General features: G+C 42.5%; 2 protein-coding genes across 2 annotated transcripts; both read left to right on the top strand.

The window, feature by feature from the left end:
- Positions 1–21574: 21574 nt before the first annotated feature.
- LOC138887638 (uncharacterized) lies at positions 21575–35256 on the top strand. The gene is made up of 8 exons (XM_070169405.1): positions 21575–21746; positions 21907–21980; positions 22070–22153; positions 23234–23452; positions 26193–26411; positions 29092–29304; positions 31984–32196; positions 34876–35256. Exons 1-8 carry the CDS (start codon positions 21575–21577, stop codon positions 35254–35256), a joined length of 1575 nt encoding a protein of 524 aa, XP_070025506.1.
- Positions 35257–46202: 10946 nt separating this feature from the next.
- LOC138887637 (uncharacterized) lies at positions 46203–47174 on the top strand. The gene has a single exon (XM_070169404.1). It carries the CDS (start codon positions 46203–46205, stop codon positions 47172–47174), a length of 972 nt encoding a protein of 323 aa, XP_070025505.1.
- Positions 47175–72089: the final 24915 nt, after the last annotated feature.

Below are 72089 nucleotides of genomic sequence, written 5' to 3'. Positions count from 1 at the left end.
ACCAGATATTGACTTATTTGTTAAAGGGCTCGGATGTGAGTTCTGATGGTTCAGATAGCTTCGGGAGGTGACTTGGGACTTAAGAGTGTGATCGAAATGTGTTTTGGAGGTCCGGAGAAGATTTAGGCTTGAATTGGCGAAATTAGAATTTTGGCGTTTTTCGGTTGATAGGTGAGATGTTGATATAGGGGTCGGAATGAAATTCTGGGAGTTGAAATAGGTACGTTGTTTCATTTGGGATGTGTATTCCAAATTTTAGGTCATTCGGATGTGGTTTGATAGACTTTTTGATCGAAAGCGGATTTTGGAAATTTTTAGAGTTCTTAGGCTTGAATCCGATGCAAATTTGGTGTTTTGATATTGTTTTGAGTGTTCCAAAGGTTGGAACAAGTTTGAATGATGTTATGGGATATGTTGGCATATTTGGTTGAGGTCCTGAGGGCCTCAGGTGAGTTTCGGGTGGTTAAACTGACCAAAATGCATAGTTGAGAAGTTGCAGATTTTTGGCTTCAACTGTTGCAGGTTTTTTTCTTCTTCGCGATCGCGTGAGGAGCCTCGCAATTGCGTAGAGCTTTTGTAGGGGCTATCCAGGTTGTTCTTTGCATTCGTGAAGTTGGCGACATGATCGCGTGAGGCTACGAGGTTATTGTTTGAGAACGCGTGTGGAAGGTCGCGTTCGCGTAGGGATAAGTGGACTAGAGGTTGACCATCAGTTTGTGCATTGCGAATGCGGTCCCTTGTTCATGTTCGCGTAGGAGTAGGATGTCTGAGCATCGCGTTCGCATGGGAGATGACGCGTTGGCATAGGGTAAATTTGGGTTCTGAGAAGCTTGTGCTTCACGATCGCGGTGAAGGTTCCGCGATCGCGATTAAGAAAATTTAAAAGGCTGGGCAGAATGCTTAAAAGACCCATTTCCGCGATTTTTGGCCTAAGTTCACCATTTTTGACTTGGTTTTTGAGCTTTTTGAGAGAGATTGACGAGGGAATCAAAGAGAACTTATTGGAGGTAAGAATTATGGACTTAATACTCGATCTAATTGTCATTTCTACCTAATTAAACATGAAATTTGGGGGATTGAAGCCTAAATGGGGAGTTAGGGCTTGGAAACTTGAGGCTTTAATCTAGGGTTTTGAGGGGCCATTTGTGATCGGATTTTGGTATTCTTGGTATGTATGAACTCGTGGGAGGATAAGGATTCCGTTTGATGTAAATTTAATCGAATTTTGAGACATGGGCCCGGGGGTCGGGTTGGATCAATTTCGGGATTTTTGGTATAATTTGATTATTTTCGCAAGGGCTTCGATCCCTCAACATATTCTAATGTTATGATTCTGATTTTTTGGTAGATTCGGCACGAGTTGAGGCTGAGGCGAGAGGTAAAGGCGTCGTGGAGTAGTAAATCATCCGGTTTGAGGTAAGTAACCATTGTAATATGGAACTGAGGGTACAAACCTCGGTATTTCGTATTGTTTTGTTAAATGAGGTGACGCACATGCTAGGTGATGAGCGTGTGGGCGTGCACCGGTAGGGATTGTGACTTGGTCCGTCCCATAGTGACTATTAAGCCGCGTATTTGATTTTAAATCTTATGATATCACTTATTTTAGAGGTTGATACTATATTACGGGCGGTATGCCATGTTTGGGGCCTTGTGCCGACCTTTGAGACCCTAAGGGACATTTTTACTATTTTCCTCACTCTATTTGTTTGAAAGCATATCATCAGTCATGTTTTACCTGTTTATTGTTTAAACCTGGTTTTAATCACTCTACTTCTTAAAATGTGAGAACTATTTGGACTGAGTTCCCTGATTTCCACTGTTATGCCCGAGTGGCTGTGAGGTTAATGTCTGAGAGAGGTTGAGGACCTAATGGTGAGGATTATAAATATTACAGATCGGGTTGCACGCCACAACAATATTATACGTATATATTATGAATCGGGCTGCATGCCGCAACGATACTTATATGGATCGGACTGCGCGCCGCAACAATATGACGCTTGGGCTGTAGGAGACCCTCCGGAGTCTATACACCCCAGTGAGCGTAGTCAACTATAAACTGTGGATCGGGCTGCACGCCACAACGGTTATTATGATTATTACTATTATGAGATGTTATTGAGCTTGAGTGCTAAGTGTGAGTACTGAGTGACAAGAGCTGAGTCATGAGTAACTGAGAGGCTTGCCCGAAAGGCTATATTTATGAGTGATACCTTGCCCGAAGGGCCCATTTATGATATTTTTGTTGATTTCACTATTCTTTAAAAATGAGCCTCTGTTGAAAACAACGAAGTAAATGATTTCAAAGTATTTCAATTGCAACTGAAGCTTTATGAAGAAACTGGTTTTTAAACTGTCGAGTTTGACTTGATAGTTTGTTGTTTACTCTTTTATATGATTTTTAAATGCTCGTCACTGCTTTCAGACTTTATTTACATTAGTTACTTACTGAGTTGGCGTACTCAGGTTACTCTCTGCACCTTGTGTTCAGATCGAGGTGCCCGAGCGGCAGAGTGAGGGTTCCCAACATTTCCAGAGCTTATCGGAGATTGCAAGGTAGTTGCACGACGTCCTCATCCCTGCTTTCCTCCTTCCTATCCTTGTTTTTCTACATTTTTATACTTGTTATGTATTACATAGTCGGATCAATGTATTTAGAGGCTCTAGACTCGTGACACCAGATTGTTGGGCTGTATTGGTCTATTTTCTGTAATGTTTTCCGCACATTTCAGTGATTTATGAATTCCTTATGAAAATTGAGACTTAAATAAATGTTAGAAAAATGTTTTTAGTAAAAGAAATTGACAGTGGTTACTTGTTGGGTTGGCTTGCCTAGTATTGTGATAGGCGCCATCACGACCGGGTATTTGGGGTCGTGACAAAACCGATGGGCAGATGAACATGAGGGAACATGCACAAGTCAGCATAAGAGACACTTTTCTGGCTACTCAAGCCTTGTATATTCTTGAGACTATGTTCTATGCTTTTCATTTTTCAAGTGATCTCTTCTTGCTCGGGATTCTTTATAGTTCTCTCTCGTTTCGTGGTAGACTCATACCGAGGTTGTGAAGGATAGGATTTTGAGGTGACATGAACCTTGTCAATTGAAATGGTGGTATTTGGAAAGTAAAGGACGACGGCTCGAAACCTAACCTGGGTATTGTTGGCTGTGCCATAGCAGAGGTTGGTGGTGCGGTGAATATGTTAGAAAACACTCCCGAAAGTAGTGCCTGGAGGCGAACCTCAGAAGGCATTCCGGTGAAATGGGTTGACATAGTAGGGTATCCAAATGAGGGTGGCCAGGTAGTTTATGGGGACATTGGAGGTTCCACTTGTTTTGGGAATCAGCTCAAGAAAACCAGGTATTGCGTTGGGCGGCTCCCTACCCTTAGACAAAGTGTCCCACATTTCTAACATGCGGAGGTGTAGTATCATGTTCTCTTTAGCAGTTGCTGACTCTGACATCAGGATAAGCAACATTGGGTTGTCCTTTGAGGGGTTAGTGATTGGTAGGTGACTTTCCTATGTCATTTCAACACTCTCTTTAGATCTCGTGAAGTAAGGGTGTGAAGCCAGATTACCACAAAACCAACCTCCTAAAACATAACCTGTTCTCAACAGCATACACAACAAAATAGTTAGTTTGACATAATTAACACATACGAAATCTCATGTTGGGGAATTCAATGCACCTAAACAGTTAAATATTTTTCTACATGTTTTGCAACGGTTGCGTGTCTCATCTCGGCTTTTGTTACCTCCCAGATCTTGAATCTTTTTTTTTCTTTACGCTTTTCATTGTTTCTCTATTTTCTCCGTGCTCTCTCTTTTGCATTGTTTCCTCTCTTTTTTCATCATTTTCTCTCTTATTCGAATTATCTATAGCTATGACCGGATCCGATGGGGATTGCCTACATATCACAACGCTGCGTGATTCAGATCATTACGTAGTTCAGGGGATAAATGCGAAATAAAAGAAAGAAATGTTTTTTTTGGGTTTTCAAATTTTCATTAATTAAAAACTTCTCATTTTTCTCTATTACAAAGACTCCATCATACAGACTTTAGAACTAAAACAAAAAACAAACTCAAAGTAGACTAACAAACGCTAAAAGGAAACTGAAATACAAACTTAAAAAGAAAAATTAGGAGTACATAAGTGCCTTCAATACTACTCCAGGGGCCCTCGGGACATCAGCCGGTCTCGATGCGGGCCTACGTGCAATATCTTCTTGGAGGCAATCTAGGTCGTCTATTATCTGTCGAACAAAAGTCATCATAGCGGCGAAGAAAGTAGATCTAGTCATATCCTCAAACTCATGGCATTTCATGACGATATAATCAACAATTCCTCTAATCCTTTCTCTAATGATGCCTTTCTCTTCGAGCAGGCATCCAATTTGTTGAGATCCAGCTTCCAGAACTTGGGTGTCATTATGGCTTTACTCCTGCAACTGTTGCATGTCCTCTTCCAGTTGAGACATCAATGCATAACAATGTTCCCTCTCTGCCTTGAAGTTCTTTGTCTGTTGAGCCCTTCCTTCTGTGTTCTTCTCCAACTTTGCCCGGGCACTTGCCAATCTACCTTTGGACTTTTCCAAATCAGTCCCATACTCACATGCTTTCCTCCTGAGACCGTTTATAAGTTTTTCATCTGTTTGGCTCCTTCTCGGGTTTTCAACAGCTATCTTCATCCTTTGAATCTGGGCTCGGAGGGCTTCATTTTCTCAGGCCAACTTTTTCTTCTCTCCTTCATCAACATTGGCTAGCACACTACTATCAAATTTATGATCTCTTATTTGCCCTTCAAATTTTCTTATCGTAACCCTGTAGCTTTTCTCTTTTGCTAACCAATTCCATTGTTCATGTGCCCCATCAGTGAATTATTGTACTCGGGGTCTTTTGGCGGCCCGTTCAGGCTCTTGATGGACTCGAACCCTTTTTCCATACTAGGCTGTGTAGCTAGGCTCTACCTCACCCCTAGACAAATCCCGTACTTGAGTCTGTGGCTCCAGAAACATACATTAATGCCAAATCTAGCAAACGTTTTCTTACAAGAATGCAGTTTTTGGACATAGTTCAATGACTTGTCGACTCAAATCTTCATCATGAGGGATAGTTTGGTACCTACCCAGCTAGCATGGAACCTTGTGTGGAGCATACGACTGAATTCTCTGAAGACCCATTAATAAAATAAAACACACTCCGGCCGATATATAGATATCTTTGTTGACTGGGAGCCAACCGGATGTCCACTAAATTTTGCTTGCAGTCAATGAACTCAAATGAGCGAACCATGCCTCTGTACCTTCTGGAAACTCATGAGCATCCACCCGGTTTTCGTGCTCTTCAATGTAGTTAAGACCGGTCAGACCATAGTTCATGTACCCTGGACAACGAAACAGATGTTCTTCCATCCAGAGTTGTAAAAGCATGTTGCAACTCTCAAAAAACTTTCCCCCATCTTGACAAACAGTTAAAGCTCGATAAATTTCTGCTATGATCATTGGTATAATAGTGCTATTAGCCTTTTTGATCATGAAATCAACCACTCCTGCGAGCCCCAACTCTATATGTCCATCACTCCTCAGGCATATCATAGTACCTAAGAATTCCACTACTAAGGCCAATCCACGGCGCGTTTCTCATTTGCCTTTATTCCCTTGATGACTTAAACCGGTATTCGGAGCCTCAAAATTGTGGGGGTCCCCATAATAGTAGTATAGGAAGTAGAATGTGCAAAATCCGTCAGCCAAATTTCCATCTTTGACTTTCCGACTAATACTCAGATGATCTATAAACTTGTGAGGGGTTATAGCTCTTGGTGCCACTAGGTATCGACTCCTGAGATTCCCGTTAAGGCCATATAGCCTGCTATCTCCTCAAGTGTAGGGGTTAACTCAAAATTAGAGAAATGGAACACATTGTGTCGGGTCCCAAAACGGTATCAAAGCTTCAATTATGTCCACCCTTGGTTTAATCTTCAAGAGGCCAGTGAGCCCGCCTAAAGCCTTTATCGCAGCACCTCTGCTGACCTCCCCCAGGTCATTCCACCACATATGGAGTCCTATCGGTATTTCCTCTACAACTTTGAAAGGTACATTTTCAATAGTGCTTATCCTGCACATTTATTTAAAGTGATCGGTTAAAAACCCATGATTTATTTTGACCCATATGGAAGATTATTATCTTTTTGCAAAATTGCAATTCAAACAACTTGCTCAAAACAAAACACCTTTGCAAACACGACCCTTCAGTACTTCAGGAAGGATGATTTTAAGGCTGTGTTTGCTAATTGGCCATGAATTTGAAAAAAGACCATAGGTGACTATTCTTGCAAAAATAGCCTTCCGGGCCCTGTCGGGACATTTCTGGCTATTTAGACAAAAACGGCATCACCAAACTTTATTTATGAAAAAAATGACAACGTTTCATATTTTTGGGTTATTTTACAAAAAATGGGGTTGGACCTGATGAGGGTTGCCTACGTATCCCACATCCGGTGAGAATCAAACCTGCGTAGTTCGGGAAGTTTTGACACAACAGAAAAAAAAACATGAAATATTTTGAAACAATTTTCCTTTATTTTATTTTTCTTTTTTCTCTTTTTTTAAAATTTTGGCAGAGTTTCGATATATTTTGGACACCAGATTTTTCAAAGGCGGGTAATTTTGGACACCAGATTCTAGGTTTAAAAACTTGGGTGTATTATTCTAGACTTGGCTTATCCGAGCGGACAGCTCGAGCCGAGGGGGGCAGCTTACTGGGAATACAAAAGCTTCACCGACTTTGCAAGTTGTCTGAACCTTGTTCTAAAATTGGGATATGACTCTAGCAGAAGAGAAGTCACACGAAGTGCTTCCCAGTTGATTAAGAAGACTCATAGAAAAGAAGGGTTTCGTAACAATTTATATACAATCCAAACAATATCAAAGCGGTAAAAAGCGGCATTTAGCACATTAGGCTCAAACATGTAAAAATCAGATAAAGATAAAGACAAGTATAGCAGTTATTCTAAGCTTGAATTATTGAACCCTGAACCAAAGATTCTGGGTTCGTTCCTCAGCAGAGTCGCCAGAGTTGTCACACCTCCTTTTTTACCTGAGGGGTATATAAGGGAGTTTTTCCAATTTATGTGACATAAATCAAAATGGAATTATTATAATTATTTCAGAGTCGCCACTTCGAATAATTTATTTGGTGTTCCAAGTCACCAGTTTATTTTAAATTCCAAACCAGAAAATTAGGTAAGGAATTCTGTTAACCTAGGAGAAGGTGTTAGATATTCCCGGGTTCCGTGGTTTGAGCACGATCGCTTAACTATTAATAATTGACATAATTATCTAATTTATTACAAGTTTTAAACCTAGTGTGCATTTTAAACTTTATAACTGCTTTTAATTATTTTAACCACATTTTAGGATTTATGGAATTATTTCTTGAACAAGTTATGATTGTCTTACACATGCCGTTTTGGAACACGCCACAAACCACGCTGCATGAAATGCACCCACGATTCACGACATATTTATTTTATTATTGTTCAAAGTTATTATGATCGGGTCACATGAAATGCACACCGAATTTGGAAAATTAAGCATCGTAACTATGTCACGGGAACCGTATCCATAATCACGATGGTTTATTAATCGCGCCTAAAGCAACACTACGATGTTCATATTTTCTAAGCTAATTTGATTGTTATATAAACCTACAGCAGTGTCTCATGATAAAAGGTATCAACTACTTAATGAAAGCATGGCTTTAAAGGTTATAAGCCTAAGATAAAATGAAGCAGCCCAATTGGGCTATTTGGCAAAGGCTGGCCCAGTCGCTACTCTTAAATGACTAGGCCTATTACGAGTTTGTGCTTAATACTAATAAAATCCATCTAAAATACACAGTTATCCAAAGTTGGAATCCAGTTCATTTCAATGTAAAAATCAGAATATAATTCGAGTTTCTGGAATTAATTACACTACACATGATTTACAATACATAAAAGAAATGAGTTTATGTCATAATTCAAAAGGTAAGCCCATAGCTGGGGGTCAAGCTATTGGGCTTCGTATGCAAGCCCAAGCTGCCTGGGTCCAGACTTGTTTAGGTCATCTCCCCGATTGGGCCAAATTTACAAGTCTAGCCCATTTCGCATAGTCCTCATTTGAATAATTCTGGACCGACAAACTGTATTTATAACACTAGCTATTGACATGATACTAACAATGTGACCATTAATCACAACAATCAACTAAAAAATTATTACAATATACTCCAAAAGTCAGTTTACTAGTGAACTGTCTATAGATTACAATACAATCTTAGATACAAATATATGTCTAGATAATATTCAACATGATTTTGAGCTTTTCATTTGTTTCCAAACCCTCCAGTAAGCTTCAGCTTGCAAAAATCAGCTACAAAAGCTGTTTTTACAAGTCAAGTTTTGCTTCTAGCTCTGAGATTTTCCTCGCTTGTTACCATTTGCATATAACCATAAAATCGAAGTAAAATCTTCGTTACAATGGAAAAAACCATTTAACATTGTATAACAACAAAATAACCGGCAATGGCTAGTGCCAGTCGAATGACCATATCAGCTCAATTTAAATAGGAATGATTCATACATAAGCATGGAAAGAAGCCATTTTAACAAGAAAAGAAAGTCTGGGATTTCAGGGAAGAAACATTTATTGGATAGAAACCAAAACGAGTTTGAGACAAGTATAGGGACTACAGGTAGAAACAACATACATATTTGAATCCAAACCACATCTCATTCAAGGCTAATTTTGGACCAAGAGTTACAAACCTATTGTAGTAACGATAAAAAATGGAGCAAAATAAAGCTCTAAATGGAAGCTATGAACCAGCAGAAACCCAGAACAACAGCAGAAACCCAGAACAGAAATACAAAAGGGCCAACACATAGATTTTTTGAAATCAGAACACTAAAGAAATACCAGCCCAGAAATCTAACTAGAAACTGATATTTTTAGCAAGAAAGTTGCAGGGATTTTCTCTTTTGTGTATTCAAAAACTTTTAAGTTATCATATGCTAAGCAATTCTTTTCATAATTAGGTAGTAACTTTTCTTTTATAAGGTGTGCCAAAAACAACATCAAAATGACATATTCTACCCTAAATTCCCTAAGTGTCAGATAGTACAGCATATTTGGACAACTGTCTGTCCTTTTTCAGCCCAATTCTAGCATTTTTCAGGATGGAAATGGGGACAGTTGTACAAATGCTAGAACCTTCTGATTTTTACTCAATATAAAATCCAAATTTACCCCTTCAATTACTGAGTATTTCAATTATATCCTAAGTTCTTATTATAATTTGATTTCAAAGACCCTCTTAGGACCTTCTAGAACCAACTAGGTGATCCTACATTAGGATTCCTATACTTGTTTCAATTGTCCTTTTAAATCTAAAATGAGTTTTAGACTTAAGGACATTTAGGGCTTAATTAAAACAATTTAAACCTAACTAGTAAATTAACAAGTTAAACTTAAACAAGAACACTGAATTTTAAAACCTTTATTTAAAACAGTAATCAAACAAAACAGAATGGTGAGGCCAAGAAAACCTAGAAATTAAACTAATCAATTTGCAAATCAAACGAATTAATCAACTAGGCTAATGTTTCTAATAGCTAATCAAAAACAAGTCCAATAGATTGTTAATTAACTTTTGGGATTTGAGTAAAACCATTCTAATCAACTTAAAATAAACACTAAATATCAACAAATAAACACAAGAGAGGAACAATCAGAAACATGGAGAAGAAAAGAACAGTCATGCAATTTATCAAAAATCTAAACGTTAACCGTAATTAATCTAAATCTTATGCAATCGAAATTAAGCTTCAAGTAGTTATAACATTCAGCATGCTTCAATTAACACAAACTAACGGATACAGATAGAAAAAAATCAAACAGACAAGAAAAGAAATAACATTTACCTAAATCATGCAGGCTAAATAGGAAAATAAACATGAAAGAAAATGGAAGATAAAATAAATGGAAAAGGAAAAGAGATTACCTAAAGCTCATTTTGGAATGGACCATTCGAGACACTGACCAATTTTATAGGGAAAACATAAACTTAAACGACCATTAATCAATTGTTCTTAACAAGAACAGTCGATTAGTGAAAGTCTTGGGTTCAACGACCCAAAACTTACCAAGAATCAGAAAGGAAAAAAATTAGGGTTTTTGGAATTTTGGATCGAAGATTCGAAAAATTCCAGGTTTATTTGAAAGAAATCGTGGTGATATATAGAAAGAGGAAGAGGAGACGGTTATAGGTGTTAATTTGGTAGGGTTTGGAGGTGGTCCGCCGCCGTGAGGCGATTTCCGGTTGGCGGACCACGGTGGAGGCGGTGAAGTATATAAGGGTGGCTAGGGTTTTGTATCTCTGAAGTTGAGAAATGGAAGTGAGAAGGGGTTTTGGAGTTTTAGGGTTTGGGGGGTTCAGACAGTTAAATGGATAGGAGTGGTTAGTTCCTAGCCGTTGGATCTGTGATGATCAACGGCTGGGATTAGGAAAGGGCGAAACGAGGTCGTTTTGGTAAGTGGGAGATTGGACTGGGTGGATTTGGTATTTGAGATTGGGGATTGAAAGGGGTAAAAGGGGCAATTGGGCCACCAGATTTGGCCTCTAAGTATTCGAACAAACAACCTTTTTTTCTTTTTTATTACTTTTCCTTTCTTTTTTCTTTAATTAAAAAATTTATCCTAATTAATTGAATACTAATCTTAATCCTAAATTATAAATTAATCTAATCATCTATTTTATACTATTTAATACTTAATTAATCCTCAGTTAATAAACAGGGAACTATTAATTTAAACTAAAACTAAAAATGTAGAAAAGCGAACGATATTTTTTTTTGTTTTGTGATTTTATTTTAATAATGCAATTAATTAATCAATTAATCCTAAAATATGAACATAAAATCTGATATTCAATGCATGGTATTTTGACATTTTGGGGGCATTTTTCATGATTCTAACAAAATTAAACGTGCAAAAATGCGACAATTAAAAATCCTATAAAATTGAAAACAATTTGTAAAAAATCTATTTTCTTTACTTTTGTAGGAGTAATTCTAATAGGGCAAAAATCACATGCTCACAGCTCTGCATTTGTGAAGCTTTACTCACATTTGCGAGGGGTCTGTCTTCGCAATTACAAGAAATGTGTTGTATTTGCAACACTGGTGAGTTTGAGGGCGGCTTTGAAATCGCGAAGCTTGGATCGATTTTGTAGAAGGGGGCCTTCACATTTGTGAAGGCTTTGCGTTTTTGCAACATCAGTGGTTCAGGGGCTGGTTCACAATTGTGACCAACTATTCGAATTTGCGAACGTCACAATTGTGACTGGAATTCGCAATTGTGATACCTGTAGCTGGTTAAAATATTGGGATTTTGGGACGTAGCTTATTTTACTCCATTATACAAACCTAAACTCCATAGAGGCAATTTTTAGGGAGTAATTTCTTTCCAACTTCATTGGTTAGTAACTTTAACATGTTTCCATTCAATTTTCCATTACATTTCTATGATTTTTAGCTATCAAATCTAAGATTCATATAGTAGAAACTGGGGGTTTGGGGTAAAAATAAGGGATTTTGTAAAATTAGGATTTAGACATTAAATTGAGGTCGGATCTCGCAATAAATCACATATTTGGACTTGAGGATGAATGGGTAATCAGGATTTAATCTTAATTTCAGATTTCGACCTTGTGGGCAGGGGTTGACTTTTTGTTGACTTTTTTCAATTATGTTAAAGATCAAACCTTGTTTGTACGAGAGTAGTTTATAAAGCTTGTTTTGACTTGTTTGAACAATAATTGACTAGATTTGGGTGGTTCGGAGGCTTATTTTAAAGGGAACACTGTGTTGAGTTATTGATTTGCTCCGGAAAGAGGTAAGTATCGTGGTTAACCTTAATTTGAGTGAATTATAACATGATTGGTTTATTTACTACATGATCTATGTATGAGGACAACGTATCTGGAAGGTGACAGGTGTATATGCGTTGTCATAGTTTTAAGCATACGGGGTGTACTACTTTATTTTACGTCTTTAATTATACCATGTCTTCATTTATTTCATGTTATTAATTGTTAGAGGATCACACTTGATACATGTTTCACTTGATATATGTGTCCTTACTTGTTACTTGTCCTTAATTGTTGTTATTGTTAGGTGAATGCTTTTACTCCTCTCATGCCTTTACTTGCGCCTTTACTTGTTTCCAATTTGACTCTACTATGTTATATTAGATTGACTTAGAGATTATGCATTTTAGTTCCCTTTTATGTTATGTTCTGAGATTTACCATTTTGGGTTGTTATCGATATATTGGATTGGATTGCGCATCGTAACAGTGTTATTATACATATTGGATCTGGTTTCACGCCGCAACAGTATTATTATACATAATAGATTGGGTTGCATGCTACAACAATATTACTATAAATTTGATCGTGTTGTGCGTCGCAACAGTATTGCTCTCTCTCTCTCTCTCTATATATATATATATATATATATATATAGTATCGGGTTGCATACCGTAACAGTATTGTTATAGATATTCGGGATCAGGTTGTGCACCGCAATGGAGAGGATGTTATGTAATTATTATTGGTTGTTATGCTCTAGTACTGTGTTGTGTTATGAGGTTGTTATGTGATGTGATGTTATTTTGGGGCCTTCTGTTATCTACTTCTTTCAATCCGTTCGTTATGCAGTTATCTATTTTCTCTCGCTGCTATTGCTTCTATGCTTATTACTCGTACAGGTTTGCATTAACTATTTTATCATAGCCTCATCACTACTTTGTTGAGTTAGGCTCTATACTTATTGAGTCAATGGGGTCGATTGTACTCATACTACACTTTTACACTTCTTGTGTAGATTCCGATATTGGTCCCATCGGCATTCAGAGGCGATTGCTCAGACTTTTCCCAAAAGACTTGAGGTAGTGCTGCTTGGAGTTTGCAAACCCTGGAGTCCCCTTCCTATCTTTATATTATACCAGGCAATATTGTATTATCCATTTCTGACTTGTATTTAGCATTATTAGTGGCTCATGTACTTATGGCAGCAGATTCCAAAGAATAGTTTGATAGTGATAGTTGTTCATCTATTATACATTTATGCTATTTCTCTATTCTCCCGTTATTAATATGTCTTTAGTTGTTAAACTGCTTTACTCATTGTGCTAATATTAGCTTTTCTAGCAAGCAGATGTTAGGCGTTATCACGACCCCATAGTTGGGAATTTAAGCTGTGATACCAAATGACATCACCAATAACTCATAATAACTATAACGAGTCCTAAAACCTATCTTAGGGATGTCTGAATCCCTAATCTGCTATGGTGATAAATCGATCTCAAATCTATCTTCGAGAACATCCTGAACCCTGATGCTGATCAAATAAATCATCAATACGAGGCAATGGATACTTGTTATTTATAGTAACCTTGTTCAACTACTTATAATCAATGCATCTTCTCATTGAACCATCACTCTTCTTCACAAACAACACTAGTCCATCCCAAGGAGAAATACTCGGTCTAATGAATCCCCTTTCCAACAACTTCTGCAATGACTCCTTCAATTCTTTCAACTCAGTTGGTGCCATGCGAAGCGGTGGAATAGATATGGGCTGAGTGCCTGACAATAAATCAACACCAAAATAAATATCCCTATCGGATGGTATGCCTGGTAGGTCTACTGGAAACATATCTAGAAACTTCCTCACTACTAGGACTAAATCAATAGTAGGAGTCTAACCACTAACATCTCTAACCAAGACCAAATATTCTAAACACCCCTTCTTAACTATCTGTTGAGCCTTCAGAAACAAAATCACCCTACTAGGGGTATAGCCCGGAGAACCCCTCCACACCAATCTTTGCAACCCCGACATAGCTAATGTCACCGTCCTAAACTAATAATCAATAATAGCATGGTACGGAGATATGAAATCCATACACAAGACCATATTAAAATCTACCATATTCAGCATTAGAAGGTTAACATTAGTTCATAACTCCATGTAGTAACCACAAATGATCGATATACAAGATCCACCATAATAGAATCACCAACAAGTGTAGAAACACAAGGAGTATCAAGCGAACCACGAGGCATATCCAAATAAGGAGCAAACATATGAATAGCTATGACCCAAACAAACAATATAGAAGAATCTCAATAACAAACCCAAACCATACTTTTGATTAGCATTTGAGGCCACCGCCTCGAGTATACCAAGAAAAGCACAGCAATGAGCCTAACTACCAGTGGTCTGACCTTGACCTGCCTGGCCCCATCACCTAGGGCAACCTCTAGCTGTATGTCTTCCCTCTAGCTGACTGGGCGGAGGATGGAACAACTCGTGTAGAAACTACTTGCTGAGAAATCTGTGGAGTTGTGCCCTTAAAAAGCATGGGGAGATTCCTACTCATGTGGTCGAGATATCCACACTCATAATAACGTCTAGCTAGCTGAGGCTGCTAAACCTGAACCTGCCCCTGATGGCTTGAATACCCACTAAAAGAATCTTGAATAGACGGAGCATGATATAAACTCACTGAGAGAGCACTGAAACATGATGGAACTAGTGTTGAAGATGATCGAGCCACTGCTCTATGAGCTACATATTGTGTTGAATGAGATGGCCTAACATAATGCCCTTTACAAAACTGATCTCTCATCGTAGCCCATGTTTCCTACCACGAATACACTCAATCCTCCAATCTATCTATGTGGCCTAGTGGAAAGTAACCCCAATCTCTGGCTCCCAGGCCATAGAAATAATGATGCCATAATTCATGTCATGACCCAAAGCTATGTGACCGACACTCAGCACACTACCAACCCCCATGAATCAAACCATATGATGCACTAAAACATATGCATTAAAACTAATTTAACTACTGAAGCTATTAAATCATATAAATTTTCAAGTTAAATGATGGAATATTTTTCCAATTCAAAACCATAAATGAAGCCCTCATCGTAAAAATGTGACCAAATACAATAAATAATTTTTAATATATGTCATGTACCATCATGTTATTACAACTCATCACAACTATCTATAGAGCCTCTATACGAAGGAATAGAACTAAACACTTGAGAAAATGCCTGACGAAAATAAATAAGAAAATAACATGATAGCTACCATATAATAGGAGTGATGTCTTACCATATACATCATGAAGTGAGTCATCCTAGTATCTGAAATATGTAAAGTGAGCAGAGCAGTAGAGAGGGATCCTGAAGGCTGAGTACACCACCATGATATTTAATAAGTGTCATAGATTCTCTATAACTCAAGTTCTTGGGATAAGATTTTACAAAAACCTACGCAACTAGTATTTGATGTAGAGTGATAAACAATTATATAAATCATGATCTATCATTTTAAATGAAAATATAATTGAAATGTGAATCATGTTATAAATTTTTATAACATTTATATCAATCTAAGATTTTAATAAAAATTATATAAAATCATTTCAATTTCATTAAGTCATTGAAATTAATTTCGACTCTTTAGGCCTAAACATAAGACAGTCTTCTTTTACCTTGCAGTGAGGGTACTATACTAACACCGACTTAATAAACAACCACTAGGTGATCAACATAGCAATAAGTATTTGACCCTACTTGTCCGGGTGGCTTCCCGCAATGTTGTACTAGTCAACTTAACCTTATTACTTATCATTTAACCTCACAATGGGGTGCTTTATCTCACAAACCTCAAGTTAGCCTTAGAATGTGTCCCACACAAACAAGTGAAGTTTCATGGTAACAAACTCAAAATTAGAACCAATCTCGGTGGTTTCCGCTAGTAGCTCCCAAAGTATTTGATATATCAGAAATAGATTCATATCCTAAAGCCTCAAATGATATATTGTTATCAAACCATGGTTTTCAATGCTAATAGAAACCATTGGAACACAATAAAATTGATAAACATTTACATGTTAAATCCTTTAGTAATTTAACATCAATCTTTTAATGTAACCATCTGACCGGTCCTTTTGAGATCTAGAATGTCGTTTGGCCGTTTGAGACCTTGAGTAGCTTCATTTTATGTATTATGACTTTTACATGTAGTCATATTTGATTTTTGTGAAGTTCGGAGTTGCTTTGGAAGAATAATTCTCAATTCGGAAGCTTTAAGTTGGATGAGTTTACCAAGGTTTGACTTTTGGGTAAATGACCTCAAAATATAGATTTGAAGGTTCATATAGGTTCATAAGGTTATTCCGAACTAGGGTGTATGTCTGGGGCTAGTATCGGATGGTGTGTGAACGATTTGACGCTTATTATTGGAACTTTGCATTTTGAAGGTTTTGAATTACCTATGTTTGACTTATAGTGGACTTTGGTGCTATCAGACTCCGGATGGTGTTTTGAGACTTTGGATAGGTTCATTTAGTGATCGGAATTTATTTTTGAAGATCGGTCATGATCCCAAATGTTTTAAGTGTTATTCGGATGCGTTCAACTAAGTTGAAGGTTTGAAAGTTAAAGGAAAGATTTTGATCATTGATTCTTGTTTTTTATTTTATTCGTAGTGTTTTTAGCCTTTGGATAAGGTATAGGGACTTGTTGGTATGATTGGACGGGGTCTCGAGGGCCTTGGGTGTGTTTCGGGGTAGTTTTCGACCAATTCCCATTGTTTAGTAGTTGTTGGTTACTGGTGTCAGGGGTATGCATCGCGATTGTGGAGGAGGTAGTATGAGTGCGAAGGGGCGACCAAAGATGGTGAAGACTTTGTTCTTTGCGTTCATGGAAAGGGCATTGCGATCGTGGTTGGTGGCCAGGTTGTCATGCACATTCACGTGGAAGGGTCGTGAACACGATGAGCTTGTAGGGGTGGTTTGTAAGTTGCTCTATGATATCGTATAAGGCATGTCGCGATCATGAAGGATGTATTGTTGAGGCTGGAAGATTAGCCTTTGCATTCATGGAGCTGGGCTCGCGCTCACGCTGGCTTGGAAAACTAATGGTTGTGATTGGGGGCTTGGTACTCGTGTTCACCGAAAAGGTTTTCTGGGCGAGGCTAGTTTGGCCTTCGCAATCACAAGGCTATTTCCGTGATCGCGAAGGAGGATGCGTAAGCAGTGTATAAGAATGTAAATTGGGACTTAGCTCATTCATGTCATTTTCTCTTTTGGAGATTTTGGGGCGATTTTGGAGAGGTATATTCATCATCTATCACATGGTAAGTTATTCCCACTCATTGTGAGTTAAATACATGGACTATATCTGGATTTGAACATGAAAGTTTCTAGAATTTGTGGGATTTTGGAAGAAAACCTAGATATGGTATTTTTGAGTTTTGACCCCGATATCAGACATGAATTGGAATAAATTATATATTTGAGCTCGTGGTGCTATGGGTAGCATTTAAGTTCGAGATGTTTTGAGATCCGGGAGTGTGAAATTGAGGGTTGACTTTGTTGAGTTTTCGTGTGGAGTTGAGAATTATTTCTAATTGTTAAATTATGAGTCTTTGAGTATATTTTAATTGGTTTGCATGATCTTTGACTAGTTTTGGATTGTTTGACATTGGTTTGAGATGTCAGAGAGGCATTGGTGTTGGTTATTGGATTACGGAGTAAGGTAAGTCTTCTGTCTAACCTTTTAAGAGGGTATTTACCCCGTGTGTGTATATTTGTTATGTGCTACGTATTATAGGAGCTATGCATTTATAAGGTGACGAGTGTTCGTGCATATGCCAGATTCTTGATAATGTCCGGGTAGATTTAGACTCATCCCATGATTTAATTGTAATATTTGAGTTATTTTTGCTTGATTAAATGCTTTAAGTTATATTTTAGCCTGAGATTAGACTTGCGTAGAATATCGAACTTGCTATTTTAGATGCTTGACATGCTACTTGATTTATGGTGGAAATTATACTCCCTTTTACGAAAATTCTCCGCGTTGAACATATTCGTCCAAAAGTTTCTTGTATTCCATTACTCACACATATATTTCTGAGTTGGGCCAATGACCCATCAAAGTCTCACTATTCTTAAGGGATCAGGCTGAACGCCTCAGCAATACTACTGTGGATTGGGCTGTACGACCTCGACAGTATTATGAGATGCATCCATGGATCGGGTCGTGCGATCTCGACAGTGTACACTATTACTATGAGATCAGGCCGTGCGACCATGATAGAAAATTGTGCCATCACTCTTATGGGATTGGGTCATTCGCCTCGGCAAAATTGTGCGTAATATTTGATACAAAGTTAGCGTACCTATTAGTCTTCCTTACTTGCGATGTGACATTTTATTGGAGTTGACCATTATGTATTCCATTCGAGATTGTACCCAGTATTTGAGGACTTGTTATTTACTCTTTTGTTGAGGATCGTGTTATGCACATATATCTATTTTCATTACTTCTACCTGTTATGCCTCATACATGTCTCTTTTTATTATACTTTTATTATTAGATCACAGTAATTATCGATGTCGACCCCTCGTCACTACTTCTTCGAGGTTAGGCTAGATACTTACTGGGTACGCATTAATTTACATACCTATACTATAGTATTGCACTAACTGTGCAGGTACTGAGACATGTACATTTGGTGGTCATCTTGGCGCATAGGCACAACTACTGAGGTGAGCTGCATTTCATGTAGCAATCTGCAACACGCGGAGTCCCCATCGTATTAATTTAATATATCCTATCTGTTTTATATTCCAGACAGATGTTGTAGTAGTATTGTACTTCCTAGTAGATGCTCATGCACTTGTGACACCGAGTTTTTAGGGATTTAGATTCTTGTTTTTGGTTGTATTACTGTGATGATAGTTAAATTTATATTTCAACCATTTGAACATTTAATATTATGTCAGTACTTTTCCATAAAAATAGAGAAATTTTGCTTATTTATTTCATCACTTGTTATAAACTGTGTTATGGACTATTGATTAGCGTGTTTTTAAGTTGTTGGATTGCTTAACGGCAATGTTGGTCACCATCACGGGCAATGCTGGGATTTGGGTTGTGACAGCTTGGTATCAGGGCGCTAGCTTCACTTATATCTCACGAGTCATGAGCAAGCCTAATAGAGTCTTGCGGATAGGTACGGAGACATCTGTAATTATCTTCATGAAGCTACGAGGCTCTTAGGATAACTTCTATTTCTTGATTCCTTATCGTGCGATTTGATTTCGGTTAAGGCTTATGTCCTCGGTTACTTCCTACTCATTCATATGCAATGTTGAGAATTCAATATCAGTTGTGCACCGATGAGTTATAGAGATTCTAAAGATGTGGTGCAGGATATTTTCCTACATATGTGAGCAGGTTACTATCATCTCTTTGTGGAGAGATGTTTCTTCGTTTCAGCTTAGTGTTGGTGTTGGCCACAGGTTTAGGGCTATACATAGTACATTGCGATATTTCTCTGTTATAGCATAGTGTTTGTGTGAACGGTAGGGTATTTATTTATGTGTTGTGGCAATGAATGATTCAGGGCGAGGATTATTTGGTTCATAATTGGAAGATTTGGTATTTAATTCTAGCGCAGGAGAGACAATTGGACTATGGATGTTCAGGCTTTGATTCACCAAGTTAGTGAGATGTGATATTTCCAAACTTGGTGGAATTCTTGTTTTTTTTTTGTGATGTCGTTATCTTTATTTGAGTGCACTAAGGCTCTTCAGTATGGTGGTCTTCTTTTATTTGCATTGAGGGGGGAGGGGTTACGCTGTTGTGGAGTGGTACCTAAGAAGTGGTTATCATAGATAACAATGTGCTGCGACATTGGGGTGAAATTGGTGTTTTCGGTATTGATGGTTCGAGGAAGGTTATCCCTGATGAGGGGTTAGAGTTAATGGTTTTCTATTTGTTCAGTGCCACATAGATAGATAGTGGTTTGGGGATACTTTTGTTTACCGTGAAAATGGTAACAACAATTAAATTTGTATATGGGATTCTAAAAATACGTGATCTATTCTCGAGCTAGTTGTTAAAGCAATTAATGCTAAGAATGCTAAGTTTAATGATAAAATGTGAGGTAAAAAGAGGCAGTAACCAAACCGAAGGGGCTTGTTGCCTGGATGCAAAACAGGCCGATAGAGACCTCGGGGTCGGGACTCGAATCGAGCTCGAGCTATTTGGGGCAATCGGGAATAGGATAACAACTAAGGATACGATCAAGCAAGGCTCTTTACTGCCAAATTTGTGCAATATAGCATGAAATAAGTAAGAAGACAATAGATGTTAAAGCGGCCTCAAGCCAATGAGAACGAACAAAATAGGAGAAAGAGAGAGAGAGAGATATTATTGCTTTGGTGGAGAAATGGAGAAATATTATCCCTTTACAAAGTGGTATGGGTTCCCCTTATATAGGCTAGGGAACACGGTATGGTACAAATATGTGGAGATTAAACACAAAGTACGGAGATGGGATGGTTTGACGTGATGCCTCAGCATAGGCTCTGGATAGGCCGGGCCTGTCAGACGTAGCCATGTGCCTTAGGGGATTCCCCTTCCGTCTTGCTTCGGTCTTCGTTTCCTCTGAGTCGGGCTCAGACGAGCCCCGAGGTCGGGAACTTGGTTGCGGGCTCCCACCCTCGGGTCCTGGGGCATGCTTCCGATTTCGCCGCATACAGATAGTCTTTGCATTTCCCATAATGAAGTGATGGGAAATGATTCTGACACTTGACTCCTTGAGCTTCTTTCAGTGACGACGTGTCGATGATGCAACTCCTGGCCTAAGCTTCGCGGTAATTGGACATCCATGGTCTCGTGCTATTCAACTTCATTAATTGCATGTACATCCTTCTGTTCCTCCGCTTTGGGAGTAGACTCCTGTAGGCTTTTGCAAGTTGTATGTAACGACCCCTCGAGGGCTGCTTGTACACAAACTTTTATGAATAAGAATATACCTCGTTGATTTTTGCTTTCGAACTTTGCTTTGTTTCTGTATGCTCTCATTCCCTTCAGGGCCCTTTGAATGTTTTTTTTGTTTGCTGGCTGCTGATATCTGGCTTGGGTGCGGGCGTCCGTCTCGGTCTTCTACTGATCGACATAGCTCTCATCTGAACCCATCGTCATACTTCGAACCAATTTTGGATTGATCTAATAGGTCTGGGATATTGAGGCCCTCCGAGTTGTATAGAGATCATGCGTCGAATTCTGGGGCCTTCGGGAATGTTACCCTGGATGAAGGTCATTTTTGGGTACTCGGGGGCCCCTATTGATCTTGATGTAGATAGCCCCTTTAGAATGTATATGATAGACTTCTGCTGAGGAGTTTACCTGTATTCGGGCGCTTTCTCGGACCTTCGTGGAGCTTTCGCGATCAGAGCTTCCTGTGTTTATTCCTCTTTTCAGAAAGAGGAGATCACGAGACCAGGCACTTGCCTTGCGTCAAGTGTTGGCATTTAAAACTTCCCGAAGTCCGACTTCTTTGGGCCGGGGGTTCTTGAGGTAGAGTGCTATCTTGAGCTCGGAGATAATACGAACGGCCCCTCGAGTCTTGACTCCTCGTTTAAGTATGCTCTCTGGATCGGGTATTGACCCATCAATCTGTATCGATGCTGTTGGCTTCCCGGGGCCTGCCTCGGGCAAGCAAATCGTCGCTGCTTCTCGCATATATGTGGGGAAACTTCGGCTTTTTCGCAAGACTTCACTATTTTTAGATAACCGCCTTTCTGCTTTGGCACAGGGTACTTCATCTCTTTAGGTGGAAAAAGTGTTGGTCCATGCGCTTGCTTTGACCTGTTAGTTTCACCATAGTCATGGAAACCACTTAGGGGCTAATCCGATAGAGGATTGGGGGTGCTGCTGCTGGTGCTCAGGAACTGAGTAAGTTCACTCTGGTGACAGCGTCCTTGATAAGGGAGGAACACCTGGAGATGGCGAGGAGATACTGCGGGTGGAAAGAGGGGATAACACTGCAGGTGCTTTCCCCAGATGAGGGCATTGCGGACTCCACCGATGGATTCTTGAGCGTATACCTATACTCTTTCGCATTTGTCCCCCCTGATAGGGTCGTGCTTCTTTTTTTCTTGAAGTATCGGGTTACCCTGGCACAAATTCATCCGTCATTTTGGCGAATGGCGTTGATGATGAGGTTCTTCATGGAGAAGGCCGGGCTTGAATTCACGTTTGATCACCTTGTCAGGCTAAATTGGCCCTTTCATCGTCGAGGCCTGCTAACTCTGAGATGTCGCTCGTCCACCCCCTTTGTTATTGATGACAAGGAAAGCGGGGATTGAGAGTGGGCCAGTTGGTTTATTCGGGTCCGGACGAATGACATTATCCCTGTGGAGTTTTTGCTATTTCCCGAAGGGTGGAATTATGCACGTGAGTGAGGCATTTGGCGTTTATTCATATTTTGCCTATAGTGAAAATGGGCTGAGTAATAATGTTGTCTCCCTTGTTGCAGCAACATCATGGACGTCGGGTGAAGTCCATGATCTGCCCGGCTGGGTCCGGAAGCTGGTGACCCATTCGTCCTGTGATGAGCGCAGGTGGCGAGCTATACTTCATACCGGATGGGGAGCACAGTACCAAGGTATGTGCATATGCTGCCTTTGCCTTGCCTTCGTATACCCGAGTTAATATTTTCCCTTTCCATTTGTGCTGGATTCACTATTTGTAGATATCGAGCGGTTCATTGGGATAGGGCACCCACGGTGTGAGGGAGCCTTTAGTGGTGCTGGTTGGGCTCACATTTTCAAGGAAGGGACATCGCCTGGGTCCGCTACTCCCGGAGCTCCTGATTCCTGACCGGCGGTTCTTTTGAGCGAATACGCCGTGCCTGAGGTCGGTTCTTCTAGGGACATAGGGGCAATATCAACAGGAGTGTGTTCCGACTTCGAGGAAGTCCGTCAGCTTCACTTTGTGCTGAATTCATGTACAGTTTCCCTATGCCCCATTCCCTCCTCCCTCTATCGAACCTTCCTTGTGCAAGCCTGTGATAGGCTTAGGTTTGAGCTGCTCCGTCAAGGGGCCAAGCTTCAGAAAATTTGGGATGAGGGCGAATCACTTAGGCTCCTTAGCGAGGAGAATGATGTTGAGCTTCAGCATTGGCGATATGAGTCGCACTGGAGCTCAAACTATGAGAGCTATTTGATGGAGCAGGAAATTTTCTGTAGTACATGCTTCGCTCCTTTCTAAGCTTTAAGGCTAACCCCTTTTGCCGTATCAGTTGCAGAGAAAGGCGGAGGCCTTGGAGTGCCTCAAAGGTGATGTCAACCGTGGCAGAGTTGCTTGCGGGGAGCTAAAAGCTCAGGTGCAGGCTCGAAATTTGGAGGAGATGAGTGCCTCGGCTGAGGTTCTTGCCTTTGAGGTCCAACTCCGCTTGACTCATGACAACGCCAAAGTTCAAGCGGATATTATTGAGAAACTCGAATCTGATCTCTCGAAGGTCAGAGCCGAGATTATTAATGTTCGGGCAGAAGCGACACTAAGCCAAACCAAGGCTGATCGTAAGATGGCGATTCGTATAAAGGATGCTACCGATGCCCAAGTCGAGCTGAAGCGAGCCCTCGATTGGGGGAAGAGGATCAAGGAATATTCTCGTTATAGATCCTGAAGAGAGGTACTCGAGGAGGTCGGTGCTAGGGGCTTCGTCCTCTCGAAGGAATTGGCTCGAGCAAGGGAGGACGAGCCTGACGCTCAGTTATTTCTTATTGACGTTAAGGAGGGCGAATTTGATAAGTTATAGCCCTTTAGTGCAGAGTGTAGACTTTTCCATTTTGTCGCTCTAGATTTTGCCATTTTCTCGCTTTAGATTTCGCCATTTTGTCGGTTTGTTTCTGATATATGCAGAATATGCCTGTAGATGGAGAATGCGCCTTTTTTGCGAATGTAATATATAAGAAGGAACTTGAAGGCTTTTCTCTTTTGTACCTTTTTCTTTGTTATTTCTTTCGACAGGGCGGGCTGGTTTTGATGTTCGGTGGGATCCTCGTAGGTCCGGGACTGATCGGACAAGTCTGGAGACTCTTAAGCATGATCCTTGACATGAGCAGGTGTCGGGGCCTCCGTGCATGGCCTGGTTGTTTAGGATTAGTCTCCGAGTCGGGCTTCGGCTCGAGCCTCCTCACCCTTGCATTTGTTTTGTGCCCGTGCGGGTAGGTTGTATTTGCTTTTATCTCCTGCCCCTAGACATTTGTCGTTCCAATCATTTTGGGTCCAGTATCCGAGTTGCATTGTGACTGGAGCTTCAATTGACCCTCAAGCTCTTTCCTGCCTGCATGGGCGCATGACGATGGCCCTTTGTGTTTTGGGTTGAAGTGACCTTATGGGCGCGCAGTATGGAGGTTTACTTGGCCGGCGACAGTGACACTTATGTCGTGCCCTTAGGCACATTACAGTTTTTGGGTCCAGTCTCCAAGTCGCGTTGTGATTCGAGCTGTAATCAACCCTCAAATTTTTTTTGAGTTTCTGGCCGGCGATGCTGACACTTATGATGTGCCTTTAGGCACATTACAGTTTTCGGGTCCAGTCTCCGAGTCGCGTTGCGATTCAAGCTGTAATCGACCCTTAAATTTCATTGAGTTTCTGGCCGGCGATAGTAGCACTTATGCTATTTGTTCTTCGAGACCTTTCAGTATATGGCCTAGAGGCTTGCATAGTTAGCTATTTTGGATCTGGTCTCTGAATCGGGTTACTATTTGAGCTCATTTTAATCCTCAAGTTGTCGAAATATTTTAGCTGGCGACAATGGCTCTTACGACGTTTGGTCGTAGAGGCCTTTCAATATGAGGCCCGTAGGCTTGCTTAGTTGGCGGCAATGGCTCTTACGCTATTTTTTCCCATGGGCCTTTTTGTAGGCTTTGTTTTCACTCGTTAAGGTCTTTTCGAGTATTTTTGCCTGACCCATCGTCGGTTCCAGAGGAACCTCTATTTCAAGTCATTGTCGGCGATGTTTCGAGCACCTCGTAAGGTTCATAGCTCGTAGGTCGAGTAGAACGACGCTCTTGCAGTTTGGAGCTGACGTGGCCGGAGCTCGTTTTTTCCTATTGAGGGAAGCCTGTTTTAATCGGTTCTTTCCGAAGTATATTCGAAGCAGTGGCCAGCAATTTTTAGCGACAGTCGGGCGTCCCCGAGCCGTGTTATTTTGGCTGTATCAGCCATTTTGACCATAGTCATGTGCGTTTGGCCGTAGCCATTTTTGATCCCAAGCGATAGTTTAGGCATCTACGCCGAGGGTATGCCCTTTAGGGATTCTTACAAATGCGATGTATAGCCTAAACTTCGGGGTTATCATGCCTATTGAGGTCTTACAGTTTGCCATGCCTATTGAGGTCCTACAGTTTGTATGATGTAGAATAGATCTGGTTATGCCGAATCTGCCTGCTAGGGGTCTTACAGTTTCGGATTTTCTAGTGCTCGGCGATTGGCGACATTCTCCGAGTCATCGAGTTTGTTTAAGCTTGATGACCGCTTCTTGTGAACTCGGAGTTCCATTGTGAGGGCTTTGTGATCCCGGGGTTCCGATACTGGGGCCGTGTGGGCGTTGACTTGTTTAAGTCTCCGAGTATCTCGGGACGTATTCAGCGGAGAGGCCTTTGCTGCGAATATGCCGAAATTGCCTTTTTCGAAGTATTAAATGTCAAAAAGATATTCTTTATTGCTTGGTGTAAATATAGGCTATAAATACATGTCGTCTCGTTGCTGTGAGCTCGGCCCACGTGGGTGTGGCTCCTTTGATAATCTGATCCATTTACATGATTCCGTTTTGAAACTTAGCCTACCATTTATTGGCCCTTCCGAGGGGATGGTGTCCTTAAGAGAGGGCCATTGCACGTCGTCTGACTATAGAAGAAAAGGCCTGTGATTTCGTCAGATCCTCTTCTGGGGGGTATGCTGCTATGCTAATAATCTTGCTGGCGGGACCCTCTTTAGGTTGGAAGTCCGGTCGAGGGAAGAGAGCATGGTGGGCCCCACAACGCCTCGGATCTCCGGGTGGAGTTAGAACTTATGAATGCCTCGGGTGACTGCCTGCATATAGGTTAGCAAAAGAAAAGAAACAACAAGGGAGCGGAGTAGTTCTTCCCTGCTGCGGGATGTGTAGGCGACGTTTCGACGCCTGGTATGTTTCTGTAGTACATGCTTCGCTCCTTTCTAACCTTTAAGGCTAACCCCTTTTGCCGTATCAGTTGCAGAGAAAGGCGGAGGCCTTGGAGTACCTCAAAGGTGATGTCAACCATGGCAGAGTTGCTTGCGGGGAGCTAAAAGCTCAAATGCAGGCTCGAAATTTGGAGGAGATGAGTGCCTCAGCCGAGGTTCCTGCCTTCGAGGTCAAACTCTGCTTGACTCATGACAACGCCAAAGTTCAAGCGGATATGATTGAGAAACTCGAATCTGATCTCTCTAAGGTCAGAGCCGATATTATTAATGTCCGGGCAGAAGCAACACTAAGCCAAACCAAGGCTGATCGTGAGATCGCGATTCGTATGAAGGATGTTGTTGATGCCCAAGCCGAGCTGAAGCGAGCCCTCGACTGGGGGAAGAGGAGCGAGGAATATTCTCGTTGTAGATCCTAAAGAGAGGTACTCAAGGAGGTCGGTGCTAGGGGCTTCGTCCTCTCGAAGGAATTGGCTCGAGTAAGGGCGGACGAGCGTGACGCTCGGTTATTTCTTGTTGAAGTTGAGGAGGGCGAATTTGACATGTTATAGCCCTTTAGTGCAGAGTGTAGACTTTGACATTTTGTCGCTCTAGATTTTGCCATTTTGTCGCTTTAGATTTCGCCATTTTGTTGGTTTGTTTCTAATATATGCACAATATGCCTATAGATGGAGAATGCGCCTTTTTTATATATAAGAAGGAATTTGAAGTCTTATCTCTTTTGTACCTTTTTCTTTGTTTTTGCTTTCGACAGGGCGGGCTGGTTTTGATGTTCGGTGGGATCCTCGTAGGTCCGGGACTGATCGGACAAGTCTGGAGGCTCTTAAGCATGATCCTTGACATGAGCAGGTGACGGAGCCTCCGTACATGTCCTGGTTGTTTACGATTGGTCTCTGAGTCGGGCTTCGGCTCGAGCCTCCTCACCCTTGCATTTTTTATGCTCGTGTGGGTAGGTTGTATTTGCTTTTATCTCCTGCCCCTAGACATTTGTCGTTCCAATCATTTTGGGTCCAGTATCCGAGTCGCATTGTGACTCGAGCTTCAATTGACCCTCAAGCTCTTTCCTGCCTGCATGGGTGGATGATGATGGCCTTTTGTGTTTTGGGTTGAAGTAACCTTACGGGCGCGCAGCATGGAGGTTTACTCGGCCGGCGACAGTGGCACTTATGTCGTGCCCTTAGGCACATTACAGTTTTTGGGTTCAGTCTCCGAGTCGCGTTGTGATTCGAGCTGTAATCAACCCTAAATTTTTTTTTTGAGTTTTTGGCCGACGATGGTGACACTTATGATGTGCCTTTAGGCACATTACAGTTTTCGGGTCCAGTCTTTGAGTTGCGTTGCGATTCAAGCTTTAATCGTCCCTTAAATTTCTTTGAGTTTCTGGCCGGCGATTGTAGCACTTATGCTATTTGGTTTTCTAGACCTTTCAGTATATGGCCTAGAGGCTTGCATAGTTAACTATTTTGGATTCGGTCTCTGAATTGGGTTACGATTCGAGCTCATTTTAATCTTTAAGTTGTCAAAATATTTAGCTGGCGACAATGGCTCTTACGACGTTTGGTCGTAGAGACCTTTCAATATGAAGCCCGTAGGCTTGCTTAGCTGGAGACCATGGATCTTACGCTATTTTTGACCGTGGGCTTTTTTGTAGGCTTTGTTTTCGCTCGTTAGGGTCTTTTTAGAGTATTTTTGCCTAACCTGTCGTCGGTTCCAAAGGAACCTCGATTTCAAGTCGGTGATGTCCCGAGCACCTCGTAAGGTTCATAGCTCGTAGGTCGAGTAGAACGATGCTCTTGCAGTTTGGAGCCGACGTGGTCGGAGCTCGTTTTTGCCTGTTGAGGGAAGCCTGTTTTAATCGGTTCTTTCTGAAGTATATTCGAAGTAGTGGCCTAAAATTTTTAGCGACAGTCGGGCGTCCCCGAGCCGTGTTATTTTGGCTGTATCAGCCATTTTGACCGTAGTCATGTGCGTTTGGCTCCCCTTTAGGGATTCTTACAAATGCGATGTATAGCCTAAACTTCGGGGTTATCATGCCTATTGAGGTCTTACAGTTTGTCATACCTATTGAGGTCCTACAGTTTGTATGACGTAGAATAGATCTGGTTATGCCGAGTCTACCTGCTATGGGTCTTACAGTTTCGGATTTTCTAGTGCTCGGCGATTGGCGACAGTCTCCGAGTCATCGAGTTTGTTTAAGCTTGATGACCGCTTCTTGTGAACTCGAAGTTCCATTGTGAGGGCTTTGTGATCCCGGGGTTCCGATACTGGGGCCGTGTGGGCGTTGACTTGTTTAAGTCTCCGAGTATCTCGGGACGTATTCAGTGGAGAGGCCTTTGCTGCGAATATGCCGAAATTGCCTTTTTCGAAGTATTAAATGTCAAAAAGATATTCTTTATTGCTTGGTGTAAATATAGGTTGTAAATACATGTCGTCTCGTTGCTGTGAGCTCGGCCCACGTGGGTGTGGCTCCTTTGATCATCTGATCCATTTACATGATTCCGTTTTGAAACTTAGCCTACCATTTATTAGCCCTTCCGAGGGGATGGTGTCCTTAAGAGAGGGCCATTGCACGTCGTCTGACTATAGAAGAAAAGGCCTGTGATTTCGTCAGATCCTCTTCTGGGGGGTATGCTGCTATGCTAATAATCTTGCTGGTGGGACCCTCTTTAGGTTGGAAGTCCGGTCGAGGGAAGAGAGCATGGTGGGCCCCACAACGCCTCGGATCTCCGGGTGGAGTTAGAACTTATGAATGCTTCGGGTGACTGCCTGCATATAGGTTAGCAAAAAAAAAAGAAACAACAAGGGAGCAGAGTAGTTCTTCCCTGCTGCGGGATGTGTAGGCGATGTTTCGACGCCTGGTATGTTTCTGTAGTACATGCTTCCCTCCTTTCTAACCTTTAAGGCTAACCCCTTTTGTTGTATCAGTTGTAGAGAAAGGCGGAGGCCTTGGAGTACCTCAAAGGTGATGTCAACCATGGCAGAGTTGCTTGCGGGGAGCTAAAAGCTCAAATGCAGGCTCGAAATTTGGAGGAGATGAGTGCCTCAGCTGAGGTTCCTGCCTTCGAGGTCCAACTCTGCTTGACTCATGACAACGCCAAAGTTCAAGTGGATATGATTGAGAAACTCGAATCTGATCTCTCTAAGGTCAGAGCCGATATTATTAATGTCCGGGCAGAAGCGACACTAAGCCAAACCAAGGCTGATCGTGAGATCGCGATTCGTATGAAGGATGTTGCTGATGCCCAAGCCGAGCTGAAGCGAGCCCTTGACTGGGGGAAGAGGAGCAAGGAATATTCTCGTTGTAGATCCTAAAGAGAGGTACTCAAAGAGGTCGGTGCTAGGGGCTTCGTCCTCTCGAAGGAATTGGCTCGAGTAAGGGCGGACAAGCGTGACGCTCGGTTATTTCTTGTTGACGTTGAGGAGGGCGAATTTGACATGTTATAGCCCTTTAGTGCAGAGTGTAGACTTTGCCATTTTGTCGCTCTAGATTTTGCCATTTTGTCGCTTTAGATTTCTCCATTTTGTTGGTTTGTTTCTAATATATGCACAATATTGCTGTAGATGGAGAATGCGCCTTTTTTATATATAAGAAGGAATTTGAAGTCTTATCTCTTTTGTACCTTTTTCTTTGTTTTTGCTTTCGACAGGGCGGGCTGGTTTTGATGTTCGGTGGGATCCTCGTAGGTCCGGGACTGATCGGACAAGTCTGGAGGCTCTTAAGCATGATCCTTGACATGAGCAGGTGACGGGGCCTCCGTACATGGCCTGGTTGTTTACGATTGGTCTCCGAGTCGGGCTTCGGCTCGAGCCTCCTCACCCTTGCATTTTTTATGCTCGTGCGGGTAGGTTGTATTTGCTTTTATCTCCTGCCCCTAGACATTTGTCGTTCCAATCATTTTGGGTCCAGTATCCGAGTCGCATTGTGACTCGAGCTTCAATTGACCCTCAAGCTCTTTCCTGCCTGCATGGGCAGATGATGATGGCCTTTTGTGTTTTGGGTTGAAGTGACCTTACCGGCGCGCAGCATGGAGGTTTACTCGGCCGGCGACAGTGACACTTATGTCGTGCCCTTAGGCACATTACAGATTTTGGGTCCAGTCTCCGAGTCGCGTTGTGATTCGAGCTGTAATCAACCCTTAAAATTTTTTTGAGTTTCTGGCCGATGATGGTGACACTTATGATGTGCCTTTAGGCACATTACAGTTTTCGGGTCCAGTCTTTGAGTTGCGTTGTGATTCAAGTTGTAATCGTCCCTTAAATTTCTTTGAGTTTCTGGCCGGCGATTGTAGCACTTATGCTATTTGGTTTTCGAGACCTTTCAGTATATGGCCTAGAGGCTTGCATAGTTAACTATTTTGGATCCGGTCTCTGAATCGGGTTACGATTCGAGCTCGTTTTAATCTTTAAGTTGTCAATAATATTTAACTGGCGACAATGGCTCTTACGACGTTTGGTCGTAGAGACCTTTCAATATGAGGCCCGTAGGCTTGCTTAGCTGGCGACCATGGCTCTTACGCTATTTTTGACCGTGGGCTTTTTTGTAGGCTTTGTTTTCGCTCGTTAAGGTCTTTTTAGAGTATTTTTGCCTGACCTGTCGTCGGTTCCAAAGGAACCTCGATTTCAAGTCGGTGATGTTCCGAGCACCTCGTAAGGTTCATAGCTCGTAGGTCGAGTAGAACGACGCTCTTGCAGTTTGGAGCCGACGTGGTTGGAGCTCGTTTTTGCCTGTTGAGGGAAGCCTGTTTTAATCGGTTCTTTCCGAAGTATATTCGAAGTAGTGGCCTACAATTTTTAGCGACAGTCGGGCGTCCCCGAGCCGTGTTATTTTGGATGTATCAGCCATTTTGACCGTAGTCATGTGTGTTTGGCTGCCCTTTAGGGATTCTTACAAATGCGATGTATAGCCTAAACTTCGGGGTTATCATGCCTATTGAGGTCTTACAGTTTGTCATGCCTATTGAGGTCCTACAGTTTGTATGATGTAGAATAGATCTAGTTATGCCGAGTCTGCCTGCTATGGGTCTTACAGTTTCGGATTTTCTAGTGCTCGGCGATTGGCGACAGTCTCCGAGTCATCGAGTTTGTTTAAGCTTGATGACCGCTTCTTGTGAACTCGAAGTTCCATTGTGAGGGCTTTGTGATCCCGGGGTTCCGATACTGGGGCCGTGTGGGCGTTGACTTGTTTAAGTCTCCGAGTATCTCGGGACGTATTCAGCGGAGAGGCCTTTGCTGCGAATATGCCGAAATTGTCTTTTTCAAAGTATTAAATGTCAAAAAGATATTCTTTATTGCTTGGTGTAAATATAGGCTGTAAATACATGTCGTCTCGTTGCTATGAGCTCGGCCCACGTGGGTGTGGCTCCTTTGATCATCTGATCCATTTACATGATTCCGTTTTGAAACTTAGCCTACCATTTATTGGCCCTTCCGAGGGGATGGTGTCCTTAAGAGAGGGCCATTGCACGTCGTCTGACTATAGAAGAAAAGGCATGTGATTTCGTCAGATCCTCTTCTGGGGGGTATGCTGCTATGCTAATAATCTTGCTGGTGGGACCCTCTTTAGGTTGGAAGTCCGATTGAGGGAAGAGAGCATGGTGGGCCCCACAACGCCTCGGATCTCCAGGTGGAGTTAGAACTTATGAATGCTTCGGGTGACTACCTGCATATAGGTTAGCAAAAGAAAAGAAACAACAAGGGAGCGGAGTAGTTCTTCCCTGCTGCGGGATGTGTAGGCGATGTTTCGACGCCTGGTATGTTTCTGTAGTACATGCTTCCCTCCTTTCTAACCTTTAAGGCTAACCCCTTTTGCCGTATCAGTTGTAGAGAAAGGCGGAGGCCTTGGAGTACCTCAAAGGTGATGTCAACCATGGCAGAGTTGCTTGCGGGGAGCTAAAAGCTCAAATGCAGGCTCGAAATTTGGAGGAGATGAGTGCCTCAGCTGAGGTTCCTGCCTTCGAGGTCCAACTCTGCTTGACTCATGACAACGCCAAAGTTCAAGCGGATATGATTGAGAAACTCGAATCTGATCTCTCTAAGGTCAGAGCCGATATTATTAATGTCCGGGCAGAAGCGACACTAAGCCAAACCAAGGCTGATCGTGAGATCGCGATTCGTATGAAGGATGTTGCTGATGCCCAAGCCGAGCTGAAGCGAGCCCTCGACTGGGGGAAGAGGAGCGAGGAATATTCTCGTTGTAGATCCTAAAGAGAGGTACTCAAGGAGGTCGGTGCTAGGGGCGTCGTCCTCTCGAAGGAATTGGCTCGAGTAAGGGCGGACGAGCGTGACGCTCGGTTATTTCTTGTTGACGTTGAGGAGGGCGAATTTGACATGTTATAGCCCTTTAGTGCAAAGTGTAGACTTTGCCATTTTGTCGCTCTAGATTTTGCCATTTTGTCGCTTTAGATTTCGCGATTTTGTTGGTTTGTTTCTAATATATGCACAATATGCCTGTAGATGGAAAATGCGCCTTTTTTTTATATAAGAAAGAATTTGAAGTCTTATCTCTTTTGTACCTTTTTCTTTGTTTTTGCTTTCGACAGGGCGGGCTGGTTTTGATGTTCGGTGGGATCCTCGTAGGTCCGGGACTGATCGGACAAGTCTGGAGGCTTTTAAACATGATCCTTGACATGAGCAGGTGACGGGGCCTCCGTACATGGCCTGGTTGTTTACGATTGGTCTCCGAGTCGGGCTTCAGCTCGAACCTCCTCACCCTTGCATTTTTTATGCTCGTGCGGGTAGGTTGTATTTGCTTTTATCTCCTGCCCCTAGACATTTGTCGTTCCAATAATTTTGGGTCCAGTATCCGAGTCGCATTGTGACTCGAGCTTCAATTGACCCTCAAGCTCTTTCCTGCCTGCATGGGCGGATGATGATGGCCTTTTGTGTTTTGGGTTGAAGTGACCTTACGGGCGCGCAGCATGGAGGTTTACTCGGCTGACGACAGTGACACTTATGTCGTGCCCTTAGGCACATTACAGTTTTTGGGTCCAGTCTCCGAGTCGCGTTGTGATTCGAGCTGTAATCAACCCTTAAAATTTTTTTGAGTTTCTGGCCGATGATGGTGACACTTATGATGTGCCTTTAGGCACATTACAGTTTTCGGGTCCAGTCTTTGAGTTGCGTTGTGATTCAAGCTGTAATCGTCCCTTAAATTTCTTTGAGTTTCTGGCCGGCGATTGTAGCACTTATGCTATTTGGTTTTCGAGACCTTTCAGTATATGGCCTAGAGGCTTGCATAGTTAACTATTTTGGATCCGGTCTCTGAATCGGGTTACGATTCGAGCTCATTTTAATCTTTAAGTTGTCAATAATATTTAGCTGGCGACAATGGCTCTTACGACGTTTGGTCGTAGAGACCTTTCAATATGAGGCCCGTAGGCTTGCTTAGCTGGCGACCATGGCTCTTACGCTATTTTTGACCGTGGGCTTTTTTGTAGGCTTTGTTTTCGCTCGTTAAGGTCTTTTTAGAGTATTTTTGCCTGACCTGTCGTCGGTTCCAAAGGAACCTCGATTTCAAGTCGGTGATGTTCCGAGCACCTCGTAAGGTTCATAGCTCGTAGGTCGAGTAGAACGACGCTCTTGCAGTTTGGAGCCGACGTGGTCGGAGCTCGTTTTTGCCTGTTGAGGGAAGCCTATTTTAATCGGTTCTTTCTGAAGTATATTCGAAGTAGTGGCCTACAATTTTTAGCGACAGTCGGGCGTCCCCGAGCCGTGTTATTTTGGATGTATCAGCCATTTTGACCGTAGTCATGTGCGTTTGGCTGCCCTTTAGGGATTCTTACAAATGCGATGTATAGCCTAAACTTCGGGGTTATCATGCCTATTGAGGTCTTACAGTTTGTCATGCCTATTGAGGTCCTACAGTTTGTATGATGTAGAATAGATCTGGTTATGCCGAGTCTGCCTACTTTGGGTCTTACAGTTTCGGATTTTCTAGTGCTCGGCGATTGGCGACAGTCTCCGAGTCATCGAGTTTGTTTAAGTTTGATGACCGCTTCTTGTGAACTCGAAGTTCCATTGTGAGGGCTTTGTGATCCCGGGGTTCCAATACTGGGGCCGTGTAGGTGTTGACTTGTTTAAGTCTCCGAGTATCTCGGGACGTATTCAGCGGAGAGGCCTTTGCTGCGAATATGCCGAAATTGTCTTTTTCGAAGTATTAAATGTCAAAAAGATATTCTTTATTGCTTGGTGTAAATATAGGCTGTAAATACATGTCGTCTCGTTGCTGTGAGCTCGGCCCACGTGGGTGTGGCTCCTTTGATCATCTGATCCATTTACATGATTCCATTTTGAAACTTAGCCTACCATTTATTGGCCCTTCCGAGGGGATGGTGTCCTTAAGAGAGGGCCATTGCACGTCGTCTGACTATAGAAGAAAAGGCCTGTGATTTCGTCAGATCCTCTTCTGGGGGGTATGCTGCTATGCTAATAATCTTGCTGGTGGGACCCTCTTTAGGTTGGAAGTCCGATCGAGGGAAGAAAGCATGGTGGGCCCCACAACGCCTCGGATCTCCGGGTGGAGTTAGAACTTATGAATGCTTCGGGTGACTGCCTGCATATAGGTTAGCAAAAGAAAAGAAACAACAAGGGAGCGGAGTAGTTCTTCCCTGTTGCGAGATGTGTAGGCGATGTTTCGACGCCTGGTATGTTTCTGTAGTACATGCTTCCCTCCTTTCTAACCTTTAAGGCTAACCCCTTTTGCCGTATCAGTTGTAGAGAAAGGCGGAGGCCTTGGAGTACCTCAAAGGTGATGTCAACCATGGCAGAGTTGCTTGCGGGGAGCTAAAAGCTCAAATGCAGGCTCGAAATTTGGAGGAGATGAGTGCCTCAGCTGAGGTTCCTGCCTTCGAGGTCCAACTCTGCTTGACTCATGACAACGCCAAAGTTCAAGCGGATATGATTGAGAAACTCGAATCTGATCTCTCTAAGGTCAGAGCCGATAATATTAATGTCCGGGCAGAAGCGACACTAAGCCAAACCAAGGCTGATCGTGAGATCGCGATTCATATGAAGGATGTTGCTGATGCCCAAGCCGAGCTGAAGCGAGCCCTCGACTGGGGGAAGAGGAGCGAGGAATATTCTCGTTGTAGATCCTAAAGAGAGGTACTCAAGGAGGTCGGTGCTAGGGGCTTCGTCCTCTCGAAGGAATTGGCTCGAGTAAGGGCGGACGAGCGTGACGCACGGTTATTTCTTATTGACGTTGAGGAGGGCGAATTTGACATGTTATAGCCCTTTAGTGCAGAGTGTAGACTTTGCCATTTTGTCGCTCTAGATTTTGCCATTTTGTCGCTTTAGATTTCGCGATTTTGTTGGTTTGTTTCTAATATATGCACAATATGCCTGTAGATGGAAAATGCGCCTTTTTTTTATATAAGAAAGAATTTGAAGTCTTATCTCTTTTGTACCTTTTTCTTTGTTTTTGCTTTCGACAGGGCGGGCTGGTTTTGATGTTCGGTGGGATCCTCGTAGGTCCGGGACTGATCGGACAAGTCTGGAGGCTCTTAAGCATGATCCTTGACATGAGCAGGTGACGGGGCCTCCGTACATGGCCTGGTTGTTTACGATTGGTCTCCGAGTCGGGCTTCAGCTCGAACCTCCTCACCCTTGCATTTTTTATGCTCGTGCGGGTAGGTTGTATTTGCTTTTATCTCCTGCCCCTAGACATTTGTCGTTCCAATCATTTTGGGTCCAGTATCCGAGTCGCATTGTGACTCAAGCTTCAATTGACCCTCAAGCTCTTTCCTGCCTGCATGGGCGGATTATGATGGCCTTTTGTGTTTTGGGTTGAAGTGACCTTACGGGCGCGCAGCATGGAGGTTTACTCGGCCGGCGACAATGACACTTATGTCGTGCCCTTAGGCACATTACAGTTTTTGGGTCCAGTCTCCGAGTCGCATTGTGATTCGAGCTGTAATCAACCCTTAAAATTTTTTTGAGTTTCTGGCCGACGATGGTGACACTTATGATGTGCCTTTAGGCACATTACAGTTTTCGGGTCCAGTCTTTGAGTTGCGTTGCGATTCAAGCTGTAATCGTCCCTTAAATTTCTTTGAGTTTATGGCCGGCGATTGTAGCACTTATGCTATTTGGTTTTCGAGACCTTTCAGTATATGGCCTAGAGGCTTGCATAGTTAACTATTTTGGATCCGGTCTCTGAATCGGGTTACGATTCGAGCTCATTTTAATCTTTAAGTTGTCAAAATATTTAGCAGGCGACAATGGCTCTTACTATGTTTGGTCGTAGAGACCTTTCAATATGAGGCCCGTAGGCTTGCTTAGCTGGCGACCATGGATCTTACGCTATTTTTGACCGTGGGCTTTTTTGTAGGCTCTCTTTTCGCTCGTTAAGGTCTTTTTAGAGTATTTTTGCCTGACCTGTCGTCGGTTCCAAAGGAACCTCGATTTCAAGTCGGTGATGTTTCGAGCACCTCGTAAGGTTCATAGCTCGTAAGTCGAGTAGAATGATGCTCTTGCAGTTTGGAGGCGACGTGGTCGGAGCTCGTTTTTGCCTGTTGAGGGAAGCATGTTTTAACCGGTTCTTTCCGAAGTATATTCGAAGTAGTAGCCTGCAATTTTTAGCGACAGTCGGCCATCCCCGAGCCATTTTATTTTGGTTGTATCGGCTGTTTTGACCGTAGTCATGTGCGTTTGGCTGTAGCCAGTTTTTATCCCAAGCGATAGTTTAGGCGTCTACGCCGAGGGTATTCCCTTTAGGGATTCTTACAAATGCGATGTATAGCCTAAACTTCGGGGTTTTCATGCCTATTGAGGTCTTACAGTTTGTCATGCTTATTGAGGTCTTACAGTTTGTATGATGTAGAATACATCTGGTTATGCCGAGTCTGCCTGCTAGGGGTCTTACAGTTTCGGATTTTCTAGTGCTCGGTGATTGGCGACAGTCTCCGAGTCATCGAGTTTGTTTAAGCTTGATGACCGCTTCTCATGAACCCGGAGTTCCATTGTGAAGGCTTTGTGAGCCCGGGGTTCCAACATTGGGGTCGTGTGGGCGTTGACCTGTTTAAGTCTCCGAGTATCTCGGGACGTATTCAACGGAGAGGCCTTTGCTGTGAATATGCCGAAATTGCCTTTTTCGAAGTATTAAATGTCGAAAAGATATTTTTTATTGCTTGGTGTAAATATAGGCTGTAAATACATGTCGTCTCATTGCTGTGAGCTCGACCCACGTGGGTGCGGTTCCTCTGATCAATTGATCCATTTACATGATTCCGTTTTGAAACTTAGCCTACTATTTATTGGCCCTTCCGAGAGGACGGTGTCCTTAACAGAGGGCCATTGCACATCGTCTGACTATAGAAGAAAAGGCCTGTGATTTCGTCAGATCCTCTTCTGGGGGGTATGCTTCTCTGCTAATAATCTTGCTGGCGGGACCCTCTTTAGGTTGGAAGTCCGATCGAGGGAAGAGAGCACGGTGGGCCCCTTAGACGCCTCGGATCTCCAGGTAGAGTTAGAACTTATGAATGCCTCGGCTGACTGCCTGCATATAGGTTAGCAAAAGAAAAGAAACAACAAGGAAACAGAGTAGTTCTTCCCTGCTGCGGGATGTGTAGGTGACGTTTCGAGGCCTGGTATGTTTATGTCGTTTCGAGGCGCGAGCCCTTAATACAGCCTTCTGCTGTATTCAACCAGTCTTGGCCGAAGATGGGGTTCTGCTCACCTTTTGATCCCTTCGAGGTGGAGGCATTGATGCCCGCGATGAGTCATATAGTGAGGGATTTCCTCTCGTCGTGTGTAGTTCCTTGTCGAATACTTTAGTCCCATCTCGATCATGGATTTTAATCCCTTTGACAGAGTGCGGTCGAAGTCGCAGTATGCCCATTGTCATATGAATGAAACGTCAGTGTTTTGCAGGCTCGGCGTTCCAGGCCGAGCTCAGGCGGGCTGTATAGAGGGAGCGGCATTCCTGATTGTTGTGGCGATTGGCGTCTGGAATCCATCAAATATTCGAGGTGTGGGAGTGATTTGGTTCTTTAGTCCGAATCGCCCCATTAGGCCGAGGCGAAGTCTCGGAGTCTCTTTCCTTGGATGCAAGGGTGTCTTTTGGGTATATTCCCTAGACCTGTCTTTCCTTGGTGATGAGCCATTTTACTCTGCATTTTATGGATCTTTGAAGGGTGCCGCCGCCCCTTTACTATCGTGGCTATACGTCGTGGTTTGTCAGCTTCATTTTTCCCGATCTCATTCCTCCGTTGGAGCTGGATCCGAGCCTGACCGCTCGATGATACATGGTAGCGATCTCTATTGAATATCAAAGTTGTCGTTCTTTTGAGCTAGTGACCGCGCGCGCCCCTACGGTTCCTGCGCTAGGCCATAGTTCCCTTGAAGGGGTCTTGGTCGAATAGGTCTGAGTCGCCTGGCATTCCCGGTTTCACTAATGGTGATCACAATGTTTGGTATAGTAATGTTGAAATCGTACTCGGCTGGGCGGGGTTTCCCTGCTAGTTGTGCCTTGTTAAATCTGGTTCCATTGGAGGTTCCTCGAGGGTGCTATCCTCGGGATATTTCCCTATTCTTGCGAGGTAGATTACATCTCGAGTCTTTCCTTCCATTCACAGCACATGGATGATACCTCCATCCGTTTGGCATCAACTTATTTGTCGGGAGTCATATACCAAACTCGGGGAGGTTTCCAGATGGTTGTCCATGGCCCTGATTCGTGGCCAGTGTCGGGAGTGGGAATCTAACCAGACCTCGGCTGGGTATTTGATCAGGATTCGCTTGAAATGTCCTAGAGTCATCGGGCATGCTTCGTTCAGGCCTCTGGTGAAGGCCTGTGTTGCCTGATCGTCCAAAACCGGGAGCAATCTCATTCTTCCTATCAGGGAATGGGGTGCGGCTTCCCGCGGTATTTCATTTCTTCTTCGTTTGGCCTCAGGTGTATCGGGCCCTCTCAATACTACTTTGATGGCGTCGGCGCATGCTTCCGCGGAGGACCACGCTGGTATTGTAAGTGAGTCTGTAAGGTCAGGTGCCAAGCGGTGGCGCTGCGTCATGGTTTCTTTCGAGAGAGTTTCTTCAAACTTCCTCAACGAGACGGGCTCGAACTCATCATCTTGGAGGTTGCTGCCATTGAATGATCTCGCGTAAGTGGTGGTGTGCCCGTAGGGATCTGAGGTCCTGTCGCACCTGTGGGTTTTGGCGTTCCGAATTTTTGTGAAGCGAGTTCCGAGACTGTTTCCTTGGGAGACAGTTGTTGTACGAGCTTCCACCAACTTGATTTGATCCTTTCGAAGAGATTCCCAAGCAACCTCACTACGGTGGGGTCGATTACTGATCTGTCATTACTTGATCTCTCAGGTACCAGCTCAGCATAAGGAGGTTTCTCTAGCGCTACTGCGTTGGGAGTCTCCGGGCGACTTTGCAGCTGAACGATAGCCAACTGCCGTGCCTGTAACATTTCAAATATAACATGAATATTAACTTCCTATTCTACCCAGGCCGGGGTTTTTTGAGCTTCCTGTCGGTCAATGCGTTGTATGCTATCATCGGTGTGCAAGGCTTCATTGACCTGTTGCGCGCTTTACAAGCCCGCGTCCGCTTGAATCAACCTAAATGCGTTATCGGGGTCCTGCGGTGTCACGCTAACCTCTGGAGCAACCATATTGTTTTTGTCGTGGTTTATGGGGTAGTCATTTTTGATTTTGCTTACCTAGCCGGACATTAACCTGAAATCAAAAATCTTGGGCAAGAGAAAATGTGAAAGATAATGTGCATTTGTGTGACGAAACTAGCAAGAAAATAATCACTATTATTTTAGCCCCACGGTGGGCGCCAAACTGTTTACCGTGAAAATGGTAACAACAATTAAATTTGTAAATGGGATTCTAAAAATACGTGATCTATTCTCGAGCTAGTTGTTAAAGCAGTTAATGCTAAGCTTAACGATGAAATGTGGGGCAAAAAGAGGCAGAAACCAAACCGAAGGGGCTTGTTGCCCGGATGCAAAGCCAGTCGATAAGGATCTCGGGTTCGGGACTCGAATCGATCTCGAGCTATCGCGGGCAATCGGGAATAGGATAACAACTAAGGATACAATCAAGCAAGGCTCTTTACGGCCAAAGTTGCGCAATATACATGAAATAAGTAAGAAGACAATAATGTTAAAGCGGCCTCGAGCCAATGAGAATGAACAAAATAGGAGAAAGAGAGAGAGAGAAATATTATTGCTTTGGTGGAGAAATGGAGCAATATCAGCCCTTTACAAAGTGGTATGGGTTCCCCTTATATAGGCTAGGGAACACGGTATGGTACAAATATGTGGAGATTAAACACAAAGTACGGAGATGGGATGGTTTGACGTGATGCCTCAGCATAGGCTTTGGATAGGTCAGGCCTGTCAGACGTAGCCATGTGCCTGGGGGGCTTCTCCCTCCGTCCTGGCTTCGGTCTTCATTTTCTCCGAATCGGGCTCCGACGAGCCCCGAGGTCGGGAACTTGGTCGCGGCCTCCCGCACTCAGGGTCCCGAGGCATGCTTCTGAAATGTCCTGACAGCGAGAAATCAAGTCTTATGATTTCACCGTATATAACTTTATGGTTGGGAGTGATGAGAAATGACATGGTGGGATATGTCTCACGGTGGGTGAATTGTTAGCAGGCCAAGCATGAGTAGTAGAGATCGAGTTGTTGGCTCCGCGAGATGGCTATACCGGAGTGGGAGTGGTAGTGTATTGTATGAATTTCTGGTACGGTAGACGCATCGCTTTGAGAATAGGTAGTGTGATTTGGGTCATGTGGAAAATTAACTAAGTTACGTGTTTCATTTGAGATTGTGGCTTATATACCTAGGACATTCGAATGTGATGAAAGGAGTTTACTTGGAATGTAGAGGAATGTGAATGCTTGATTATCATTTTGGGACGCAACATAGCATCTAATTTTGAATAAGTTATTGTACTTTTTGTTGATGTAGATGGAATGAATGGATTCTTACGGCTAGTGGACGGATGTGGACTCAGAAGGATTGATAGATTTCGAAGTGGTTATACCCATGGCGATGTCGATTGGGGATGCCGATATAAGGTCACACAGGTGGGCTATCTCATGTGAGAAGATTAAGGGTGTATGATATCTTATGAAGTTCCTATGAAACGTTCTACCTTCTATCCAACGGGAAGATTGTAGTACGATGTGGGCTTGGATCGCTTGAAGAAGATGATGCGAGTATCAGAAAGTTGAGAGTGCATTTTGGAGTTAATACTCGGGATGTATTATGATTAGTGCAACAAGATCTTGTGAGAAATTTGTCTTAGTAACGGTGTGAGATCATGGTAGATAGGAGGAGAAGTCATTGCAGGTCCTTGGATTTTGTGATTGTGGCTTAAATCCAACTGAAGGAGCCTACCGTAGATGATTGGGTCACGTGGTTATGTATATTTGTAGTTTTTGGTTATCGGTACATTAATGGATTAGTTCTGACTGACGAAAAAACATCAGGGGTAATTCGAGCAAGGAATCTGATGGATGTTTGTTACATTTTGCCTTATCGATTCATGTGAAGATTGTGGGACTCAGATATTATAATTCTTGTGAATGTGATGTGCAAAGGAAAGGATTAATTTCATTGCTTCTTTGGAGTGTTCAGGTACTAATGGAGCACTAGTAGTTTGGTTATATAATCAGGACTGGCTTAGAGTGGGCGACTCTCAACAATGGTTATAGTAGGTTCAAGATATAAAGTGTGGTGCCTAAGGATTTTTGGGTTTGTTCCGTGGCTGAGGAATGAGTATTGCAGTGGATTGTAAAAGGGACTTGGTGTATTTATATGTTGTTACCGGGTCTTTAACGCAGTGTTAGAGAGATAGAAGAAACAACTTCGGATTTGCATAAGGTCTCCTCGGAACCGGTATAACAGCAGGGAGAGGGGGGAGGCTGGGTACTATTGAGTGTATGAGAGGGTAAAAAATACCTTATGTATATTGAGACGATGTGGCCTTGTGATTTGGGGTCACTCAGGATGAGTATTGATTGAGGTGCATTGTGTGCTGGAAAAGAGAGGTATTATTTTTAAGGTAAGTCAAGATAAAATTGAGGAGTTGGGTCAGTTTAGTAGGGGAAATGATTGGTTCCTTCAGTATGTTAAGGCTATACAGGTGTTGTGGCAAGAACATGTTAGCATGGCAGTCTGCGTATTTTGGTTAAGTAGTGGAGAATATAGTGACCCGACCGGTCATTTTGAACTCTAGAATGTTGTCTGGCGATTTGAGACCTTGAATAGCTTCACTTTATATATTATGATTTGTACGTGTAAATCGGTTTTGTTTTTTGTGAAATTTGAATTTGATTTGAAAAATAATTCTCAATTCGAAAGAATTAAATTGGAAGAGTTGACCAGGGTTTTACTTTTGAAACAAACATAGAATCAGGATTGAAGCTTCCTATAGGCTTAAAAGGTGATTTCAGACTTGGGTGTATGTCCGCGTTGAGTATCGGATGGTCCGGCAGCGATTCGGGACTTATTATCGTAAGTTCACATTTTGAAGGTTTTGAATTAGATAAGTTGGACTTAGAGTAGACTTTGGTGTTATCAGACTCTAGGTGGTGGGATCGAACTTTGGATAGGATAATTTAGTTGATTGGAATTTGTGTTTGATGTTTGGTCGTGATCCGGAATGTCTAAGTGTGATTCTAACGTGTTTGGCGAAGTTGAAGGTTTGAAAGTTAAAGGAAGGATTTTGATAGTGGATTCTTTGTTTTGATGTTATTCATAGCATTTTGAGCCTTTGGATGAGGTTTTATAAGGTATGGGGACTTGTTGGTATGATTGGATGGGGGTCCCGGGGGCCTCGAGTGTGTTTTGGGATGGTTCCGAACCAATTCCCTTTATTTTGTAGTTGCTGGTTTCTGGTGTTAGGGGTATGCTTTGTGATTGCATGCGATCGTGAAGGGGTGGGTGGAGCTGGTGAAGACTTATTTTTCTTCGCGATTGCAGAAAGGGCATCGCAATCGCGGTTAGTGGCTAGGTTGTCCTACGCGTTTGCGTGGAAAGGTCGTGAATGTGATAAGCTTTTTTGGGATGGAAAGTTTCTCTACGCGATCGTGTAAGGAATGTCGCGATCTTGGAAGACATATTGCTGAGGCTGGAATATTGGCCTTCACATTCGTAGAGCTGGGCTCGCGTTCGCGTTGGCTTGGAAGGCTGATGGTCGCGATTGCGAGCTTGGTACACAAGTTCACAGAGAGGATTTTTTGGGCGAGGCTGGTTTGTCCTTCGCGATCATGAAGTTGTTTCTGCGATAGCGATGGACGATGCATGGGCAGTGTATAAGAATGCAAATCAGGACATAGCTCATTTTCATCTCATTTTCTTTTTTGGAGCCGATTTTGGGGCGATTTTGGAGTGGCATTTTTATCATCTATCACAAGGTAAGTGATTCCCACTGATTGTGAGTTAAATACATGAATTATATATGGATTTGAACATGAAATTTATATAAATTGTGAGATTTTGGAATAAAACCTAAAATATTGTATTTTGAGTTTTAACCTCAAAATTGAACATGGAATTGGGAATAAATTATGTATTTGAGTTTGTGGTACTATGGGTAGTATTTATCTTCGAGCATTTTTTGAATCGGGGCGCATGGTCTCGGGGGTTGACTTTTCGTATGGAGTTGAGAATTGTTTCTAATTGTTAAAATTACGAGTCTTTAAGAATATTTTGATTCGTTTGCATGTTCTTTGACTAGTTTCGGGTCATTTGGCATTGGTTTGAGGTATCAGAGAGGCATTGGAGCCGATTATCGAATTTCAAAGCAAGGTAAGTCTCCTGTCTAACCTTGTAAGAGGAAATTTACCTCGTATGTGTTATATTTTCTACGTGATACGTGTTATGGGATCTACGCACATATGAGGTGACAAGTGTCCATGCGTATGCTAGATTCTTTATCATATCCGGGTAGACGTAGACTCACACTATGTTTCAATAATATTATTGAGTTATTCTCGCCTGCTTAAATGCTTTAAGTTATATTTTAGCTCGAGACTACACTTGCGTAGAATATCGAACTTGCTATTTTAGATACTTGACGTGCTACTTGATTAGTTGTGTAAATTATACTCCATTCTACGGATTTCTTCTGCGTTGTGCATATTCGTTCGAAAGCTTCTAAGAATTCATAACTTACACATATATTCTTGATTTAGGCTAGTGACCCATCAAAGTCTCCCTATTCATATAGGATTGGGTTGAACCCCTCAACAGTACTATTATGGATCGGGCCATGCGACCTCGGCAGTATTATGAGATTCATCCACGGATCGGGCCGTACAACCTTGGCAGTGTATACTATAATTATGGGATTGGGCCGTATGACAATAGTAGGGAATCATGCCATCACTCTTAGGGGATTGGGCAGCTCGCCTCGGCAGAATCGTGCATAATATTCGATAAAGAGCCAGCGTACCTATAAGTCTTCCTGAGTTGAGATGTGACAATTTATTGATGTTGACCATTATATATTTCGTTCTAAGTATTATACAGTATTTGAGGACTTTGTATTTACTCTTCTGTTGTGGATCGTGTTATGCACATATATCTATTTCTATTGCTTTAACCTGTTATGCCTCATACCTGTATACTTGTATTGTACTTTGATTATTGACTCACTAGTAAGTGTCGATGTCGACCCCTCGTCACTACTTTTTTGTGGTTAGGCTAGATACTTACTGGGTACATATTGATTTACGTACTCATACTATACTTCTACATTAATTGTCAGGTACTGAGACATGTACATTTTTTTCATCTTAGTGCATAGGAGCAGATGCTGAGAAGACTTTGCAGTGAGTTGCATTACATGTTACGATATGCAGCACACAGATTCCCCGTCTTATTCATTTACTGTATCCTATCTATTTTATATTCCAGACATATGTTGTAGTAGTATCGTACATCCTAGTAGATACTCATACACTTGTGACCCCAAATTTTGTGGATTTAGATTCTCATTCTTGGTTGTATTGCTGTGATGATATTTAAATTTATATTTCGACAACGTTTGAACATATAATATTATATCAATACTTTTTCCAAAAAAAGAACCAATAAATCCGCTTATTTATTTCATCACTTGTTATAAAATGTGTTATGGACTATCAATCGGCATGTTGTTAAGTTGTTGGCTTGCCTAACTGCAGTATTGAGTGCCATTACAGCCTATGGTGGGATTTGGGTCATGACATTTAAATGTACAACAAGTGCTACTCCATTGTTCAAATTTCAAACAACATATTTTTTTATGAAAATATATCTTTAGCACTCAAATATTTTATATTCTTATCAATACATAAATTTTAATAAAACTTATAACGTTTTCCTTAAGTGTTATTTTGAAAACAAGATTCGAAAATAAAATCTTATAAAATCACATGAAACTTTGCAAGTAACAAACATAGGAACACATGATGACATCCTTCCTACTTATACCCACTAGTACGGATGCATATTTATAATAATATCACGTATTAACTCTAAATATGCTTTTAGAGAGAACCCCCAAAGAAGAGTAAATCTTAATCAAGTTACCTCAAACTTCAAGATCCAAATAACACTAAAACACTCCAATTGATTAAAATGCTCAAATATCGCCAATAATTTGATATATACCATTAGATATGCCAACTACATCAAAACAAACCCCAAAAGATTCATAGATATCCATTTAGGCTTCAGAGGTCAGCAACAAGCCTTCAACCATCCCAAAATTATCCAATAGGTTCTCCATTAACCTATCCAATTCCATTCTTATCATTTAATATTTATTTGGAGTCATTAATGATACTATGTTAACAACCCAACATCATGAAGTCACTATTCATTGTCTTCTCTAACAAACCCTAGGTTCAAGAATATCCAAATCAAAAACTAGTGTTATTTCTTCGAAAAATGGTGATTCCACTTCAATTCGTTCATCAATTAGGTTATCAAGTTATTGGAATCATAAAAGACTAAAAAAATCCATTTATATCAATTCATCACTACTCACCTTCTTCTTTACCCAAAATATCACTTTCAAGACCCATTAATATGAATGTCATTAGTGCCTATGCACCCCAAATGGGCTTGGATGAGGAGGTTAAAAGGAGCTTTTGGGAGGGTTTGGATGAGGTTGTATGTAGTATTTCGCACACTGAGATATTTATAGGAAGGGATTTTAATGGGCATATTGGGACGACTGTTGGTGGTAATGGAGAGGTTCATGGTGGCTTCAACTTTAGTGATAGGAACAGAGGAGGTACTTCAGTGTTGGACTTCGCTAAGGCTTTTGAGTTGGTGGCGAACTATAATTTGTCAAAGAGGGAAGATAATTTGGTTAATTTCCAAAGTATGGTGGCTAATACTTATATTGATTATCTCCTCCTTATGAGGTGTGATAAAGAGTTGTGCAAGGATTGCAAGACTATCCTGAGTGAGACACTTGCGACACAGCATATGCTCTTGTTGATGGACATTTGTACTATAATAAAGAGGAAGAAGAGGGTTCTATGGGGTCGAGTGAGGATCAGGTGGGGACCCTTGACTAAGGATAAAGATCAAGAGTTGGAGGGGAGGTTGATGCCTATGGGAGCCTGGATGAGGAATGGGGATGCAAGTAGTATGTGGACATTGATGGTGATTTGCATAAGGGAGGATGTGAGAGAGGTGTTAGGGATCACAAAGGGTAACTCTGGTAGGCATAGAGGCGAGTGGTGGTGGAATGACAAGGTCCAAGGAAAAGTGGAAGCAAAAAAAGCGGCGTATCTGAAGTCAGTGGAGAGAACAAACGAGGAGGAGATGAGAGCGAACAGAGAAAGATATAAGGAAGCTAGGAAGGAGGCGAAGCTAGCGATCACACACGCTAAGATTGCAGTTTTGGTTGTTTGTATGAGGAAATTGGGGAAAAGACGAGAAAAAATGTTATTTCGGCTAGCCAAGGAAAAAGAGAGGAAGGCCCATAATCTTAACCAAGTGAGGTGCATCAATGACGAGGATGACAAAGTACTGATGGAGGAGGCTTAGATTAAGCGGAGATGGAAGACTTACTTTCATAAACTTCTAAATGAAGAGGGGGATAGAGACATTGTGCTAGGTGACTTAGGGCACTCTGAGAGTTACTGAGATTTTAGATACTATAGGCATATTAAGGTTGAGGAGGTCATGGGGGTTATGCATAAGATGAGTAGAGAGAGACCGGGCCAGACAAAATTCCAATAAAATTATGGAGGCATGGGGGTATAGCAAACTTGGAGAGGCTGACTAGGTTATTTAATATTATTGTTAGGACGAAGAGGATGCCAGATGAATGGAGGTGGAGTACGATGATACCGTTATACAAGAACAAAGGAGATATCCAAAGTTGTAACAATTATAGGGTATCAACTTACTAAGCCATACTAGGAGAGGGTGGTGGAAGTGAGGGTAAGGAGGACAGTATCTATATCCTACAACTTGTTCAGGTTCATGCTAGGTCATTCAACTATGGAAGCAATCGACCTTATTAGGAGGTTGGTGTAATAGTATGGTAATGGGAAGAAGGATTTGCACATGGTGTTTATTGACCTAGAGAAAGTGTATGACAAGGTCCCTACAGAGGTTCTTTGGAGATGCCTAGATGTAAAAGGTATTCCGGTAGCTTACATTGTGGTGATTAAGGACATGTATGATGGATATAAGCAAAGGTTAGGACAATGGGATGTGACAAAGCATTTTTTGGTTGTTATGGGGTTACGCCAAGGATCTGCACTCAGCCGGTTCTTATTTTTCCTGCTGATAGATGCACTGACATATTATATTCAAGGGGAGGTTCCATGACATATGTTATTTGCTCATGATATAGTTCTGATTGATGAGACTCGAGGTGGCGTTAACGAGAGGTTGGAGGTTTTGAGATAGACCCTTCAGTCTAAAGGTTCTATGTTAAGCAAGACTTTGATAGAAAACCCAGAGTGCAAGTTCAGATACACAACAGTGGAAGTGGACATGGATGTGAGGCTCTCACATGTCATCCCTAAGAGATGAAGTTTCAAGTACCTTAGTTCAGTTATCTAGGGGGTGGGTAGATTGACGAATACGCCACAAACTGTAGAGGGGTGGGGTGGATGAAATAGAGGTTAGCATATGGTGTCATGTGTGAGAAGAATGTGCAACCGAACACAAAGGTAAGTTCTATAGAGCGGTAGTTAGACTGGCCATGTTGTATGGGGAGAAGTGTTGATCAGTCAAAATTCACATATCCAAAAGATGAAAGTAGCATAGATGAGGATGTTCAGATTAATGTGCAGGCACACTAGGCTGGATAAGATTAGGAATGAAGATACTCGAGTGAAGGTGGGCATGGCTCCCATGGAAGATAAAATGCGGGAAGCAAGACTTAGATGGTTCTGGAACGTGCGGAGGAGAAGCCTAGATGCCCCGATAAGGAGGTGTGAGCGGTTAGCTTTGGTGAGTATGAGAAGAGATGGAGGGAGATCTAAGAAGTATTGGGAATAGGTTATTAGGCAGGACATGGTGCCACTTCAGATTTCTGTGGACATAGCACTTGATAGGAAGGTGGGGAAGTCAAGTATCAGGGTTGAAGGTTAGAAGGCAGTTCAATTTTTTCTACTTTGTACCGGGTAAGACGCTAGTCTGATAGTGTTTTATCATATACTTCTAGTTTTTAATGTTGTGTCTGTACTATTTTTCCATTTGCGTAGTATTGTGTCATTATTATTGGTTATTGTTATTATTTTTTCATCTCTTTTGTAGCTCTTACGATGCTGGTATTATCTTTCAAGATTCTATTTTTATTATTGATCTATAGTCTCTTTTCATCTTTCTGAGTCGAGGGTCTATCGAAAATAACCTCTCTACTCCTTCGGGGTAGGGATAAAGTCTGCGTACACATTACCATCTTCAGAACCCACTTGTGGGATTTTACTGCATTACTTTTGTTGTTGTACTCTTAGGGTTCATATAATATACCATTTTAAATAAAATTCTTAAACATTCTAACCATACTCAAATATGTCATATATATGAAGCTCAAGTAAAGGGATTACCTCTTGGTGGAAAAAAATCTTATTTTTCCTCTTTATTGTGTTCTTTAAGGTTCAACAAATTTCTATGGATTGGATCCATAACTATGTTATTGTTAACATTAAATGATATTATCTAATTATTCTTATACCAAATAAGCTTACCTAGAAGTGTATCAATGGTGGGAGAGCTCCTCTTTCTCTCTACCAATCAAACCCTAGTCCAAAATTTCATCTCTTTCTCTCTCCCTGAAATAGCAATCTTTATAGGTCTAACGACATGCTTAGCTACACACACTTACTACATAGCTATGTTTCCCTTACTCTTTATCTCCCACTCTTTGACTAGCTTGCTGGAATCAACTACACACAACGCGGCATAGCTACCATAGCTCGCGTAGCAGCATGGTTGTCGTGCCACTCTTTGGTATAAAGACTCCTTGTAGAAATATCCAAATTATAAAATGTTTTAATCATTGGAAACTACACATATAGAATTTTAATTTAATAGGAATATCACCACCTAAACCCTTATACGTTCAGAGTGGAGCTTGTTTGAAGTCAGGTCTTGTACAAACTCATTTGAAACTTTAGCCTATCATATCATTTCCAACTTGACTTAGTCTTAGGTCTCTTCTTAGACCATAAACTGCTCCTAATACACCTAGTACACATATTATCAAGACAATTAAATTCTTCATATAATAAGTCCTAATTCATACACGAATTAATATAATTAGCACATGTAAATCTTCTTAATGGCCTTAAAACATTGCAAAAATTTTCTAGGTGTTACAATTCAAAATATCAACGAATCGGCTCACCCTCTCTGCCTCGATGGGGATCAAGATAGAAGCATGAAATGAAAACTCTATCAATTTTACCTCATACTAGGTTACAATCATGTGATCCTGCTGATGATGCTCAAACTGGTCCCTTAACTCATCCCTCCTAGTGTGTTGGATGTACCTCGCAAGAAACAATTATGAGAACTGAGTCCAAGTAATAGGAGGTGAATCAGTTAACCTTTCCACCTCATATATCTATAACCTTCTCATGGCAGCCGCTCTAAACTGAAAAGTAGTAAAGTCCACCATGTTGGACTCTACCAAGCCCAAATTGTGAAGCATCTGATGACATCTGTCCAGAAAATCTTAGGGATCCTCCAAAGTATCACCATCAAGTGTACATGATATAACCTCTGAAACCTCTCCATCATATTTTGTTAATCAAAAGACATAATAAGCATAACAACATGTCTAGCTGTTATAATAGGCTACTCCGGAGTACGAGTAGTAGAGGTATGAACTCTCCCTCTAGCCTAAGAAGTTGTTTGCCTCCTGGAATATCGGTGAAGCAACAAAACTCTCTAGATGTTGAGCTAGAACTGGAGCCTCTACACGATCATCACTAATATGATCCTTTACCTAATCCGTAGGTGGATCTACTGATACTGACCTTGTACACTCCTGGGCTCTAGTGGGTGCTCTGCCTTAGCTGCCATTGTGCAACCCCTAGTGGGATCCTTGGCCCTATTACGGGCCCTACCCGTCATGGATACAGCTGATGGTACTACCTTTTCGTCACTTACCACTACTGAAGCACCTGTTTTCACCATCTGTAAGGGAGTAGAAGAGAGAATTCAGACTCAGACAATAATCAACGCACTTTAAGGAATCAAGCAAATTGAAGTTCTTAAAGCTTTTTAGCCTCTTGAATATATATAGTGACGTCTCTATATCGATCCACAAGACTCTACTAGACATGCTCGTGACTTGTGAACCCTTAGAACCTAGAACTCTGATACTGACTTGTCACGATCCAAAAACCTACCAATGGTCGTGATGGCACCTAACCTGCTTATTAGGAAAGCCAACAATCAACAACCATAATAGAATCCAATAATTAAGTCATTGACTAATTCATACTATAATAAAAAGGCGGAATAAGTCTTAAATCAAATATGAATAGTACATGAATCCCAGATAGAGTCTAAATACGATCGAAACTGTCTCATAAATGATTCAAAGACCTAGTATCACAACATTTCCACGAGTATCTAATAAGAGTGTATAATCTCAAGTGGATACAACACTCGTCCGAAAATAGAAATACATAGAAAAATATAAAGTGAGTAGGGAAAGGGGACTTCATGTGATGCAGATCGAATTAAGTAAAGTAGCTCAGCACAATGTCTCCAACAAAATACTCCAACTCAGATCAATGGGAACCGCTGATGCCAGCCTCAGAACCTACACAAAAAGGAGAAAAAGCGTTTGAGTACAAAACCGCGGTACTCACTAAGTATCAAGTCTAGCCTCGAAAAAGTAGTGACAATGGGTCAACACTAACACTTACTAACAACTCAATAAGCATATGAAACATAATTAGAATATGGATTAAAGCATGACATCAACAACCAAGTCCACCAGTAGAAACATAGGAAATTTTGAATTTAGATATGTTTTTAGACAAGGGATAGAAAAATCAGTTATCTCAACTCTTTTCATAATCAGGTTATGAGTCAATAAACATTCATATATGTATATAAGATACATTGTATGAGTCTAGGATCTAATACCAAACCTCACCACACATATCTGTATATGTGACACTGGCCAAGTGTCCAAACTAGCAACAATCTGGGTGCCTGCACTCATAGGCCCTAAACTAACATGGGTAATCACCTGACTCTGGAAGGACGGATTCATATTCAAGCATTGTTTTTATGTTCAATCTGATCCACTAATAAAACTATTGCGGTGTACATCCTGATCCACTCATATTATCATTGCAGCGTGCAACCCAATCCAATCATAATATCATCAATAATCAATATCTGCCTACCACTCCTTGGTGCCAAAACCCTCATCTTTTCACAATATTCAACTCTCCAGCCCATGGACATGTGTATGTAATAATATAATAAAGAAGCGCCAGGCATAATAATAAAGATGTGGATGAAATCCCATATGGATAAAAGATGGCTATAGCTAATCGTATAATTCAATTTATCATAACGGCTCAACAATCTAGCTCAACATGCATTAGTATAATCATATTATTTAACATAAGTAAATTAAGCTACTTAACTACCAAATCATAAAGCAATTAAAACAAGTACATGACTATGGTTAACAAAAAATCTCAACATGGCAAAATAATTCTTTATGCCTAATTTAACAAGTCATAACCTTAATCATGCTCCTAAACCATAATAATGGGTCATCACGTAAGCAAAGATTTATCAAAACATGGATAATAAATTCATATAGTCAAAAAAGGCATAATCATACTCAACCCGATATGGTCATAACCTAGCTACATATATATGCTCACATCTGGCATATACATGACTCATAAATCAAGTAGTAAGTAGAAAAGCAATAACCTATGAGGAGAATTCCCTCTTACAACAATAGACAAGAAGCCTACCTCTATCCGGTAATAACTTCAACCTTTCGAAACATCTTTCCTCTCAAATAAACCTCCAGACGACTTGAATCAAGTCAAATACCACTCAATAACATAAAAAAAGCTATAAAATCATTTCCAAATAATAAAGCATCAATCCTTAATAAAATTCCCAAATTCAACAAAAGTCAACTCGGGCCTACATGGCCAAAACTTGAGTCAAGGGGTAGATTCCGACTACCCATAACCCTATGAGACCAAATATATGATTAAATTCGAAAATCAAGTCCAATCGACCTTTAAAACCTAGAAATAAACTCTCTTAAGATATAGGCAAAAACCCCAAATTTCTCTTCAAATTCCACGATTAAATTGTAGAAATCCATGGAAAAACAAGATAAATGGTCAAAATCAAGTAGTATTACTTACCCTCTTGCCTTGTAAGAAAATCTCCTTGAAAATCGTCCCTCTCCACATCTAGGGTTCAAAAAAAATAAGAGAATGAGCTAAATTCCCCCAATAACAACTAAATAAGTATGCCTAGCATTATCCTTCTCAAACGCGACCTAAGCCCTTTGTTCGTAAAGTACAAATCTACCTCTAGCAAAAAGCATCACAATGCGACGGCCATCTGGCTCTCCTATTCGCAAATGTGAAGGCTGTTCAATCAACTCAGATGCTTCTTTGTGAATGCGGCTCCCTTCTATGAACGTGAAGCACAGTAGCCCTCAGCTCTAATTCCTTCATTGCGAACACGAGACACCCCTCGAATGTGATGAACACCAGACACCAAAAAATTAGATAATCTCCAAACATGTTGGGGGTAATAAAAAATTCACCCAAGCCCCCTGAGATCCCGTCAAATCATACTAACAAGTCCAATTACTTCCTACAAACGTGGACCAAGGCTCAAACATCAAAAACAATAACAAAACTAAGAATCAAATTTCAATACATCTCTTAACTTTCAAACATTACAACTTCACCGATCACGTTCGAATCATAACTAGACATTCCTATGGAGTTCGATAACATCAAAATCAACTCCGGCCAAATCCATGAATTCTCCAAACCTTTAAATTTCCAACATTCAAAAAATATAGCCAAAATTTTCTAGGAACTTCGAAATCCAAATTAGAATATATGCCCAAGCCTGAAATTACCATACGAACCTATTGGAACCACCAAATAACCAATCCGAGGTCATCTACTTAAAACTCAAACCTGGGTTAACTCTTATAATTTAATTTTCCAAAAATATAGCTAAGTATTCCTATTCATTCTCAAGCCTTCCCCAAAACAAATCAAACATTCTAGCAAGTCATAAAATAACAAGAAATTGCGGGAAGCATCAAATAGGGAACGAGGCTCTAATACACAAAGGAAACGGGCAGGTCGTTATATTTTATTCTTCTTAAACAAACATTCGTCCTTGAATGGTGTATTCGGCGAAATACAAAGACTCGATTTCTCGCTATCAGGACATTTAAGAAGCATATCCCGGGGTCTCGAGAGCAGGAGGTCGCGACCGAGCTCTCAACCTTGGGGCTCATCGAAGCCCGATTCGGAGGAAACCAAGGACGAAGCTAGGAAAGAGGAAGAATCCCTCTAGGCACATGGCTACACCTGACAAACGCGGCCTACCTAGAGCCTACACTGAAGCATCACGTCAGGCCATCCCATCACCGTACTTTGTAGCTAACCCCCGCATACTTGTAGCCGAGTCTCCCCCTCTTTATAAAGGGAGCTCGCTCCATCTTGTAAAGGGTTGATGTTGCTCCATTTCTCCACAAGTGCAATAATATCTCTCTCTCTTTCCCTTTTCTTCAAAGTCATTTGTTCTCGTAGGCTCGAGGCCACTTCGCATTTATTGTTTTCTTACTTGTTCTTCACCGTCCAGCTCTACATTGGCCATGAAGAGCCTTATTCAATCATATTACTGCTTGTTATCTCCTTCTCGACTGCCCCTGATAGTTCAAACTCGGCCCGAGTTTATGCCCTAAGGCCCCCATCGACCTACTCTGCATCCGGCTAACAGGCCCCTTTGGTTTGCTTACTGCCTCGATTTAGTTCATATTTTATCATTATACCGCATATTCTTAACACAAACTGCCTTAACAACTAGCTAGAGAATAGATCGCGTATTTTTAGAATCTCATTTACAAATTTAATTATTGTTACCATTTTCACGGTAAACAGTTTGGCGCCCACCGTGGGGCTAAAAATAATAGTGATTAATTTCTTGTTGGTTTTATCTTTCACACTTTTCTTGTTCAAGATCTTTTGATTTCAGGTTAATGTCTAGCTCGGTAAGAAAAATCGAGAACGACTACCTCGAAAACCACGGCGAAAGCAGTATGGCTGTTCCAACGGTTTACGCAACACCACAGGACCCTGATAACGCATCTGGGTCGATTCAAGCGGACACGGGCTTGCGAGGTGCGCAACAAGTCGACGAAGCATCGCGCACCGATGATAGTATTCAACTTGCTGACCAATAGAAAGCTCAAAAAACCCCAGCTCGGGAAGAACGGGAAGTTAATCTCCGCGATATTTTTGAAATGTTGCAGGCACGACAGTCAGCTTTCGCTCAGCTGCAAAGTCGCCCGAGGACCCCTAGCGGAATAGCAACGGAGACACTTCCTTACGATGAGCCAATACCCGAGAGGTCAAGTGATGATGAGTTAGTAACTGACCCTGCCACAGTGAGGATGCTCGAGAACCCCTTCAAAGGGATCAAATTAGGTTCGTGGAAGCTCCTACAACAACCGACTCCCGAGGGAACAGCCCCGGAACCCGCTCTGCAGAAACCCGGAATGCCAGAACTCCCTAAGTTTGACAGGACTTCAGATCCATAAGGGCGCACCACCACCCATGCGTGCTCGTTGGAAGGCAGCGACCCCCGAAATGATGAGTTCGAGCCCGTCTCTCTGAGGAATCTCGAAGAAACTCACCCGAAAGAAAACATGACACAGCACCACCGCTTGGCACCTGCCCTCACAGACTCACTCGCCATGCCAGCATGGTCTTCCGCAGAAGCATGCTCCCGTACCATCAAAGCAGTGCCGAGAAGGCCCAACACACCTAAGGCCGAACAAGGAAGAAATGAAATGTCGCGAAAAGCCGCACCCCGTTCCCGATAGGATGAACGAGACCACTCCTAGTTTTGAGTGGTTGGATAGCACAGGCCTTCGCCCGAAGCCTAAACGAAGCATGCCCGACGACTCCAAGACATTTCAAGCAAAGCCAGATCAGGTACCCAGCCGAGGACTGGGTGGATGATCGCACCCGGTGTTAGCCACGAATCAGAGCCGTGGGGAACCATCCGGGAACCTCATCGGGCTCGGTATATCCAAGCAGACTCCCGACAAAGAAGTTGATGCGAAGCAGATGGAGGTATCACCCATGCACAGCGAATGAAAGGAACGTCCTGAGGTGCAATCTACCTCGTAACAATAGGGAGATGGCCCGAGGGCAGTATCCTCGAAGAACCTCTAATGGAACCAGATTCAACAAGGCACAGCTGGTAAGGAAACCCCGCCCAGCCGAGTGCGATTTCAACATCACTACACCAAACATAGTGATCCCCATAAGTGAAGGCGGGGATGCCGGGCGGCCCAGACCCCCTCGACCAAGACCAATGCAAAAGAAATATGGCTCGGCATAGGGACCGCAGGGTGCATGAGGTTGCCAGCTCAAAAGAGCGACGACCATGCTATTCGACAGATATCGCCACCAAGTATCGTCGAGCGGTCAGGGAGGAAGGAGACCAGAAAAAATAAAGCCGACAAGCCACAACGTATCGCCACGACGGTAAAAGGGCAGCGGCACCCTTCAAAGGTCCATAAAATGTAGAAAAAAAAAGTATTCATCGCAAGGTAAAGATGGATCCAGGGAATATACCCAAAGAATACCCCTACATCCAAAGGAAGGGATGCCGAGACTTCGCCTCTGCCTCGTATTAACGTGTCGGAACCCCCCCTCCCCCCCCCCCTTTTTCCTCATTTATTAAAAATAAAGCATGTCCGTGAGTGTAGATGGTCCGACCAATTATGTTGACGACGCCGGGCCCAAACCGATATAGCAGTCCAGACCAACGAACCAAATCACTCTCACACCTCGAATCTTTGGTGGATTCCAGACACCAGACGCCACGACAATCAGGAAGGCCGCTCCCTCTATACAACACGCTTGAGCTCGGACTAAAGTGCCGATCCCGCAAAGCGCGGACATTTTATTCAAATGATAACGGGTATGCTACCCGGAGGCAATTTCAACCCCACTCCGCCAAAAGGATGGAATTCCCCAGCAAAGGTAGGACTGAAGCATTCGACAAAAAGCTGCAGGCAACGGGAGGAAGTCCTTCACCATATGACCGACCACCGGCGTCGACTTCTCCGCTCTCTAAGGGATCAAAGGGTAAGAGGAACCGCATATTCGTCTAAGCCTAGTTGAGTGCGGCGGAAGGCTACATTGAAACTTGCGCCTCAAAATGACAGGAAAGGACCAAGCCTCGAAAACATTGCCTACACACCCCGCAGTATGGGAGGATTACTTTGCTCCTTTATTATTCCTTTCCTTTTTACTGACCTACATGCAGGCGGCCAACCAAGGCATTTAGAAATTCTATACTCCATTCGGAAATCCAAGGTCTATACAGGACCCTCCAAGCTCTCTATCCTCGATTGGGTTTCCAGCCCAGAGGGGGGTCCCCCAGCAAGTTATCATCAGAGCAGCATACCCTCCAGAAGAGGACCCGACGAGATCGTTGGCCTTCCATCTATAGTCAGGCGACGTACGATGGTTTTCTCTTAAAAGGCACTATCCCCTCGGAAGGGCTAATAAATGGCAGGCTGGATCTTGAAATGGAACCATATAAGTAGAACCAGATGATCGGAGGGGCAGAGCCCGTGCGGGCCAAGCTCGCAACAACAAGACTATGTATTTACAGCATATACTTATGCCAAGCAATAAAGAATACCCCCTTTCGGAATTTCTTATTTCGGGAAAGATGCTTTCAAATATGCTCGCAGCAAATATTTCTCCATCAAATGTGTCTTGATATGTACTTGGGGACTTAGCATCAGCAACTCGACAACTTGCATGACCCCAGGGTCGGAACTCTAGGCTCATCAAGCCCTTGGAAGGAAACTCCGAGCTCACGAGAAGCTGCCTTCAAGCTTAATAAAACTTGATGACTCGGAGACTGCTATCAATCACCATACAACTGGAAAATTCTGAAACTGTAAGACCCTAACGGGCAGCCTCGGCATAACCAGATATATTCTACAAACTGTAAGACGTCAATAGGCATGACAAAACTGTAAGACCTCAACAGGCATGAACAAACTATAAGACCTCAACAGGCATGACAAAACTGTAAGACCTCAACATGCATGAAAATCCCGATATTTAGGCTATACGTCGCATTTGTAAGAATCGCTAAAGGGCATACCCTCTATGTAGAAGTTTAAACTATCACTAGGGATCAAAAATGGCTACGGCCAAACGCATACGACTACGATCGAAACGGCTGATACAGCCAAAATAACACTACTCGGGGATGCCCGACTGTTGCTAAAAAATCGCAGGACATTACTCCGATATACTTCGGAAATAACCGGTTAAAACAAGCTTCCCTCCACAGGCAAAAATGAGCTCTAACAATGTCGGATCCAAAAATGCAATAGCATCAATCTACTTGACCTACGAGCTATGAACCTTACAAGGTGCTCGAAGCACCGCCGACAACGACTTGAAATCGAGGTTCCTCTGGAACCAACGACGGGTCAGGCAAAAATACTACAAAAAGACCTTAATGAGCGGATACAAAGCCTACACAAAGCCCACAGGCAAAAAATAGCGTAAGAGCCATTGTCTCCAGCTAAGCAAACCTACAGGACACATATTGAAAGGTCTCTACGACCAAATAGCGTAAGAGCCATTGTCGCCGGTTAAAAAATCTTGACATCTTGAGGATTAAAATGAGCTCGAATTGTAACCCGATTCGGAGGCCGGATCCAAAATAGCTAACTATGCAAACCTACGGGCCACATATTAAAAGGTCTCTATGAAAAAACGGAATAAGTGCCACCATCGCCAAAAACCTGATGAACTTTAAGGGTCGATTACAGCTCGAATCGCAATACGACTTGGAGACTGGACCCGAAAAAAGTGCAACATGCCTAAGGGCACGGTATAAGTGCCACCATCACCCGAAACCCGATGAAATTTAAGGGTTGATTACAGCTCGAATCGCAACGCAACTCGGAGACTGGACCCAAAAAAAGTGCAACATGCCTAAGGGCACGGCATAAGCGCCAATTGTCACCGCCCAGAAACTCGATGAAATTTAAGGGTCGATTACAGCTCGAATCATAATGCAACTCGGAGACTAGACCTGAAAAAGTGCAACATGCCTAAGGGCACGGCATAAGCGCCAATTCTCACCGCCCGAAAACTCGATGAAATTTAAGGGTCGATTGCAGCTCGAGTCGCAAAGCGACTCGAAGACTGGACCCGAATATTACAATACGCCTAAGGGCATGGCTCGGATGATACCATCATCAGCCGATTAAAATCTCCAGGCCACGCGCCTGCAAGATCACTTCAACCGAAAGCACAAAGGGCCATCATCATCCGCCCATGCAGGCAAGAAAAAAACCTAAGGGTTCATTGAAGCTCGAGTCACAGTGTGACCCGGAGACTGGACCCAAAGCGGTTGAAATAGCAAAATGCCCAAGGGAACAAGATAAAAGCAACTACTACCTGCCCGCACGGGCACAAAAAATCCAAAGGCAGGAAGGCTCGAGCCGGAGCCCGACTTGGAACTAAGGATCACACTTAAGAGTCCCCGGGTTGTCTGATCAATTCCGGAACAAGAAGGACCTCGCCAAATGCCAAGACCAGCCTTCCTGATCGAAAGCAACAACAACAACAAAAAGAGGTACAGAAGAAATAAAACTTCAAAACTTCTCCTTATATATATCATATGCGCAAGAAAAAGTGTACTCTCCATCTACAGGCATGCCCTACATATATTCAGAGCAAAGCAACAAAGCAGCAAACTCTACACTCTACACTAAAAGAACTACAGCTTGCCAAAATCGCCCTCTGCAACATCGAAGAGAAGCAACCGAGTATTGCGCTCATCCTCCCGTGCTCGAGCCAATTCCTCCGAGAGAACGAAACCCCTTGCACCGATCTCTTCGAACACCTCTCTCCGGGATTTACAGCGAACATTATCCTCGATCCTCCGCTCCCGGTCAAGGGTTTGCTTCAGCTAAGCTTGGGCATCAGCAGCATTCTTCACACAAATCGTCGTCTCATGATCGGCCTTAGCTCGGTTTAGTGCTACCTTTGCCCGAGCGTCAATTATCTCGGTTCTGACCTTCGAGAGATCTGATTCAAGTTTCCCAATCATATCCACATGAACTTTAGCATTGTCATGAGTCAAGCGGAGTTGGACCTCAAGGGCAGGGACCTTGACTGAGGCACCCATCTCCTCCAAAGCTCGAGCCTGCGCTTGAGCCCTCAGCTCCCCGCAAGCAATTCTGATGCGGTTGATGTCGCCTTTAAGGTAATCTAGAGACTCTGACTTTTTCCTCAACTGATACAGCAAAAAGGAATCAGCCTTAAGGATAGAAAGGAGCGAAGCACACACCACAAGAAATAATCTGCTCTACAAAATAGCTCTCATAGTTTGAGCTCCGGTGCGCCTCATATCACCAATGTTGCAGCTCTACTTCCATCTCCTCGTTAAGGAGCCTAAGGGACTCGCCCTCATCCTGAGTTTTCTGAAGCTTGGCCCCTCGACTGAACAGCTCAGACCTAAGCCTATCGCAAGCATGCACGAGGGAGGTTCAATAGAAGAAGGAGGATACGAGACACAGGGAAACTGTACGAAAAACTCACCACGAAGTGAAGACGACGGACTTCCTCGAAGTCGGAACACACTCCTGTTGATCCTACCCCTGAGGCCCCAGAAGAACCGGCCCCCGGAGCAGCGTGTTCGCTCAAAGGAACCGTCGGCTGGGAATCAGGCACTCCGGGAGAGGCAAACTCGGGCGACACCCCCTCTCCGGAAATATGAAACCGACCGGCACCACTGAAAGCTCCATCACATTGCAAGTTCCAATCCCTCTTGTTACCATCATCCCCTGGACCAGAGGCCAACGACTCCTTCCCCTTTTCAGAGAAACATTGCTTCGTCCCGAGGAACTGCTCGATATCTACAAACAGTGAATCCATCACAGATGGAAGGGGGAAGCGTTATCTCGGGTATATGAAGGTGAAACAAAGGCAACATATGCACATACCTCGGTGTTGCGTTCCCCATCCGGTGCGAAGCACGGCTCGCCACTTGCGTTCGTTACAAGATGAATGGGTCACCAGCTTCTGGACCCAACCGGGCAGATCATGAACTTCACCCGGCGCCCATGAAGTTGCTGCAATAGAAGAAACAACATTATTACTCAACTGATTTTTGCTATAGACAATATCTGAAAAAGCGCAAAATGCCTCACTCACGGGCATGATTCCACCCTTCAGGAAATGGCAAGAACTCCGCGGGGATAATATCAATCGTCAGAACCTAGATGAACCAACTGGCCCACTCTCGATCCCCACCTTCCTCGTCGTCAACAACAAAGGGCGTGGACGAGCGGCACCTCAGAGTTAGCAGGCCCTGATGATGAAAGGACCGATATAGCCTGACAAGGTGATCAAGCATGAATTCAAGCCCGGCCTTCTCCACAAAGAACCTCATCATCAACATCGTTCGCCAAAACGACGGGTGAATCTATGCCAGAGTGACCCGATACTTCTGACAAAATTCAAGCACAATCCTATCAGGAGGGCCAAATGCGAAAGGATATAAATACACGTTCAACAATCCATTAGTGGAGTCTGCGATGCCCTCGTCGAGAGAAAGCGCCTGCAGGACTATCCCTTCGCTCCACCCACAGTATCTCCTCGCTATCTCCAGATGTTCTCCCCTTATCAAGGACGCCGTCTCCAAAGCAAACTCTCTCGATTCTTGAGCACCAGGAGCAGCACCCTTGGCCCCTTGTCGGATCGGCCCCAAAGCGATTTCCATGGCTATGGTGAGGCTGACAGGCCAAATCAAAGGTGCACACCAATACTTTCATGCCTTGAAAGATGCAGTACTCTGTACTAGAATGGAAAGGTGGCTATTTGAAAATAGTAAAGTCTTGCGAAGAAGTCGAAGCTGCTCCATATATATACGAGAAGCAGCAATGATTCACCTGCCTGAGGCAAGCCCCGGGAAGCCAACGGCCTCAATACAGATCAACGGGTCGATGTTCGATCCCTAAAGCATCCTCCAACAACGAGTTATAACTCAAAGAGTCATTCGTATTATCTCCATGCTCGGGGCAGCACTCTACGCAAGAAACCCCGGCCCAAAGAAGTCGGTCATCAATGAGCTCTCAATACTGGCACTCAACGCAAGGCAAGCAACTGATCTCACGATTCACTCTTTCTAAGAAGGAGGAGTAAACGCAGGAAGCTCCGATCGCGAAAGCTACACAAAGGTCCGAGGAAGCTCCCAAATACACGCAAGCTCCTCAGCAGAAGTCTATCTTATACAGCCTAAAGGGGCCATCTACATCAAGACTAATAGGGACCCCCGGATACCCGAAGACGACCTACATCTTGAGCAGCGCCCCCAGAGGCCCCGAAAATCAACGCATGATCTCCGAACAACTCGGGGGACTTTAATAGCCCCGGCCCATCAGATCGATCCAGAGTTGTTTCGAAGTATGACGGTGGGATCAGAAGGGACCATGTCGATCGGCAAAAGATTGGAATAAACACTTACGTCCAAGCTAGATATCAGCAGTCAACAACACAAAAGGAGGCATTTGAAGAGTCCCGAAGGGAATGAAAGCATACAGAAACAAAGAAAATTCAAAAGCAGAAATCAATAAAGTTCGTTTCTTATTCATAAAAGTTTGTGTACAAGCGGTCCTCGAGGGGTCGTTACATACAAATAAAAGGGTCTATGGAGGATTTCTACATCTAAAGGAAGAGGCAAAGGGATGCATGCAAAAGGTGAAGACCCGGAGACCGATACACCTCCGAAAGTCCACAACAGGCCCCTACGGGCACGCATCCTCGGAAGTTTCATCCCAACCTTCCTCACTGATATCCCCAAGGTACAAGGTGAGTGGCAGGAAGGGATGAAAAAATGCCATAGCTCTCCGAAGCTTGAGGACCTTCTTTGGCCAAAGAAGTCTCGGAGAGACAGTGGACTGAACAATCCTCGGTCCTGCTTGTATGGCTACTTTGGATCCACTCCTTGGAACGTCCAGTCGTGCAAGCCCCCGACTCGGAGAAGAGCGCCACATTGAGCTGGGGTATGAAGATGAGCAGCGGTGTATAGTCCGAGCCTCCTTTTGAGAAGCAGTGCATAATCTGAATGACTATCTACATAAGGGAGGGATCGACCCCCCGTCCATCATCACCTTAGGCCAGTAGCAGCAACGAGGGCCGGCATACCGACGACCGCAACAATAGCAGGACAACGCGCTTATGTTTGACGAAAGGGGACTACGGAAGAAAGCCATAATGTTTTCTAAAGGAACTCCTCCATACGGCCTTAAAATTATGAGAACATGATGCTCTGAGGTGAAAGAAAATAAGAGGAAGGGAAAGGCGAACAAGCTAGCGGAAGTATGGTGATAGGATAAACAAGGCCAAGGCATCCCCATTTATGGGAGATTACGACACGGTCATCTAGGCTATATAAGGCTGACCAACGGGCATAGTTAATACGTCCATGGAAAAACGAAACGGTGGCGGTGCCTTTACCTTAAAGAACTAGAATCAGGAGCGCAATGAATGACATCAAAAAGCATGAACCAGGGGTCGCATCATCGACATGGCATCGCCAAAAGAAGCTCAAGGAGTCAAGTGTCAAAATCATTTCCCATCTCTTCGTTATGGGAAACGCGGAGACTATCTGTACGCGGCGAAGTCGAAAGACTCGATTTCTCGCTGTTAGGACATTTCGGAAGCATATCCCGGGGTCTCGATAGTAGGAGGTCGCGACCGAGCTCTTAACCTCAGGGCTCGTTGAAACCTGACTCGGAGGAAACCAAGGACGAAGATAGGACAGAGGAAGAAGCCCTCTAGGCACATGGCTACACCTGACAAATACGGCCTATCCAAAGCCTACGCTAAAGCATCACGCCAGGCCATCCCATCACCGTACTTTGTAGCTAACCCCCGCATACTTGTAGTCGAGTCTCCCCCTCTATATAAAGGGGGCTCGCTACATCTTGTAAAGGGTTGATGTTGCTCCATTTCTCCACAAGTGCAATAATATCTCTCTCTCTCCATTTTATTCTAAGTCATTCGTTCTCGTTGGCCCGAGGCCACTTCGCATTTATTGTTTTCTTACTTGTTCTTCACCGTCCATCTATACATTGGCCATAAAGAACCTTATTCAATCGTATTACTGCATGTTATCCCTTTCCCAACTGCCCCCGATAGTTCGAACTAGGCCCGAGTTTAGGCCCTGAGGCCTCCATCGACCTACTCTACATCCGGTTAATAGCCCCCTTCGGTTTGCTTACTGCCTCAATTTAGTTTGTATTTTAGCGTTATACTGCGTATTCTTAACACAAACTGCCTTAACAACTAGCTAGAGAATAGATCACGTATTTTTAGAATCTCATTTACAAATTTAATTTGTGTTACCATTTTCACGGTAAACAAATGGGTTTTAGAATCATCCCTGGAATGCCAAAACGATAAGGATATTTGCTCTTCATATCATGCTTGGCATGTCAAGTTATTTCCTCAACCTGTTGACCCATCCATTAAACCTTCACTGATGCAATTTCTTTCAAACTCCACTTCTGAACATGTCTATCCAATATGGCCATCAGATCTTCTATATATGCTAGATTCTCATCAAATTGTACTGAAATGAAATCTAACACATATGACTTGTCTTCATAATATTTTTGAAGCATGGAAACATGAAATAGCGGATGAACTTCCAATAAGCTGGGTGGCGAAGCAAGCTGGCAAGCCACCTTACTAACTTTCTCCAAAACCTTGAATGGGCCAATATATCGAGGCCTCAACTAGCCCTTCTTCCCAAATCTCATCACGCCCTTCATAGGAGAAACTATGAGAAGAACCTTCTCACTCTCCATGAAAATCACATCAGGAACCTTTCTATCAGCTTAAGTCTTCTGCATGGACTGCGCTATATCAAGTTGCTCTTAAGTCATTCACCCTCTCCAAAGCATCACAAACCAGATCTGTGCCCAACAATATGGCTTCACTAGGCTCAAACTAACCAACCGTAGAGTGACACCTTCTCTCATATAAGGCCTCAAACTGAGCCATCTAGATTATGGACAGGTACCTTTTATTGTAACCAAACTCTACCAATGGTAGAAACTAATCCTACTGGCCACCAAAATCAATACCACATGCTCTCAACATATCCTTAAGGATCTAAATGGTCCACTCAAACTGCCCATCGGTCTATTGGTGAAATGTAGCACTAAGCTCCACCTTTTTGCCCAAATCATGTTGAACAGCTCTCTAAAAGTGCAATGTGAACTGCTTACTTCGATTCGAAATGATAGAAATAAGCACAGCATGCTACCAGAGAATCTCTCTAATGTAGGTCTGAGTCAACTTCTCTAAAGTGTAAAAAGTCATGACTGGAATGAAACGGATATATTTGGCACATTTGTTCACAATAACCCAAACAACGTCAAATCTCATTTTAGTCCATGGTAAATCCTTCCATAAAGTTCGTAGTAATGCGATCATACTTTCACTCTGGTATAGCTAATCTCTGAAGCAAACCCACCAGGTTTTTTATGCTCATACTTGACCTGATGACCATTCAAACACTGCAAAACCTGCCCAACAATGTCCTCCACCACCAATAATGCTAGTTTAAATCACGATACATTTCGTAATACTTGGATGAATAGAACACCATGAACAATGAGCCTTCTCAGGAATCAACTCCCTCAAACTATCCACATTAGGAACATAAATCTAACCCTGAAGTTGCAATACACCATCATCACCAATGACCACTTCCTTAGCACCATCTCAAAACACCGTGTCCATAAGTATAAGCAAATGGGGATCACCATACTAGCGAGCCTTAATGTGCTCAAACAAGAACGATTGTGCAACAACACAATCAAGAACTCTACTAGGCTCAAATATATCCAATCCCACAAACCCATTGGCAAAATCCTTAATATCTATAGCCAAAGGCCTCTCCATAGCTAGAGTAAATTCCAAACTCTACATACTCTCCGCCTTCTTACTCAATGCTCCACTACCACATTTATCTTTCCCGGATAATACAAAATAGTAATATCATAATCCTTCAACAACTCCAACCACATCCGCTAAGTCAAATATTTTTTCTTGAACAAATGCTGAAGACTCGAGTGATCAGTGTAAACCTCACATGACACACCATACATGTAATGCCTCTAAATCTTGAACGCATAAACAATAGTTGCCAACTTACAAAATTAACTAGATAGTTCTTCTCATTAGGCTTCAACTGGCGCATTGCATAGGCAATCACCCTACCATCTTACATCAACACAGAACCAAGGCCAACTCGCGAAACATCATAATATACAGTTTACATCCCCGATCTTGAGGGAAATACCAAAAATGGAGTTGTAGTCAAAGCAGTCTTGAGCTTCTAAAATCTCTCGTCCCATTCGTCATACAATTTGAACAGAGCGCCCTTCTGAGTCAACTTGGTTAATGGAGCTGAAATAAATGAAAATCCTTCGACAAAGTGATGTTAGTAGCCTTCCAAACCCAATAAACTTCTAATATCTATAGTTGTAGACAATCTAGGCCAACTCTAAACTACTTCAATCTTCTTCGGATCAAACTTGATACCATCAATAGACACCACACAACCCAAGAATGCCATCGAATTCAACCAAAACTCACACATAAAGACATTAGCATATAAGTTATTCTCCCTCAGAATTTGAAGCACAATCCCCAAATGTTGCTCGTGCTCCTCACCACTATGGGCATACACCAAGATATTACAAATGAATAAAATGACAAAAGGAATCCAAATATGATTGAAATACATTATTCATCAAATTCATGAAAGTTGTTGGGTGTATAAAGCCCTAATATTTAGATCGCTACTAATGTAAGATTACTTGGTTTGAAATCAAGTAGGACTTATTACGGTATGTAATGAAAGCTTTTGGTTTAGGAAGGATACAGTATGGGTAAGTGGTTACACATTTCCTTAAGCACTACATCTTTCATTTCTCGATTCACAATTGCCAATTCTTAGAGGCACTTTCTTTTCGTTGGGGACTAGAGAGACTTAACATCACTCTTTCTTGATCATTTCATTCTTTTTCTCCCTTTTTGATTTAGCAATGTTTAGGATTATTACCTCTTTTTGAATCCATCAGCCCTTCCACTTATTCACGTTTTGCATTTTTCTTTTTGTTCTTTTCTTTTCTTGCCTTCTCTTTCGTAGAGATCATTTATTTTCTCCTTTTGCGCCTTGATACCTTTTTCAAATTCCTCATAACTCCCCCCCAACTTACGTTTTAAGCCATTTGTTTCACAAGAGGGTTAAGGAAAGTCCGGGTGCCAAGAGAGGGTCATAACAAAATGGGTAAAGGCTTATAACATGGTTATCAAATGAGAAAGGCTAGAGGCTCAAAGGTTTTTACTAGGGATAACGACATTCGATGTTAATAGAAAGCTCAAATGGGCCAAAGAGAGCCTACAATCACTTCTCAAACCAAGCAAAACTTAGGATTTTGACTTGAAACACATTCGAGGCAAGTTCTAGACCCTTCGCATGGATACTTGGACTAGCAACAATTCATCTCACCCCTCATGTAACTAGATTGTACAAGAGGATAGATTCGAGAGCCTACAATGACCACATTCAAGTTTAAAGATCATTATGGTCCAATTAAACCACTCGATGATTACCAAAGTAAACTCAAGAGTCACAAAGTCACTAACTAGAGCTATTTATTTTAAAATCCTTGTCTCTAACCATAAGCATGTAGTTAAGTGTGTTGGTGCCAATTGAAGCATGGTTGACTCTTCGAGCATGACTTAATTAGGTCTTTTTATTTGTTACCATTACTATTATTACCTAAACACAAAAATGGACTCATTACCTTAAGAGGGTTGCCAGCCCATCCATTGTTGGGACGAGTCACCTGGTTCACACAACAACTACCTTTCGAAGAACTGTGGCATTAACAAACCAAAGGCTTATTATTTATTAAAACATAAAAAGAAGCTACTTAACAAAACAAGAACTAACATGGAAAAGATAAAGGAGCTAATAAGCAAAAACAAATATAAAGAAGCTAATGAGCAAAACTACCAAAGATAGAATGAATATACATATTAAGAGAGAGATAAGATAGTTAAATACAAATACGAAAAAGAAAAAGTATCATCAAATTATTATAGACCAAATGTATCAACTAAACTCCACCCTCCCTCCCCCGAATAAAAGTAAGCATTGTCCTCAATGATTATCAAAATAAGAGTAAAAGAGGGAAGGGTGAAGAGAAACTCCCTATGGCTCCTTGGAAATCTTTGTGTACCCGGGAATGTCATCATTCTCCAGATCAGCCGACTAGATCTCATCATCCTTGACTTTAGGTGTGGATAGGTTGTCGAACATCTCACGTACTGCCTTAGTAGTATTGGCAACAAGGTTTGGCTTTTCAGACCGGCCAGTTGGTGCTACTGGTGCAGATGGGGCTAAATGATCTGGCACAGACTGGTGCAGGCCAAGCAGCATGTGAAAGGGAAGGTCTCTAGCTGTGTCAATTCTGTTCACCTCTCTCCGGAGCTTATCCACTAACTTCTTACGGACCTGGGACTTCCTCATCTTCTTCATTTCCTTCCCCATCTGTTCAATCACCGACCTGTGTTTTACTAAGGTAGCCAGTATCATATTATAGTTCTCCAAGAGATTTATTAGTGTCTCATCAATGGTCGAGGGAACCTGAGGTGCCTGAGAAGTGGATTACGCTGCAATAGTACTAGACAAGTCACACAGCTTTGTAGTAGCTATCTGCATCCAGTTGTTGAGACTTAACATTGTCTGGGAGACTCGCAACACAGATAGTAGGCATGGGCACTTGCCTAAGAGCTGAGGTGGGAGTTGTAGTAGGGGCTATGGATGATGGTGGAGGCATAGCTGCGGTACTGGAGGAAGTCTCAAACGAAGTGGATGGAACATCAACTGTCTCAGATACCATGGCTGGCTCATCAGACTGGCCTGTGGTGGTAGGAAGCTGAACATTCTTTTTCGGGTTGCTCTCATCCATATGAGAATACCAATCAATAGGCTTCTTTGGCTTCACCTTTGTGTGAATGTCCCTTGGCTCTACCTTTGCATTGGTAAGATATTCTGTAATAGTGTTGGGATATGGATAGGACGAACTACCCTGACGTGCTATTAAAGATATGTTGGTCAACATCACGACACCCACATTGATTAGGAAATCGGCCACCCTTTTGCCTCAAAACTCAAAATGTTCCGCTGAATGGGAACCTCGGCGGCAATCCATGGTGGTGGTGGTCCTGGTGGTGCTCGAACCTTAGCTAACTAAGGTTGGACTTCCTTCCGCAGTGCACACTTCTCAAAATACTCTTTTAGCTCAACATCCTCAAATAATAAGTACACGTTTAGTGTATGCATCAAACCTCACCTTGAGGTTGTGCACTTTGGTCACCTTTGTCCCTTTCTTTATATGAGCCACATTGGCGTAAAATTCACGAACGATGTATTCCTTGACATCCACTACACTCTGGGTTAACCACATCCACCCCTTTCATGCCTGGAATTGTCTCAATATAGCTAGGTTATACCTCTCCAAACTCTTCATCAAAAACTGTCGCTCAAGAGTTAACAACCTTGCTGGCCACCACACCTCTTTATTCTTTGATATTTCAAGGCCGGGCGTTGTAGAATCTCCCCCTTTACAATCATCGGGGATATCAGATGTATCATGTGACTCGGGGACTAGTGTAGCCGATGGCTCAAAAACCTAACTTGAACTTTCTGATCCGTCGAAAGTACTGTAGGATGAAGACAGCTCATCCTTGAGCTAGTGTACGGCCCCGACTTTATGGTCGGTTGCTCCTAAACACAGGCTGAGTTGCCCTTTAACACTTCCCTAGATGGGACATATGAGTTGGTCTCGGAGAGGTCTGCACCTCTCCCTCTGTCGGTTGTTGTTTTTTTTTTTATTATCTTTGGCTGGCAAACGGTTAAGGCACTTTTGCCTTGACTCCGAGAAGGTTCACCTCTCCCTTTTGATATGCCACCACATCCTATGGATCGAACCATTATTTTTATCAAGTAAAGAAGATTGTTAGATGCAATTCAATATGTAAACATACACAGGAGACATGCAAATGAAGGATAAACCATAAGACACAGTAAGGGTGTACAGTTGGATTATGCTTGCGGGGAAAGTGACATGCAGTCTGCACAATTCCACTTGCGGTCATAGATGGAGACATGCGGATCGCACATTTGTGTTGTGCGGCCGCAGAAGTGAAGTGTGGTCCGCACAATTTGACTTGAGGTCGCACCTCTGAATCCCAAAAATGCCAACTCTCTGATGACAGAGAATTGTTAATGTGTGCCGCAAAAGGATGTCTATGGTCCGCACAATTTAACTTGCAGCCGCACATTGGAATCTCAAAGTAAGGACTTTATAATGATAGTAAATGTGTTGTTCTACCGTCCACGCATTTTAATTTGCGGCCGCAGATTCCTTCTTCACTTAGTTGCCCTAAATTCGACATTTGCGGACTGCACAAATTCACACGCGGCTGCAGATTTCAAAAGTTACGTACAAAGCTAATTCTTCTATTTAGGTTTTTCAATTTGTTGCACAATAAGATATGCAAATATTGTAAAAACATGAAATTATAATAACCCAATCCCATAGAGCATTTATCAAGTTAACTTAGTTCAGATTTACCCCATATGGATGCACAATTGAACTCGGATAACAAATGGCCTAAAAAGAACCAAAAAAACTACAAAAATTAAACTAACTAAAAGATTAACGTGAAATTGAAGTGTACCATATAGAGTGAGTGTAATGAGTGAATGATCAAAGTGGATGTGTGTGTGTGGACATATGAAATCTCCAAGAAAATTCAACAGAGCTCAATTTTTTTTTGTTCAGAGAGTGAAAAGTGTAAATTTGGCCTTGTTCCTCTATTTATACTAATGGTTCGCTAAGGGGAAGAAGGATGAGTGCGGTCGCACATTTTCATGTATGGTCCGCACTCTATTACCTGGGGACCTCATCTCATCTTTTTATTTGCGGTCGCACATTTTCATGTGCGGCCGCAAATTTCACGTACAATCGCAGATCGACCTATGCACTGACAGGCTAAAACTTCAGAGAGTTGGTATTTTCAACATCTTGATTGTGCGGTCCGCAAGCTAAATGTGCCGCCGCAATGCTCTTTTGCTATAGCACCAACAAATGTGTGGTCCGCACAATTAAAATGCGATATGAATTCCTTAGAACACTTAGCCATAATTTCTTCCACAATTCCTACAAGTCACACTCGGCCATGCAGCGAAAGGCAATGAAACATGGGTTTCCTCCTAAGAAGCGAAAAATGACTGCCACCACGTGACTATCTCCAACCTTTCCCAAGTAGCGCTTTACCCGACGATTATGACTTGGAATACTTCATTATGTTTGTTCTTCAAGTCTAATGCACCAAAAGGTGTCACACCCATAATTTCAAATGGACCACTCCATTTAGATTTTAGCTTCCCGTCAAAACATCATCATTCTTGAGTTAAACAACAATACAAGATCGCCCATATTGAACTCTTTATTCCAAATGTATGCTCTAGTTCCACTGGAAGACGACAAGCTTTTTCGAACACCAACCGGTATGGTGACATACCGATAGGTGCTTTGTAAGCCGTCTGATAAGCCCATAATACATCATCAAGATTCTTAGACCAATCCGTCCGATTAGCATTCACCGTTTTGGACAAAATACTATTATCTCCCGGTTGGAGACTTTCACTTTCCCACTAGCTTGTGGATGATAGGGAGTCGTGACTTTGTAAGAAACACCATACTTGCCAAGTAAAGTGTCGAAAGCCTTGTTGAAAAAATGTGACCCCCCCCCATCGCTTATAATTGCACATGGAGTCCCACACCTTGTGAAAATATTCTTCTTCAATGTCACGACCCCAGTTCGCCCTCCGTGAACTATCGTGACGGTACCTAGTCTCTATGACTAGGTAAGCCTAACAAATACGAAAATAAATAAATTGCGGAAGAAATAATTAAAAACCAAAATAACAAAATGGAACAGTGTTTAAGATACCTCTTGGCATATACAATACAAGTTCTCGAAACTTAACAACATTTCCCAAAACCATGGACTCGCATGGTTGTTTAAGAGG

Source organism: Nicotiana sylvestris, chromosome 3, assembly GCF_000393655.2.
Source record: "Nicotiana sylvestris chromosome 3, ASM39365v2, whole genome shotgun sequence".
Lineage (NCBI taxonomy): Eukaryota > Viridiplantae > Streptophyta > Magnoliopsida > Solanales > Solanaceae > Nicotiana > Nicotiana sylvestris.
This window is presented reverse-complemented; position numbering and strand designations above follow the sequence as displayed.

Coding starts and splice junctions, on each gene's coding strand:
- LOC138887638 (XM_070169405.1), top strand. CDS start 21,575: ATGCTCTCTGGATCGGGTATTGACCCATCAATCTGTATCGATGCTGTT. Junction 21,981..22,069: donor AAGAGGGGATAACACTGCAG/GTGCTTTCCCCA, acceptor CCCCCCTGATAG/GGTCGTGCTTCTTTTTTTCT. Junction 26,412..29,091: donor TCGAATCTGATCTCTCTAAG/GTCAGAGCCGAT, acceptor TATCAGTTGTAG/AGAAAGGCGGAGGCCTTGGA.
- LOC138887637 (XM_070169404.1), top strand. CDS start 46,203: ATGAATGTCATTAGTGCCTATGCACCCCAAATGGGCTTGGATGAGGAG.